This window comes from Mustela nivalis (genome assembly GCF_964662115.1).
Source record: "Mustela nivalis genome assembly, contig: HAP1_SCAFFOLD_556, whole genome shotgun sequence".
In the NCBI taxonomy this organism is placed as follows: domain Eukaryota; kingdom Metazoa; phylum Chordata; class Mammalia; order Carnivora; family Mustelidae; genus Mustela; species Mustela nivalis.
The window spans coordinates 380699-452415 of record NW_028136103.1 but is presented as its reverse complement, the minus strand read 5'-3'; the positions used below and the strand labels follow the sequence as shown (position 1 = coordinate 452415).

The 71717-nt window shown below is 43.6% G+C and overlaps 1 protein-coding gene across 4 annotated transcripts; it reads left to right on the top strand.

The window, feature by feature from the left end:
- The first annotated feature begins 24562 nt into the window (after positions 1 to 24562).
- Positions 24563 to 61249, top strand: LOC309857251 (conserved oligomeric Golgi complex subunit 2-like). 4 transcript variants are annotated; one of them, XM_082750022.1, is made up of 5 exons: positions 24563 to 24873; positions 57741 to 57849; positions 58671 to 58850; positions 60503 to 60630; positions 61178 to 61249. In XM_082750022.1, exons 2-5 carry the CDS (start codon positions 57823 to 57825, stop codon positions 61218 to 61220), a joined length of 378 nt encoding a protein of 125 aa, XP_082606148.1. In that variant the 5' UTR covers positions 24563 to 24873; positions 57741 to 57822; the 3' UTR covers positions 61221 to 61249. The 4 variants fall into 4 exon arrangements, 3 of the variants coding, with proteins under 3 accessions (XP_082606148.1, XP_082606147.1, XP_082606146.1); XM_082750020.1 differs by lacking the exon at positions 24563 to 24873 and adding an exon at positions 55587 to 56787; XM_082750021.1 differs by lacking the exon at positions 57741 to 57849.
- Positions 61250 to 71717: the final 10468 nt, after the last annotated feature.

Sequence of the window (71717 nt, the reverse complement as noted above, 5' to 3'; positions counted from 1 at the left end):
GGTTTGAGTATCTGATTATAGGCAGATGAAGGTAACTTTCATCCTACTCTTTCCTTCTGAGTTTGTTTCTTTCTGGGAAAGTATATTTTCTACTCTTTAAAAAGAAGGACCTAGAAAAGCGAAATGGTTCTTCTTTGTAAGTCTACATTCCATTTCCCCATTTTCTGTGTACTTTCTGAGACCGCAGATTTGGGGGCCGACAGCATGTATCAGCCTTTAAAAAAATTATAATAAAACTTAAATGAAGTTGAATTAAATATATTTAATTCAAATGAAACTTGAAATTACAAATGAAAATTTAGAATTAAAAATATAAATTAAATACATTGGAAGGGGAGGTGAAACATGAGAGACTAAGGACTGTGAAAATCAATATGAGGGCTTTGAAGGGGCGAGGGGTGGGAGGTTGGGGGAACCAGGTGGTGGGTATTAGAGAGGGCCCCGATTGCATGGAGCACTGGGTTTGCTGTAAAAACAAGAAATACTGGTATGCTGAAATGAAAATTAAAAACAAAAGAGAAAAATGAAAAAAAACTTAAATAAAAACATTTAAAGAAAAACACAGGGATTTTTAAAAAGAGATCTATGAGGGCTGTGAGTTGTGTAAACCTGGTGAATCACAGACCTGTACCCCTGGAGATAAAAATATACTCTATGTTTTTTTAAAAAAAATAATGGAAATAAAATAATAAATAAATAAATGGGGATGTACAAAGGGATGAAACAAAGAAAATGCAAGACAATGGGAATCATTTGAGGGGCTCAGTCCTTTCATGAAATGTCAATGGTTTCTCTACTCTAATGAAAAGGTGAACTTGGTTAGATTGCATCAATACCCACAACCACACAGAATGCTGTGCTGCTTCGAGGAGAGACAGAATCAGCTCACGAAGGCAGAAACAAAATTCGGTAGTATTGAAACCCTAAAATTGAACAAGACTTCTACCAACCTAGACGGGGACATCATAGCGAGTACAAGAAGGGGCAGGGGAAACACTGAAGGTACAACAACTGGAAAAAAAAAAACACAGAGTGAAATGTGTATAGAAAGATATTCTCAGAGAATGGACAAAGTATGAGAATCAGGAAGTAAATTCCTCCAAGTCATCAGATAGAAGTTAAAAATTCAGGAAAATTAAATGGACTCCTGGGACATACGAACAAAGCTTGAAACTCCTATTAATGAGAAGAGCAAAAGGAGGACTTCGTCTCTCCAAAGATTTTATACCGTCTCTACCCAGCAAGGCTCCAATCAGAATACCATCCAAGATGACTGAGGATGGCCCATAGGTTCATAGGTTACCTAGGTGAATAGAACACGTACAGAGATTGGATGAACGGTAGTGTACAGTTTCAATGGACCCCAACTGGATGGAGGGATTCAATTCAATCCAGTTTCTGATCTAGCAAGTGCCTGTGTCTGTGGATAAGCCAGTTCTCCTATTGCCCTGGACACGAAAAGGGCTCGTCATTCCCCGGCAAATCTGAAGAAAGAAGCGAGAGCAAGACTGAGGGAGAAAGAGAGTGAGAGGAGAATCTGATGGCATAGGATGTCTTACAAAAGGTCTCTTGAAATGACCCGAGGAAATAGACCAACACGAAAGGGCAGACTTTGACCAAGCGGTGCTAAACGACGTGAATATCCACGTGGAACAGAAGAGGTCCGAACGCTATTCCAGACTGATGGAGCCTACATACGAAAGAAGACATCAGAAGTTGTCTGGAAGATACAATAGCAAACCCTTTTGAGGATCTGGGGGAGGTGGCAGAGATGAGTGGAGCACACCACCAAAAACGGGAAGCCCAAGAAGGGTTAGGAAGTTAGACTCTACGAATCCAAGGTTCCAAACACAAAATCTTGCCCAGCAAAGGACAAGACGAAAAGTATGAAAGGTTGTATGGAGATACCACCTAAGGAACTGTATACAACTCGAGAGAGGATAACTAGGAATCAAGAAGGATAGGTAGGTACCTTCAAAACAATCAAAATCCTTGCACAGAAATATGCCAAGGAGAAAATCATCAGCCAAGAAACCCATGAAAAGATTCCTAAAATGCTCAGTGATCACAAAAGTGCCAAGGAAAACACAACCTCTGGGTTAGTGTTATCCCAGTGGAGGAGGACCTCGAAGCGTGTTGCCTAATGCAACGGACTGAATCGTGAAAAACGGATTGAATCATGGAGTGGGGCACCGGGGTGGCTGCTTTGTGCTGGGGTCCTGATGCCAGGGTCTTGGGAGCAAGCCCTGCCTGGGGCTCTCTGCTCAGCAGGAAGCCTGCTTCTCTCTCTCCCACTTGCACTTCTTGTACTCCCTCTCCAATGGGGCTCCCTCTCTCACTGTGTCTGTCTTTCTGTCAAATGCGTCTATCAAACAAGCAATTCCTTCCATTCAAGAAGTAAAAATCAAATGTTGACGCATGGGGTCCTCATGAACAACAAGAATCAGGAGGGTTGTTTGATGATTTCTTGGAAGTTTTTCTTCCTTCCTTGGACAGACAGAGAGGAGAAGGAGGGAGAGAGACAGGCCGAGAGAGAGGGCCAAACAGGCTCCCTGCTCAGGAAAGAGCCAGATGCAGGGCAGGGTCCTCAGGCTGGTGCGTCGCCAAGTGCAGCGTGAAGCCCTGCAGCAGCTCCAACAATCCCAAGGGGATCTCCCTGCAGGTCTTGCCTGCCCCTGCCCCGCTGGGGACGCCTGGGCGCCGCCCTCGCCTCCTCCCTGACGGATCTATGGCCCCGCTGCCCCAAGAAAGCGCGCTCAGAGGGCGCTGGAGGCGCTCCTGGAGGCTAGCGCCAAGGCTCCCTGGGCTCAGCTGTTCCCTGCGGCGGGGGCTGCAGCGGGGGCGGCAGGAGTTGCTGCCGCGGTGGCTGCGACGGTGTCGCGAGGCGGTGGCGGTGGCGGCTGAGAGAGCCCGGCCCTGGCAGGGCGGGCAGCATCTCGAGCACCTCCCGCTCGCCCCGGGTCAGTCGCTTCTCTCCCCACCCCTCCCCCTCTCAACCATTGTTTATTTCTGTGAAGGCTTTTCCTAGTTGGTTTCAGGGCAAGAGCACTCTTCATGGGGAAGGGGGGAAGGGCAGGAGCCGAAGAGAGACCTAGTGGACTCTGCCCTGAACCCAGAGCTAGCCTCAGGGCTCAATCTCAAGAGCCTGAGATCACCCCCCTGAGCCAGAACCCAGAGTTGAGCACTTCAGTGAAGGTGCCGCCCAGGTGCTCCTCAGCTGTTGCTGACCCATTTCTGGAGACGGGCGCCTGCGTGGCTCGGTTAGTCCAGCGACTGCCTTGGGCTCAGGTCATGACCCCAGACTGGCAGGATCTCCTACCGCCTCCCGCTCCCAGCTCCTTGGGGAGTCGGCTTCTCCCACTGACCATCTCCTCTCTCATGCTCTCTCTCACTCATTGTCTCTCCATGAAAGAAAGACAAGCTTTCCAAAAAGTGTCTGGAGCCTTGTTGGATGGGCTTGAATGTGGTGAATCTCAGTGAGTTTTCTCATCGCATGCAGACACCTTGAGGATAGCCATGTCTTTCTAAAAGGATCCCTTGTTGTTCTGCAATGGTTTCTTTCTCTGTTCACGGATCGGGTGTCTTTCCATTGTCTCTTCTCAAGACCTCGGAAAAGCAGCCTTTGAGGATTCCTTTGGGTACGGTCTAGCCCTTTTCATCCTTTCTCTTTCCACAAAATATATACTAGCCACTGCATCCTCCTATGTAGAGTTTATTTTTCACTGACCTATCCAGGTCTTTTCTTTCAATAGAATTTCAGTCGTTCATTCTGAAGGTCATTGTTGAAAAGTTAAAGGTGAAGTCTACTAACTCGCTAGGCGTATTTTCTTTTTCCCGTCTATTCCTTCCTCCCTTTTTATCTATACACATAGATATATATAGGAATACATATACATACACACATGTGTTTGTGTGTACGTGTGTGTGTGTGTGTGTGTGTGTGTGTTTACGCATATGAAGTATCCCAGTCCTAAACCCCAGCACCTGGGAGCATGACCTTATTTGGAAATAGGGTCCCTGGAGATGTCACTAGCTAGGATGAGGTCATATTTGAGTAGACTGGGCCCCTAATTCAGGAGGACTTATGTGCTTCTAAGAAGGGAGAGTGCGGATACACAGATATGCACTGAGGGAGAAGGCCCGGTGAAGAAGTCCAAAGCCAGAGCAATACTTCAAGCTGGAAAAGGGGCCTGGAACAGATCCATCCACAATACCTACAAAAGGAGCATGTCCTACCAACATTGTAGCCTCTAGAAATGTGACACTGTCCACTTCTGTGGTTTCAGCCTCCAGGCTTCTGGTATCTTGAAATAGCAACCTTAGAAAACTTATATATATATGTGTACATATATATATATATATATGTACATTTATTTATTCATTCTTTTACCTAATAAAACATTTTTTCAGAATCTCAGTCTTCCTTCCTTTCAATAGAATGTTATTCACATTATTTTGGTGCCTCCTGAACAATTCGACCACATCTACCTCTTCAATTTGCATGAAAGTTATTCATACCTAACGTCGTGTGCCATTTCTTTAAATACAGTTGGCATCTTTTTGCAGTTTCCAGTGTTTTTGGTTTGAGTATCTGTTTATAGGCTGATAAAGGTAACTTTCATCCTTCTCTTTCCTTCTGTGTTTATTTCTTTCTAGGAAAGTATATTTTCTACTCTTTAAAAAGAAGGATCTAGAAAAGCAAAATGGTTCTTCTTTTTATGTCTACATTCCCTTTCCCCATTTTTTGTTACCTCTCTTTAATGTCTCCCCCTGCTCTGAGGCACTGCATGTTCTAAGCAGCCTCAGGCAGGCATATCTCTTTCTGAACGTCAGACTGACTCTGAGTACACATACGGAATAAGGCATATTTTGAGTCTTTGTATAGAATTGTTACTCTATTGCTTTGCAATGAATTACCCCCAAACTTAGCAGCCCAAACTATATATTTAAGTACTTATGATCTCACACCGTTTCTGAAGGTCAGGCACCTGGAAGCTGTCGAGCTATGTGTTTCTGCCTTGAGGTATCTCATGAGATTGCCATCAAATAGCCGGCTGCAGCTGTTTGAAGGACATGTGATGATGGACAGACATCAATTCTGTGCAGGTGGCAGGTGTGGAGGGCTTCAGTTCCTTGCCACCCGGGTATCTACAGGGATACCTGCGTTTCCACAAGAGCTAATGATAAATGAGAAAGAGAGAGAAAGGGAGGGAGTGAGAGGGAAGGAGAGCGGGAATAGAAGAAGAAAGGAGAGAGAGAGAGAGAAAAGAAAGAGAAGAAAACAGAGAGAGAACAAAACAGAAGCCTCAGTGTCTTTCATATCCTAATTCTGTAACTGATTTACCCCCAATTCTGCTATATCCTGTTAGTCACACCAGATGTGGGAGGGTACAACACACATGCAGATACTGGGATGTGGAAATCTTCGTGGTCCTCCCCGAGGCTGGCTAGCTCACTGACTTGTGCTTTTCCCCCCACACAATCTAACATCTTTGAAATTGGGATACATCTTACAATCAAAGGTATAGCATGGTTTAAAAGGCAAAATTCCCATTTAACAGCATTTAAATCGTCATAAGCCTTATCATCATGATTTGAGAATATGCTATCCTGGGATAGTCGGGCTTTCAGGAGGCTTCCTGGCTCCTGGCAGCTTGCCTTGACCCCAGTCTCTCACGGCCCCACCTTGACAGTCCACTTGCCACCTGCCAGATGTGCTCGGCTCCTGTCCTGTGCCCTTGCTCACCACACCACCCCTTCCGATGTGCCCTTTTCACGACTAAATGATCACACCAGGTACTGAAGCCTCCAGAAGATTTCCTGGACCATCCGGAAGCATCACAGTCTTGTCTTGCTATAGGATTGTCTACAGTCCTAGCTACTGCTTCCATCCATTCATCAGTACTTATGCTTCTGGTCTTGTAGACTTGCTGCACTTTCTGTGTAATAAATGTTGCTGTATGCATTTAGCCTTAAAAGCAGAATTTCTGGACTCTTCATAAAACATAAAGTCTTCCTTCCTCAGGTGAAACTGTAAAACTAATCCGGCACACATCAGTAATGGACAGCTATCCAAGAATGCACAAGCTCACTGTTATAAACTGAAGCTGCAAAGATCACTGTTTCCAACGTTTATCAAACTGATGAACATTCTGTTCCCTACAACTTCTACATTCTAAGATTTGCTTAGACAAGGCTTTGAAGTGCACCATCGCATAGGATGGGAAAGGGGTGCCTGCTCTTTTTTACTCGCAAAAATAGGGGTTCTGTCCAGTCACTGTGTTAAGAATAGAAGGTCAGTACTTCGTGACACTCTTGTAAGTGGCTTAATTTGTTGCCCTTTTTTTCCAGGTTTAATTCCAACAGGTGAATTGATGTTCTCTATAGAAAGCAGGTTGAAAAGGGGGAGTGGATAAAATGCATGAACTTCCATTGAAACCCAGTAGACAAGATTGTTAAATTTGAGGATTTTCTTTCAGTTATTTGACTGCTCTGAAGGAAAGCTGTGCTGGACCATTGCCAGGAAACAGTGGGAAAGACCCAGGCCCATTCTTCTTGGCGGCAGGCTGGAAAGCATTTCTATCATTGCATGTATGTATGGGAAAACAAATCATCACTCTTGCCTCACACTATATCCAAAAATTAACTGGAAATAGATTGTAGACTTAAATGTAAAGGCTAAAACCATAAAACTTTCAAAAGAAAATGCAGGGGGAAATCTTCATATTCTTGGGGTAAGCATGGCTGGATCGGGCCAGGTACACTATTCCCTGGGCACCATTTTTCAATTCAGGGCACAGGAAGATTCAAGACTATTTTGGTCTTGAATCTAAGCCATGCTGACTCATCTAGCCCTCAATACCTATCACATTTGATTGAACTCGGTTCTTATCTGTTGTCAGTCTAGGTTAGAACCCAGAAGGATGATTCATTGACACCTTCCCTGATCTCTAAGAGCACAGAGTCTAATATTCTTCAGTTTTCCCAGACTTGGGAATAAGTGCCTTGCGGGGACATTGCAAAAAGGTGGATGAGAGGTTGTCTACAAAACACCCAGGTCTCTAGGAGGAAGACACCTCAGATTCACAAGGGTCCACTAGCATAACTCTTTTTCCCAAGAATATGTTCTGACCTGTTGCCAAGAACCTGTCTTTGATCTGTCTCAGGATGTCTGTGTTTAAACACCCAGAGTTAATGATTGGGTTGGTGGTTGACATGAGGGGATGGTCACTGAACAAAGGCACCCCACCTATCCTCTGCTCTCTGACTTCCTCCCTCTTCTCCAGGTCCCCTATAGCATGTGACAAGCAGAATTAGCTCACATAAAGCTATCAAAGAACTCTCTCATTAACTTAGCCCCCAGGTGTCAAAAGAAACAGCTTAAGTCCCTGAAACATGAAATGAAGATGTTTCCCCACCTTAACGATGTAACACCCCTTCCCTCACATGCTGCACACCGTGGGAAGCTCTAATCACATCCATTAGGGACCAAGTTGCTGAGCATATATCAAAGGAATAGGACAGAAGTGAGGAAAGATAATTACGTTTAACAAATGAATTAAAACAATTATACAACCACCCACTGAGTACAGAGCTTTGAGCTCTGCTTCAAATAGGATATGAAAAGAATCGGCTGAGAAATCGTATTGCAATCAAAACTGGTCAGCACTTTCAGAGAACTTTTTTCTGCAGGATCAGAATGCAGATATTATTGGTTAGAGAAATCTAAAAGGTGCTCTCTTATCAGATATCTTGTGAACCTACAGTAAATGATTCCCAGTAACATTAAAACCCAATAATAACTGTTTCAAGACATTAAAACCCCACTTCTGATGGTCAGTGGTATTGTTTGTCATGTTTGTTGTAATTTGAAACAGCCAGCATCCTTTGGACACTCTTCCTACCTCTGAGGAATTTTCCCATGTTGACTTTCTACCCTAAGAGAAGCCAGAAATTACTTTGCAAATGATACAAGGTCTGCCCATCAGATGCACCCACATGAGGCTCTGATGGGAGAATAAGAAGCAAGCACCAAGTAGGTAGGATCTGTTTCTAAGGATGGATGCAAAAGACTGGAGTTCTCTGAGCAGCCATGCCCACGGTTCCATCCAGGGTCAACTGTTTGGGTATCACTGCACTATCTCCCCTGGGAAGTCCTGCGGTGGTACAACCCCAGAACCTGGCATTGGCCCTCCGGGCATTCTTCAAGACCCTTGATAATGTTCAATAAAGTTCTTTTCTGTTCAAACTACTTACATCATTGGCTGATACACATTTTGCTTTTCAGAAGTAAAGAATAGGGGAAGAACTCATAAGTGCTTTGAAAACTGTAAAAGACTGTACCGATCTACGGGAGCAACTACAGTGCTTGGCTTTTAAAGGCAAGAAGCAGCAACCTAAGCTTGCAAATAAGTAGACCACTCACAAGCTTGTTGAATGTTTGGAATTCTACAAAGTAAAACATGGGTCATGGGATTAATGTTGTAGACGTCCCTTCATAGCTACTCTTAGTGTAGGAACAAACTGAGGCTATTTCTGTCCCCATGCTCTGACACTGGACACTTGTCCTTTGGGGGGCAGATAGCAGGAAACCCCAAGTTGGTGGGACGATGCAGGTTTTCAGTCCGGGCCTGGCTTAGGTCCCAGCCAAGAGCCAGCATGGCCCACCAGGGACATCACCCACACTCCTTCCTTTGTTAAGCTGAATAATCTTCCATTGTAATTTATTTATTTATTGCATTGCAATTTTATTTATTTATTTATTTATTTATTGCATTTCATTTATTGATATAATAATATAGCATTATAATAATATTTCATATATTATATGTAATATATCATATCATTGGCTCTCTCCCGTCTCTTCCCATAAGGGCACTAATCCCATTGTTAGGGCCCCACCACCATGACCTAATAATCTCTTAAAGGCCTTATCTGTAAATGTCATTACACTTGGATTAGGGTTCCAACATATGACTTTTTTTTTTAAAGATTTTATTTATTTATTTGACAGATAGAGATCACAAGTAGGGAGAGAGGCAGGCAGAGAGAGGGAGGGAAGCGGGCTCCCTGCTGAGCAAAAAGCCCGATGCAGGGCTCGATCATGACCTGAGACAAAGGCAGAGGCTTAGCCCACTGAGCCACCCAGGCGTCCCTCCAACATATGACTTTTGAGAGGGGACACAAACATTCGGACTACAGAAGAGCTATATTTTTTTAAATTATTTTTTAAGAAACAGGAATAATTAACCAAAAACCATTAATGTAAAAAAAATGATAAAAGTACATTGTATTACTGTAGACTTATTTTGTAACTGCTAATATTCACTTAATATAATCAATCACCTGGGATGATTAAAAAATGTGGACTCAACAGCCCTGGCTGACAATTTGAGTCGGCATCTAAACTGTATCTGTGTTTTATTTTGTGTGTATGTGTATTTTGTGTCTTGAGAAAAATCTGATTACAGAGATAAGTAACTGTAGATAAAGGCTGACTCGTGACAATTTGCCTTAAAATCTCAGAGCACCCCTTTATTTAACCCAAAGTCTTGAAGAAAAGATGAAAAAAGTCTTTGCTTCAAAGTTGAATCACTAAGAAGGTCAAATACGTGTTCAGATTCCTAAACAGAAACATGCACATTTTATTATGGCAGCAGAAATTTACACAGTGATGGGTTAGTCCCTCACTTGCTATTGTATAACACTATCAGGTCCCAGAGGAAATCCCAGGGAGGAACATGAATCAAGCTACACCCATTGGGGCAAAACAGTGCACATTCAGCATCTTCGTCTGATGTTTTAAGGGTTACCAGAAGGAGACACTTTGGGCTAAAAACCAACCTGTGCTTTGCTCCCCAAGCAGTCTCCACATCACACAGCTGCAACCATGCAAAGGATGGTGCTTCTTTTCCTAATCCACACCCAGGCACCATACAAAGATAATAAGGCACCATACATTCATCAGTGGGAGGGGTCCTTGTGTAATCAGGCATATTGTTTTGATTTTCTATGCACGGATATTTACAAGCCTCAATTTCTTAAAAGAGCAGTCAGAGTTTAAATTTTCCTGGTTAATTGTGTATTTGGAAGGTCGAAGAAAGGCACAATAATGCAGAGAAAAAAACGTATTCAATAATCAGTATGAAGACGAATGAACAATGGCTCTATAAGTGAATGTGATGGTGGAAATTCAGGATATATAGCACACCTCGAGTTTTGTTGTCATCATTTTAATAAAAAAATGAATAAAAATATTTTTAAGACACTGAGTAAAGACTAGAAGTGCAGTCTTACAGGCTACCCACATCAAATGAGGTCACACATCCATTACATCGAAATTAAAATGGCTTCAAGTTCTCACCCTCTTCCCTCAAAGGAATCTGAAGGTTGAACATTGCTATGCTGTCACTTGGGATGCCATTGTTGGTGCTGTCACCTTGCAAGGTCAGAAATATGCACTGGTTATTATGGGATCAGAAGGAAGAGTCACAGAAACCTGATTTAGGGGAAGAGGGTGAAAAAAATATCAGGGAAGAATAATTGAACTCTGCATTAGAAACTATTGATACACTTTATGTTAACTAATTGAATTTAAATAAAATAAGTTTTAAAAGAAAAAAAATCAGGGAAGATGAGTAACCGTCCTTTATTTTCCATATTTTGATACTTTGACCATCATGAGTGCTTGCTGAAGCTGGAAGGACTGCCCCTCCAGGTTTGGTCAGCTCCTAGAGAGAGTTACCCCTCAGCTGGGAGTGAGGTTTTTAAATGCAAAGCAATGAATCTAGAGTCTGAATTCCTGACCACCTTCTCTGTGGAACTGTTACTCAGGGTCCAAATCACCCCAGGGCCAAGTACCAGACAACCAGGTACAGCCGTTATACCCCAGCTCCTGCTGAAAGTGTCCAAATCAGCCAGTCACAACCTACCATCCCTACTTCCCCCATTCCTTCCTACAGAAACCACAATAAAGGCTCTTATCCTCAGTCCCATCCTGACGGAACCCCGTGCTCCCCTTTGTCCTCCCCCACCCCTCCCTGGTGGCTGCGCCAGCCCCCTCCTTCTGGGATCTGTGAGTAACCAATTGTCTTTTCAACGGCAGTGATCTCCTGGTCAGTTGGCCTTACTATCCCCAAATGACAATATAACCCCTAAGTCCAAACAAAGACTTCCTGGAGGAGGTGATGTATGAGGTGTACGATGTGTGAAGAATATCTGGAAGTATTATCTTTGTATAACAAGCCAGAAAATAGGGTTTTAGGCACAGAGAGCAGCAGGTGTGGCCAGATGCAGGTAAAAGAAAGCCAAAGCCATCCACGAATTCACAGGGGTTCACGGTGGTTCAAGCACAGAACCTGCGGAAGGAGCAGGGAAAAGTAGAATCGAAGAGATCATGTAAATGGTGGAAACTGTGGGCTATGTGTTGTGCCTGACCGCTGTACTTCCTCATCTTCCTTTTTCTGGGTACACAACGCCGTTTACTCTGGATAATTTCCGCTGTGCTTCACAGTATGAAGGTTCCTCAAAGAGGAAAATAGAGTTACCCTAGGACCAAGCAATCCCACTACTGGGTATTTACCTAAAGATACAAATGTAGTGATCCAAAGGGGCCTGTGAACCTGAATGTTTACAGCAGCAATGTCCACAATAGCCAAACTATGGAAAGAACCTAGATGTTCATCAACAGAGGAATGGATAAAGAAGATGTAATAAACACACACACACACACACACACACACACACACACACACACACAGAGGAATACTATGCAGCCATCAAAAATGAAATCTTGCCATTTGAAATGACTTGGATGGAACTAGAGGGTATTATGCTAAGTGAAGTAAGTCAATCAGAGAAAGGCAATTATCATACGATCTCTCTGATATGAGGAATTTGAAAGGCAGGGTAGGGGGTCATGGGAGGTAGGGAGGGATAAAATGAAACAAGATGGGATGGGGAGAGAAACAAACCATAACAGACTTAATTCCACAAAACAAACTGAGGTTTGCGGGGATGGAGGGGGTATGGAGAGGGTGGCTGGGTTATGAACATTGGGGAGGGTATGTGATATGGTGAGTTCTGTGAAATGTTTAACACAGATGAATCACAGACCTGCACCCTTGGGGCAAATAATACATTATATGTTAATTTGAAAAACGTTTCACCTGTGCTTTATGCAGTCTGGGGGAGGATGGGCACACATATAAATCCGTATAGTGATTGGTCCACCTGACACCAATAGGACCAATCAGAGTCTCCCTGGGATTGATATGTAAATGACAGGAAGACAAGGTTCTCTCTTTAGGCGAGTGACTGGCCTTGCTGGATGGGATTCAGGAGCTGGCAATGGCCATCTTCCTGGACACTTGAAGAGTCTGACCAGAGAAGAAAGCAGCCATATGGAGACAAGTAAACATGAGACATGGACAAAGTGAAAAGTGTTTTGCCGGTTTCCAGTCCCTAGTTTTTGATTCTGAAATTTTAGTTCTGCAGCTCTTTTTTTGATTTTTTAAAAAGATTTTTTCTTTATTTATCTGACAGAGATCACAAGTAGGCAGAGAGGCAGGCAGAGAGAGAGGAGGAAGCAGGCTACCTGCAGAGCAGAAAGCCCGATGTGGGACTCGATCCCAGGACCCTGGGATCATGACCTGAGCCAAAGGCAGAGGCTTAACCCATTGAGCCACCCAGGTGCCCCATCTTCTTTTGGATTTTTATGAACTTCTGTGGTATCCACCCCTACAGGAACCTGGACATTCCTTTGTTTTTTGTTTGTTTGCTTGCTTTTCCCTTTTGGTTCCTCCAGTTTTCTTTGGATTGCTGCCACTTGCAAGCAAAGGGTCCTGTAAAAATACCACACCAAGGAAATTCACACGTCCTTAGGAGCTATTGAGTAAGTTCCTGTAGGGGAAGGACACAATGAGATGCACATTAGAGTGATCATCTTAGAATAAGTTTAGAGGATGAATTGGTGTGAGGAGGGGAGGGAAAGGGGCATATTCCTGAAGATGAGATGACAGGTTTGAAGGCCATTATGGTCATTCTGGCAAAGTATGGTGAGTGCCTGAAACAGAAGAGAAAAGGGGGCTGAGGAAAGATTAAACTTACACAAGGTGAGAAGACTAATGAGACTTTATGAAATCTGAGTTTGTGAAATCGGATATTGCTAGGCTTTTAGCACACTTACTTTGGGATCTAATCTTCAAAAATATTTAAATATCTCTGGTGGTGACAACACCATCGTCTTTCCAGTGATTAAGAACTCTGAAAACTTTTTTTTTTTTTTTTTTAAGAACTCTGAAATCTTAATCTGGCCTGGGCTGTAGAATGTCAGCTGCGGCTTGAGCACTACGAAAAGCTGTTGAAGGGTTTTACACTGGTGGGTGGAGCGTGGTCTTGGGATTCCTTTTGCATTTTTAAAATGCCATTTTTGGCTGCTGTGTAAAGAATGGATAGAGAAAAGGCAAAAATAGAAACAAATCATTCTCCAATATTTACGGAACATCTACTATGTGTCAGGTACTGTTCTAAACCCTAAAGACAGAATAGTTAACAAGAAACAAAATGAATTTGATGTCCTCTTGGAGTTTTCATTTTAGTTGTTGAGTGAGAAATGAAGCAAATAAATATACATACATATCAGGGGTTGATGTGGGGTAGGAAGGAAACTAAGCTGAGTGAGTGGACATGGGGTGTGAGGGTTTAGGGGAGCAGGTTGGTATTTTCTATGGGACTGTGTCAGGGAAGTCTCCCTCATTTGAGGAAAGACCTGGAGGAAATTAAGGAACGAGCAGTTGTGCTGTTTGAAGAAGAGCATCCCACACAGAGCAAACAGTAAGCCCAAGGTGGGAGCACATCTGGTGTGTTTAAAGAATGACACGGCGACCAATAATGCTGGGCAAAAAATGAGCAAGACGGCAAGTGGTAGGAGGTAGGTAAGGAAGGTAGTGGGGTCAGATCACATAAAGTCTTGAAGGCCATTGTAAAGATTTTCCTTTAACTTTGTGCCAGATGAGAAGAGCTTAGATGGTTTTGAAGAGGCTTGACTTGATTTAGATTAGAAAAGGATCGGGGCACCTGGGTGGCTCAGTGGGTTAAGCCTCTGCCATCAGCTCAGGTCATGGTCTCGGGGTCCCAGCATCGAGCCCCGCATTGGGCTCTCTGCTCATCAGGGAGCCTGATTCTCCCTTTCCCACTGCCTGCCTCTCTGCCTACATGGATCTCTCTCTCGATTTGTCAAATAAATAACTAAAATCATAAAGAGAAAAGAAAAGAATCACTCAGGCTGCTGTGTGCAGAACAGACTTGTGGGGTTGTGGGGTGGGGATGCTACTTGCATTAATGTAGACTGAGATTTCTATACAGCTGGCATTTGGGGCCACATTAATTTTTGCTATGGGGAGCTGTCCTGTGCACTGACCACTAGATCGCAGGAGCGCCCTTTCCCAATCCCAAGTTGTGACAACGAAAAGTGTGTCCAGACCCTGTCAAAATCCCCTGGGGGAGAGCAGGTGCACAAAACTCTCCTGATTGAGGACCACTGATCTAGGTGAGAGGGGGTATTGGCCCAGACCAGAGCAGTAGATGCAGGGGTGGGGAGAGGGGGGAGATTCTGGGTGTATATTGAAGACAAAACACGCAGGATTTGTAAATATATTAAGTGTGGAGTGTGCGGAAAAGACAAGAGTTGGGATGATTTTTCAATTTTGGGGGCCCGAGGCCCTGGAACAGTGATGTTACCACTTGCTAAGATGGGAAAGACGACGGGAGAAGCAAGTTTGATGGGCAACAGGTGTTTGTTTCTGGAGATGGTGGCTGAATCCACATGGGGATGCCCAACCAGCAGCTGAACACACGAGTCTGGCATTCATGGGTGAGGTCCAGGCTGGAGGCACAAATATGAGCACCGTTAGGACATAGGGTTCAAGCTCTGAGAAGAAGTGGGCTTACCTACGCAGTGAGTATGGACAGAGGTGTGTTTGGCAACATGATAAGGCAGCTTCATGATATCTGTCCCCCAGTATTTGCCCTGTGAGTATGGATGGGAGTGTATGGGACTTAGGACTTGCTTTTAACCAGTAGAATTTGGCAAGGTAAGAAGATGTCACTATTATGATCTCATTATATTAAATCAGACTGTTTTACGGATTGGAGTGAGAGGCTATCCTGGACTTGAAGAAGCAAAGAGCCAAGTTTGGAATCACCTGTGGAGAGAGTTATATGGCAGAAAACCGCAAGCAGCCTCTGGGGGCTGAGGATGGCTTCCAGTTAACAGCCTGGAGAATCTCCCTGGCCCGCCCCAGCATGGGCTGCCCCCCAAATCACACAGCTACAAGGAAATGAGTTCTGCCAACACCCGAGTGAGTTTGGAAGCAGAGCCTTCCCTAGTGGAACATTCAGGTGAGAACACAGCTTGGTGGGCGCCTTCTCTCCTCCTTTGAGTGAGACCCATAGCCGAGGACCCTGGTTAAGCTGTGTCTGGCCTCCTGACAGCTAGAGATAGTAGGATAGTAAACTGAGCTGTTTAAAGTTACTAAACTTGTTATTATTTGTTATGAAGTAACTATTAAAAACAAAACAAGAGGCCCAAAATGGAGTTGCTTATGCTAAGCCCCATGTCCCCCAAACCAGACTTAATTATGATTTCAGCTGTCCCAGAAATGGAATCTGAGCCCAGGCAAGCAGACACCACCTGATCCCCACTCCCTCAGACCCCTGCCATCCCCAGAAGCCAAGTCACCTGGCCATAACCAACCTGCTTTGTTTGCCTGACGTGACTTCCTTGCTCCTCCTCTCTTCTGCCTATAAAAGTCTTTGATTTTGTACTGCTCCTCCGAGCTCCTTTCAGTCTGCAAGCAGGATGCTGCCCATTTCGTGAATCATTGAATAAAGCCAATAGGTTCTTTAAAATGTACTCAGCTGAATTTTTTTTTAACACAACAGAAAACTCAAACAGAAGGTCCGAGTCCCAGAGCACAGGACTGATGTCTAAAGGTCAGGAAGCTCAAAAAAACCCAGCCAGGAAAGGAGCCATCATCACTCACCAGTGTGGAAGAGGAAGGGAGAGCCAACATCACGATGAAAAAGATAGAATATTTCCAGAGAAGTGGAGGGACTTCTATGTCTATAGCACTGACAGGTTGAGTCATTTGGATCTGAGGGTTAATCATTGGATTTGGCAACTTGGCGGTGATTAGCGATCTTGTAAAATATCTGTGTAGGTGTAGTCATGGGATCAATGACTGTTAACAGTGTCTGAAGTGCAAAAAAAATTTCAGGGTTTGGATTCAAATGGGAGCAGTTGATATAAAGAGCAGTGAGCAAGTCTGACTTCTGTTTTGGAGATCAAATCAGTTGGTTTTGCTGATGGATTAGATACGAGAAAATGGAAAGGGGGGATTTATCCCAGGGGCTTAGGCTTTAGCCAGTAGGAGGTGGGGATGCTGTTTACTAAGATGGGGAGACTGGGACAGGAGAATGTTGAGGAGGGAGCAGGATAGAAATCATGGTGAAAATAAGACTCCTGTTACATATTCATGGAGAAATATGCTCCAGGCAGCTGGCCATGTAATTCTCAGCTCCAAGGGTGGGTTAGGATTAAAGACGTTAACTTCAGAGCCTTCAGCTTCTACAAAGAACTTAAATCAATGATGCTGAATGGAATCGGCTAAAGCAGTGGTTTTTAAACTGGGGCTGTGAGGCAAGGAGTTTTGCTCCCAGGGTCGATTGAACAATATCTGGCAACATTTTTGGTGGTCACCACTTGGGGGGGTTGCTGCTGGCATCTAGTGGCTAGAGACCAGAGATGCTGCTAACTGTCCTGCAGGGCACAGGACAGCCCCACAGCAGAGAATCAACCACCAGGTATCAATAGTGCTAGGTTGCAAAAGCCTGATCGAGGGAGAGAGAGAGAGAGAGAGAGAGAGAGAGCGAACGCATAGCTACAGAAGACCCAGAATCAAGCTCTTCAAAGGGGCGGAGATGAAATAGAGAAGCAAATTGAGAATACAGGTCCAGGAAGAGAAACCAAGTGATTAAGAGGGCACTAAGGAAGCAGGAACCTAGAGACACCGAGTACATCCACGTTTGCTAGTGATAGGCGTGTATGGTGCATGGACCACCTATGAGAATTCACACACCTTGCACATTTTTAAGTGGGAATCTGAAACTTTTTAATCATAAACTTTTCATCACAATATATGTATATTTTATTAACTAGGTGTTGAAAATATTAAACATTTAAAAAATGAGATAGAGGGCACCTGGGTGGCTCAATCACTAAGCAGCTGCCTTTGGCTCAGGTCATGATCCCAGGGGCCTGGGATGAAGGCCCACATTCCTGATCAGCAGGAAGCCTGCTTCTCCCTCCCGGGCTCTCCCTACCTGTGTTCTGTGTGTGTGTGTGTGTGTGTGTGTGTGTGTCTCTCTCTCTCTCTACCAAATAAATAAATAAATCTTTAAAAAGAAAATGAGATAGGAAAGGATCGACTTCATTGGAATAACATTTGCTTGCTACAAGTTGATTTTTTTTTTAAAGCAGAACAGTCTCATTTTTTTGTTATTTTATTTCCCAAACCACACTGGAATGGAATGAAACCATTGAAATCCTTACTTGTGCCTTTCCCTATTATGTCCCTAAAAATATGTAGTTTAATTTAAATATAAAGGAATGAGTGTCACTAACCAAAACTGATTGTTATTCTGATGTCAGAGCACTTCCAACATCTGCCCTAATCCCCTTTCCGATGTTAACCTTTACCCTTAATAAGGAGAGGAAGCTCTAAAGGTGGAGCCCCAGGACTGCCCACAGAAGGGCATTATTTGAAACAAAACTGGTATTTCAACTTTGGTATCAGCCCAAGTCCTACACTCTAATAAGATCTGAGAGGAGTGTCTTGATCTTCCAGGAAGGAGAGGAGTATCCTGATATCAGACCCAAGAATGGGCTTATCATCGATCCTACAGAGCACACATGGAGTTTGGATCTGGAAATGGACTCCCTTAAAATGATCTGCACATAAGGATTCTTTATAGAGATTTTTCAACTACCCTTGGGGACATGGAACCCTACACCCTCAGGTGTAGACAAATATTTTACAAGCTATGCTGGGAATGAGGTGCGGAGAGAAATATGGAGGTTGTTATAGGAAGATAGAAGGTTAAAGGAAGTCTTTGTTTTGGTTTTTTTCCTTTTGTTTTTAAGAAAAAGGTCATTTGTCTTCTGACTGGAAGGATCCATTGGAACGAGAACTTGATATTGACCCTGGGAGTGGAGTCCTGGAGAGGGCTGGAGGGAACAAATCCCAGACACAAGGAAGAACAAACCCCAGCTGGGGATGTCTGCTCTTCTCAATAAACCTGCTCTGTCTTCAACTCTTTCTGTGTTTCCTGTACATTTCTCCAATTACCATGTAAATTCCATGATGCCAGGGACTTTTCTGTGTTGTTCACCACAGATTTACAAACACTCAGGGCAGTGTGTAGCACTGACTAAATATTTGTTGAGTAAATGTCTAAAAACAAATTAAAAATGGATAGAAATGTAGGTATAGATTTGATTGGGTGGTGGTAAGATAAGGGAATTCCTACACAAAGGGCTTTTATTTTCTTGAAGTGTGACACTAGTGATGAAGTTTTGGAACACAGGTGAGGTTTGGTGGGGTGAGGTCCAGAGCCAATGACCAAGAAAGGATTCTTGAGACGTCTTAGGTGCAAATGGTGGTTTTATTAAAACACAGGGACAGGACCCAGGGGCAGAAAGAGCTGCTCAGACAGAGGCATGGTTGACTGGGAGCTGAGGAAGGTGAGGACAAAGGGGGTGTCCAGAAGGACTGTCATATGCTAAAGAAGAATTTCAGGATAAGGGAGACCTGGTTATTGTCAAGTCAAGGCTGTTTTTGCCTCTCATGGGGGAAAGCATGAAGACAGTCGGGAGTTTCCTGGAGATATGTTACATTCCTCCTATCACACATCCTTGTCAGTGGGCTTTGGGCTTAGAAGAAATTTAGTTTTATTACACTTCCCTCCCCCTTAGCCTCCCACAATTTTATGGAGGGGAGGGTGATGTTAGGGCTTCTGGAAACTGAGGTATGGGTCTCTGGAAGTCAGGCTATTGATGAGAAAGCTTCTTCCTTCCTTGTAAGTCGCTAGGACATTTGTAGATGGAGGTAGACTCCTGTCCTGCAGGACTGGGATCTCTATCAGTTAAGCATCGTTTTTCCTTTAGGGCAGCCAGGAGTGCATGAGGAATGTTACACATATGGCATGGGGAGAGGGTGTAGGGTGCCAGTTTCTGCTTTGTCCTAAGCTTGCCTTCTGCTCCCTCATCCCTGGGACAGGAGCTGGGAGTGAGGTGACATAGTTCAGAAGAGGTGGGGGTAGGGATTGTTGAGGCAAGTCTTAAAGGTGTGAAACGGTCATCCATTAGAGGGAAAGCAAACTCACCGGAGAGACAAGGGAGTTTGAAGCCAGGGTTGACTATCCACTGGAGAATTGTGGTCAAGTGTTTTAAAGTACAGCAGGTTGGCTCAGCTGTATGATTCCTTCCTGGTTTCTGGTGCATGCCGCTGGCATTGGTAGAATCATTTGTAAAGAAACAAAGCAAAAGAGGATAAGCCATTCTTTCAGAAACGATGATGAATCAAGTTTTGAACATGCTGGGTTTTGAGGCACAGGTGGGACATCAGTGAAATAGCATGAGTAGGTAGTCAGTTACATGGGCCTGGTGGGTAGGAAAGAAACAGATGGTCGTGTATCAGTGGGAGAGATGTTGGCTAGGGAATGGGAGCTGAAACCAAGGGCACAGTTGATATCACCACAAGAGAGGGTAGCTTGGAAGAGAAAGGTTAACTGAACCCCCAGGGAAACCCTGATGGGAATGTCACATGCATTTCTCAGGCATGCCAATGTTGACACAGATTACTGTAACTCCTGGGGGCCAGAAGCCATGTCTTTGAGATTCATTCATTCTCTGCCTCTGGCATAGCGTGGGCCACATTGAAGGTAATTCTAAAATTCATTCCGATTTGATTTCATTGTACTTTTCATTTACCAGAATCTTGTCATGGTTTGCTAGTGTATCATTTTCTCAAAAAGATTAAATAAGGACCATTTTACAAATATGAGATGAATGCCTGAAGGGATTTTGTTTAATTCATTCATTAGCTCGGGAACCACTAAGATGTTACCACCACTTCAAGCAAGAATCTCAAGGCAGACACATATACAATCAGTAATACTTAAACGAATTTGCTTTGATAGATGCAAATAGATATGCAAATAGAATGCAAATGGATGCAAAACTGCCTTCTACCAAAGGAAAGGGGGTCAACTGTACTTCCAGTGGACAAAATACATTTACATATAGCTAGACAAGATCATCTGCATCCACATCAATTATGTACAATCTATAGAGTTGCAAAATAGCTCAAAGACAAGAAAGGCACAGAATATCCCATAGAATTGGTCAGCCCAGAAGGGTACATGAGACAACACCTGTTTTCCCTTGGAAGACACTATAATCTTTTAGGTTGATTTCAATGTCTTTCGTGATTTTGCCTATGCTTTAAAAGAAAAAAAAGTTACCCTTATCATTCTTATTAGTTTGAAAAAAAAACTAATAAAATACTAGTCTGTTATAAAATACACATGGAAGAATGTTCTGGCACTATCATACCCAATTTGGGGTACTAACTGATTAGGAAGATGAGGCAGAATTTGGGTGCCCGTAAAATGAGTCTGTTTCCGGTTGGAATGGGAAACATTTAAGAATCAAACTAAATGATCTCAAATCCACTCTGGAATGAAACAGGTTATAAGGAAAACACAGAAGATGTTGAAATGGACCTGTTGGCTCATTTTGAGCTTTCCTGGTCGAATGGAGACCTCTACCATGATGCTTGTCCTCCATGTCCCACCCGTCCCATACCTGCTATCCTGGCACCAAAGGGCCACCAGACTTTAGGCTCAGTCTGCAGTTCCAAATGGAAACCCTCTGTTCCCACAGTAGTGGACAGAATGACTCTGGTTGCTGGTGGAAGCGTCAGCTGCTTTAGTCCAACAGTTCAAGAGAGGATCAAAAGAGCATGAGGACGGTATTGGAAAAAAATGCTCGGACAAATTTCCAGAACACAATATTTCTCTTTGCAATTTTTGAGTGTTCTGTAGCCAACCTGCCAAAAAAAAAAAAAATGTGAAAACTATAAATAGAGAGGAGTGGGAAGAAGAAATGAGGACCTGTCACAGTGCCAGGAAAAATAGGAAACTGAGAATTTTCCAGAGATTCAGAGTCAAAGGGGGTTAATATTTACTTAGAAAAGAAGTCGTGGGCACAAGCTCTAGGATGAAATGAAGGCAAGAGAGGCAAGTTAGGGAATCGAGAGAGAGAGAGAGACTTGAAGGTAAAAAAAAGTCAACTTAAAGTCTCATTCCTCATTAAGGAAAGTACAGATCAGAGAAGAGGGGAGAGACTGGGATATAGTTGATCGCCGGTTGTGTCTGGCTCTGATTAGAAGCTTTGTATCCACTTTTTAATTTCATCTTCCAGCCTGTTTCCTGGATTCCAGCTTCTATTTCCTATGAAATAGGTACCATCACCAAAGACGAGAGTCAAACATGTAACAGTAGTCAAATCTTTAACAGCGCGGACAACTAACTAACCAAAAGCTGGCCCGGGGACCCCTGCAGAGTCAAGTGTTACATGCCCAGTGCCTGGATCGCAAGGCCATGGTAGGGATCTTGGGAAGGGTTCAGGGTAGGGAGACACACAGCAGGTTCTGGCCAGAGGCCAGTCACTAAACTTTGTGTGGCTGAAGGGGTGTGTACCAGCTGAATGTCAGCTCCCAGATGAAACTGAGGGAAATGTCCTTTGGGAAGGTGTCCGCTGACTCTCTGCCTTTCCTTCATCCTCCCCAGGGTGTTCCATTAGCATTTGGGGTCTGGGGTCTTGCCTGTTGCTCCTGGCTTTGGTGGGCCACGCCACTGCCACAGCCAGGGCTCCAAGTGGCAGTGCACTGTATGGGGTCTTGACTGTTCCCTCCTGACTCTCGGAAGGAGAACAGGCAGCAGGGATTTTCATTCTTTGTTGGCACCTACTCTCTTCAGCAACCCCAAGATCAGTACCCCAGGCTGCACAAGCTCAGGTTTATGTCTTTACCAAAGGCCGGCAATAATTTCAGAAAGGAATGACAATGAAGGTAAAAAACAGTTCAACTACTCGCTCATCTGGACTTCTAGAGCAGGTGGGGTTCCCAGACAACTTTGTTCCGTCGGTCTGGCACCCTTGCCCCCCGCCTCGGTGCCTTGGTGATGAGTGTGGGCCTTGCTGTTTGGCTGCCTGAATTTGCCCTTGTCGCTTATTAGCACTGTGGCCCTAAAAGTCTGAGAGGCTAAAAGTCATGCCTCTCAGAGCCAATCGGAATAGCTTATTAGACCTATTGATTCTGGCATAGTGGGCCTGTGCGGAAATCTCTCTTCTTCATCCCTCCTCCTTCTCAGTCTTCCCCTCCTCCACCTCTTCCTCCTCCTTCTTTGATGTGTAAACCAAGGTATTTGGGGAGCAGGGAATGATGTGATGTTTGGGATTTACTTTAAAATATATTCCAGACCTCCCCTCTCCCCCAAAAACAAAAATACAGGCACTTTGGGGGCAGTAGAAGAAGGAGGGCCTATGAAACAGTTGGGGAAGCAGAGTGATAAGTACTCGGAAGGGGCGGGATCCTTCTGCTCTACACACTTTGGTGTATGCTTGAGAATTTTCATAATAAGAGTAAACAAACAAAGACCAAATAATGAGGCTTTCATTCCCTATATCCAAATGACCACAACAGGGCATAGAATGCAATTTCATAGTTGCTCCCCTGGCAATTTATTCTGATTCTCCAAATAAGATTCCAGCTCTCATCCTTCCTGTCATAGTCTCTGGATATTGACTGGGCACGTTTTCCTCAACAAGGCCTTGCCAGGCCCACTGCTAGGGAATGTATTGTTTCAGATTCTGTACTCAGGTTTTAAAGATTTTTTTTTTATTTATTTATCAGAGAGAGAGGGGGGGAGAGAGAGAGCACAGGCAGACAGAATGGCAGGCAGAGGCAGAGGGAGAAACAGGCTCCCTGCTGAGCAAGGAGCCTGATGTGGGACTCGATCTGAGGACGCTGTTATCATGACCTGAGCCGAAGGCAGCTGCTTAACCAAGTGAGCCACCCAGGAGTCCCTGTACTCACGTTTTAAAAAAAAATGTGACCAGTTTCCCGTTTGGAGTGACTCGAATGCAAGACTCACAGTAAGCCATTGTCTTGCTGTGTCCCATCCCTTTCTAAGGACTGCTCCTGCTATCTCTGGGAGATCACAGCATTGGGAGGGACAGCCCAGTCCTGGGCTATTACAGCAAAGCTGCAGCCTGAAGGGCATGGGTGAGATCTGTGGTTTGAGCTGTCAGAGTTTCACGGATAAAAAAAAGAGAAATGAATCATCATTTGACCATGACATTCCCACTAAAGGGGAGGACAGTGGGAGAAAGAGCAAGGGAAGAGGAAAGAAAAATCTCAAAATAAATGTGGGGTGGACGGCAGGAGGAGGGGGGCAGGTGTGGCGATTGAACCAACGCTAGCCACAAACACACGATTCCGCCCATTCTGGAGTGGACTGGACATAAACATGCTCCCACATCTACTTGTCGGCTGCGTTTTGTCGGCGGGAGCGAGGTGATTCTTTAAGAGCTCTGAGAACCCAAACTTGTGGCCTCCCAGCAGCTGAGCCGAAGTGGAGCTGGGAGCTGCCCAGACGACCGAAGGCTGCCAGCTGCCCAGTGCCTGGATCGCGAGGCCATGGTAGGGATCTTGGGAAGGGTTCAGGGTAGGGAGACACACAGCAGGTTCTGGCCAGAGGCCAGTCACCAAACTTTGTGTGGCTGAAGGGGTGTGTACCAGCTGAATGTCAGCTCCCAGATGAAACTGAGGGAAATGTCCTTTGGGAAGGTTTCTGCTGACTCTCTGCCTTTCCTTCATCCTCCCCAGGGTGTTCCATTAGCATTTGGGGTCTGGGGTCTTGCCTGTTGCTCCTGGTTTTGGTGGGCCACGCCACTGCCACAGCCAGGGCTCCAAGTGGCAGTGCACTGTATGGGGTCTTGACTGTTCCATCCTGACTCTCTTGGCTCCTACTGATCGCTGGAGCCAAGCTCGGCGGGGGAGAAGCCACGCTCCGGAGTGGGTGCGGGGGCTAAGGGCGGAAGCCGGGTTCCCACAGAGGACTCCGCGCCCAGGCGGATGCAGTGGCGGCGCACGGGGACCTGAGGCCTGACACCAAGACGCGCCCCCCACTCTGGACAACCGGCCACAGAAGTAAAGGGCCAGCATCCCGCCACGGCTATGCTTAACACGGGACAATCTCGGGAGAAGGTCCTGGAAGAGGCTCACAGGCCGATTTTCCGAGGGAAACGGCGGGTTGGGGAGGGAGCGCCCCTGACCCTCCCCGCCCTCCCCTCTCCCGCTCATCCCACATCACCAGCGGCGGGGCTGCTCCGCAGAAACTTACGCGAGGTTGTAGTGTCGCCCTCCCGACGCATGGCGGCAGCATCACCTGCTGGCTCGGCGGCAGCGGTCCGCACCCCTCTCTTGGCGGAGGCAGGCGGAGGCGGGCCTGTGGCGTCCTCTTTCATTGGCCGGGGGACGGACGCTGCCATGTTGGAGGAAGCAGTGCCTTCTGTACAGTGGAAACGCGGTGGCTTCACCGGTAGCGTCGGGGAGCGCAGCCTCCTACCTTTACTCCTCGCTCGAGTGTCGGTGCTGAGAGGCGGCGGCCGGCGGGATGGAGAGAAGTAGGATGAACCTGCCCAAGGGGCCGGACACGCTCTGCTTCGACAAGGACGCGTTCATGAAGGTGCGCGCCTGGGCTCTGCTCCTCGGAGCTGGGCCGTGGGTGGCCTGCCCTCCTTGGCCCTCCGGGGCCTCTCCTCAGGCTTCTCCTGCGGGCTTCCTGGGCCCTCCCCGCCCCGGACGGGTCCTCGGCGGGGACCTCACTGCACTTCGCAGTGAGTCTCTTGGCCTCGGGTGGGCTAGGTGCAGCCTGGAGAAAGCACTCCTGTGAAATCATGCACATTGAATGAAAAGGCCTGAAAGTTCAGGGCAAGTGGTTTTGAGCTAAACGTAAAAGCCCCGGACCCGTAGGACCCGCCTCTGGTACCGTGCGGCACAGTCAGACCGCCACTCCCCCAGCCTGACAGAAGCCTCCCAGTGCCTTGTGCCTAGAAGCTCAGCGACTGTGCGTTGAACACATCTCTGAACGCACGTACTTACCAGGAATCCGGTCAAAAAGGCACTTAACCTAACGTTTATGCCTGACTTTCGTCTTAAGCTCAGAATGAGAAATCTGAAAGATTGTACTGTCTTTACTGGTTCTGGTCCAGTACTACAAAGCATACCAAGCTCCTTTTCTAAAGTTGCCCTACTTCTCTTGGTGAGGTCAGCCTGAAGCTGGCAGCAGATAACTGTAGGACATAAACTTACAGAATAGAAATTTAAACTGAAAAGACTTTACTGACAGGAAAGGTTCATCAGACATAGCCTTGAAAATGTCCCAAGGTTTGAATCAGAGGCAGGAGGAGCTTTATCTGTTTTCTGTATCCCTCTGGGTCTGTACTTAAACTATCAAAACGTATATGTTTAATTTCTAAGGATTGGGATTTAGTAGCTGGTTTCAGTGTTAAAAAGTTTTGGCTCTGTAGGTACCTAAAATTCTGAAAAGAGTTTGAATTTCTTACTTTTTTATGGCTTCAAGTCATAATATGTTTTTTTCTTTTTTGGGTTAACCAGCTAGTTCCTTTTTGATACTTGCATTTGAAAGACCCCCCCCCCCGTTGTTAACTAATTAACTGCTCTTTTGTTGTGTAAGAGTACCCCTCCTCCCCTTGTAATGAAAAGACCCTTCCCCCAGGGTTGAATTCAATGTAACTGCTCTTTTGCCTTTCTGTAACCACTTGGCTTTTAGGGCTTGAGACTTGTCTCCTGTTTGAACAAGATACCTTCTCCTAATAGCAGAGGCAAGGTCACGCAGGCAAGGGGGCTGCATGGTCAGGTAGGTCACGTAGACAGGGGGCTGCATAGTCAGGTATGCAGGATGTCTTTCCGCTGAGTAATAAGGTCAAACTTCCCCTCTTTGTTTCCCCTTCCCGCCTTTCTCTTCGTGTGAGGGGGTCTTCCAAAGCCAATCCGCTAACACCAAGAATGCCTTTTTTCAAATGTTCAAATTGTCAGCCAATCGGCCCCGTCCCATCCGGGACTTGTTTGTACCTGTCTATAAAAAACCTGCACCACCCAGCCAGGTGTGCTCAGCTAGCAGGAGCTGCTGACCACCCGCAGGCGCCTGTGCTACAATAAAGAAACTCTTGCTGTTTGCATCCTGTGGCAGTGTTGAATTCTTGGGTAAGGGGATCCGCGGGTCTTTCAGCATTCAGATCACATCTCCCAAACTCTGGCTTTAAAAGTGCTTATGTCTGGATCCTCTGCGGTGTGGCCATATCATTTTTAATATGTAGGGATGTCTAGACGAAGGTATATTGTACTCTTGTTCTTGTATGGTGATGTTAAGCCACTGTAATAAAAGGTGTAAAGTGAATGGAGTGTCTGAAGGAGAGCACAGAGTGAATTCTCGGATCCAGAAACCTTTTGTTAACGAAGGACACGTGATGAGGAGAGAGGTCATTGGAAGAAGAAAAGGCACAGACACAGACTTAAAGAATGTCAAAGCACGGAAGTCTTTTTAGCTGTCTGTCTTTGGACTTCGTCAGGCTTTCTTTGGGCCTAACACTAGCATTTTCTCACACTTCCTAGCCCTGCCATCTTTCTCACTCTGAGCTGACATAATGCCTTTGGCCAAAGCAGCTTCGGAAAATAGAAATCTCAAAATATCAGTTCTAAAGTAGGACTTAGAGGTAGGGAGAGAGCAAACTGGGAAAGTGGCTAGAATGCCAGCAATTCCATATTCTTTCAAAGCTCTGAAATTTCTGAATATAATGTACAATTTGTAGTGTTAATGAACATGACCCCTTCATACATAGAAGGAAAATACATGGAACAGCTGTTCTGTGTAAAGTGGTATTGATCTTCTATGTGGGAGCTGGAGATAAAGGTTATTTGCAATTTGTGTTTCCGTCAGAGAGATGTTTTGTTAAGTTACAGTTCCGAGGCAGAAATGAGCGGAGAGCTTGCTCTCGGGGTTGTATTTCTATGTAGGTGTCTTGTTTGGCACATTTTGGAATGAGACTGGGATGGTAGAAAGGGAGATGGGGTGGGGCTGCGGGTTGCACCTTGGACACTGCATACATTGAGGGGTCCACGTTGATGCAGTCTTCATGGTAGAGCTGCAGTCAGGTTTACAGCAGGAAGTTGCATGGTCATACCTGTTGAGTGCGAGCTGACTGGTGGCAGGAGACTACTTAAAAAGTCATGTTTATGAGATCTAATAAGAAATAGAAGGGGAAAGGTATGCAAAAGAGGTAGGTGATCAAAGTGCAGGGATGGCAGATGGGGAAGGGTCACCTGGGGCAGAGGCACTGGCAACATCATACTTTGTCGGCTTAGAAATATGAAAATCCTTTGGGTTGACAGCCAACTAATAGATGAGCAGGACATAAGGTATTGGTAGTAGGGGGAGAAAGTGGCCTAACAGATAAATTAGACCATTTACATGGGTGTGCTATTGACATCACAAGTAGCCTTCCTCTTTCATCTCCAGTTGTACAGAAAAATTAGCAGCCATCCCACGGGACCTCCTCCATCCTGCTGATCATGATCCCATTCTTGTATTTGTCCCCTTCTCCTCCTCGCCTGGTACGGGGAGGGGCTCTCCTTTCTCCTCGGGTTCGGTCTCCACTCTGGCTCAGAGTCCATGCCCTCCCGCCCTTCCAGGAGCCTGGAGGATCCTCTCCCCTGCACTCCTTCCCATCACGCTCTCCTGTTTGATCCTCTCCCACTTGACTGCCCCACCTCTAGGTATTGCCCTGTCACTGTCGCGCATCACAGCCAGTGCTCAGGGGTTGACTTGACTTTCCCACCTTCCACCCTTCAGGCCCTGTCATTCCACTAAAGAGTTCTTACCAAAACTGTTTCTAAGTCAGCGCACCTGACCTTTCTCTGTCTCCTTACTCGACATCGCAGTAGACCAAATGCTCTGCATTGCTTCCTGTCTTTCTTCTACCTCTCTGATGTGTCTCCTGTGCAAAGTCATGCTTCTGGTAGCCACTGAATGCTGATTATGGGCTCAGCCCCGTGTTCCTTTCTTTCCCTAGATGACCTTTTGTGCAGCTTCATGACCACCTATCAGCAGGTAAGGCAGATTCCTATCTCTGGCCCACACGCCTCCTGAGCACCAGTTCTGTGTATCGGACTTGCTGACCTTTCTTCTCGAATGTGTCTGTGGTCCCTCAGACTCATCAGGTTCAAGACGGTATTCATGAGCACCTCCTCCACTGAAAACCACCTTTCTTATTCTATTGCCTCTCTCGGTAAACACTTCATACGTTTAGCCTGGGGTCGGGAAACCAGAAGTCAACTCCTACTCTGTCACCTTTCCAAAATCTAGTCTGTCACACCAAGTCCTGTGGATTTCGCTTCCTAAACCTCTTGAGTCCATATACTTCTTTCCATCTCTTCTCGTACCTTTGCAATGCGCCCTTGCCATCACACCATAGAAGCTTCTCACCCAGTCTCCATGCGCCTTCCTTGTCTTTCTGGCCCCTGGTCTACACTGCAGGCAAGCCACTCTTGTCAGAATGCGGATGTGGTCTTGTATGTACCAGGTGACTGGTCAGTCCACCAGCTCTTGAAAAACCATTTTCCCACGCACTCGAACGTATTTCAAAGAGAATCAGTCCCCCATGAGGTAGTTTTCCTTGGTAGACAGTTTGTTTCTGCACTGAGCCATCTGCCTCCTTCAAACTTCTCTGTGTCAGTTCCTCTCTGGAACCTGTGGCTTCATTGGCACCCCGGGTAGGCACAGGATGACCTTTTCCATGAGAAGTGAAGGCAGGAGCCCTCTGGACGGTGAATGTATGTACCCTCATGTTCCATAGGTAAAAGAACAGTGTGTGGGGGTGGGGGGTAAGTCCTTGAGGTTTCTCCCTGTTATAAGTGGGTGAACTGGGAATTTTTTTTTAAAGATTTTATTTATTCGACAGAGAGAGATCACAAGTAGGCAGAGAGGCAGGCAGAGAGAGAGGAGGAAGCAGGCTCCCCACCGAGCAGAGAGCCCGATGCGGGGCTCGATCCCAGGACCCTAGGATCATGACCTGAGCCGAAAGCAGAGGCTTTAACTCACTGAGCCACCCAGGCGCCCCTGAACTGGGAATTTTGAGACAGGAAGCAGGTCCTGTGTGTCCTTGTTTGCAGGGAGCATGCATTCTGATGGACAAAACGGAAAAGGGGAAGAATGAGCAGCTGCTCAGATCTGTTTGTACTGTGCTGGTTGATTAGCTGTGACCTGCAGATGTGGGTCCCATCCTCGGCTCTGCTCTCTGCCTGCTTATGTCTGACTTGGGGCAAATCACTCGCCTCCAGCCTTCTGTTTGCTTGTTAGTATAATGAGGTGGTGCTTATCTATTTGATCTTTGCCAGCTCCTCTGAAAAGACTCTAGTCCATCCTGGCTTGCAGATAAGGAAACTGAGGCCTGAGGTGTGATGACTTCCTTTAAAGCCACACAGCTAGTTGGGGCCAATCACAGGCCAGATCTCCTGACCCCCACACATCAGTCCTTGGAAATCCTACTGTAATGTGTTCCTTTCCAGAGGCCACAGGTGGGAACTGAGGGAAGTGGGACAAGAGCTTTTGATTTTCTAATTCACTCTTTGTAGTACCATAAAACTTATTTAAATAAAATGTTGGCCTACTAAGTTATTGATTATTAGTAAGTTCTTTGTTCAAAATTTGAGAGCAAGAAGTATTATGTAAATATATCTTTTTGTTATTTAACTAGTCTTACAACATTTAGCATCAAATTTCTTGAAACATTTAAACAAATTAATCACAAACTGGGGCTTGGGCTCTTTCTTTCTTTCTTTTTTTTTTTTTTAAGTAATCTCTATACCCAACATGGGACTTGAACTCACAACCCTGAGATCAATACCTGCACGCTCCAGTGACTGAATGAGCCAGGTGCCCTTTGGGCTTTTTGTTTTTAAGTTCCTCAGGTGAGGGGCTGCCTTAGTGGCTCAGAGGGTTAAGCTTCTGCCTTCAGCTCAGGTCATGGTCTCAGGGTCCTGGGATCGAGCCCTGCATGGGACACTCTGCTCAGCATGGAGCATGATTCCCTCCCTCTCTGCCTACTTGTGATCTCTCTCTCTGTGTCAAATAAATAAATAAAATCTTAAAAAAGTTTCTTAAGTGATTCTTAAGTGTGACGAGTGTTGAGAACTCTAGCACTGGATAATTCCTTTAAATAGTTCAAGAAATTAATTTTGAGAAGTGAACTAAAAGCCTACATAGATTATGATTGGTGTTAAATTGAGGGGAAAAAAGAGATAAAGAGAAGAAATCAGCTGGAACAGAGTGTAATTAGGTACTCAAATATTTGTTAGATGGATAAATACATTTACGGAAAGTAGATGTTATTTTTTTTTTTGTCTCTTCATAAATATGTCAAATGGGTATATAAATTCAAGAAAGGAGTTTGATATAATATTGATGAAAATGTTAGAACAGAAGTTTTTTAGAATTTCAGTGTTACTATTTCATGATGCTTTTAAGATGATCTCTCTGTAGATGGTGGGAAGATCTTGTTAGCATATGTTTTTAATTTCTCAAGCTTGGATAATTTAGTCACCAAACAAAGATTTAGAATGAGTTTTGGGAGACACAAGTCCTAGATTATGTCCCCACCTAGCTGGGTCAGAGATTTGAGAGCAGGGGCTGGAGGGAAGAGCTCCAAGGACATTTTTGTATACATGCTGATACCTTGGGCGGGAACACTCTTCCCACACTTCCTGTGGCTAGTTCTTTTGTGTCATTTGGATCTCAACTCATTGTTCTATATTTCCTGGTTCATCCAAGTTAAAATACATGCCATTTGTCACTCAACCTTTACTGTGTCCTGTTTTCTTTTTAGCTGTGATCACTATTCATTAATCACTATTTGATCACTGTTCATTAATATAATGTTTGTTTACATATTTATTTTCTCATTTCTGCATTAGAATATCTGCTCCTTAAAAGCAGAGACCTTGTCTTTTCTTTTTATGACTGTGTCCCCAGGTCTTAGAGCAGAGCTGGAGTTGCATGATAAATAATTGAGGAATATTTATGGGATATACAGGAACATTTATTCATCTCTGTTGTCCATTGTTTTCAAGAATGGTTGGAAACACACACATACGTGAGCTCACACAAACTTTCTATGTCTTTCAACCCCTATGTAGTGTGCAGATTAGTGCTTAACTATTTTGGTTTTTTGTCTCGATGAAATGGGACATGTTTCATAAATTTCATATGCCCTCTTAGTACTTCTCATCATTACAGAGTGATGGTTCTGGGGGATTCTGCTTCTCGTGAAGATAGTATATAGTGATTTTATAAGTCCATGTATCTGGGAAGGAGTGTTTTACTTCTTGGCAGCTTAGAGAACTTCAATCTTTCCAAATTCCATGTAATTTTCAGAGCAATAAAGCTACTAATTTCAGATTATTGGTAAGTTTTAAATGATTAATTCCCAGGTTACTTTGAATTAGTTTTTGTTTGCCATCCCTGATTGCAGCTAGTTAGTAAAGTAGCTAAACTTTTAAACTCTATTTGGTTTTAATTTTGAGTGATGTCACTGCTTCTCTCATGGTTAATGGTTCTTAATTACCTGCAGCTTGTCTGGTTTGCTCATTTATTTTCCTGTGTTCCAACACCTCTTGTGATCTCCCAACTTCTGGCCTTTTGGGGGATTTGTACTTTAACTGGGTTCAGATAGGAAATACCCCTGAGTACAAAGAGAAGATATTTTTCTTCTAACTTCACTATCTCCTATTATTAATGTATTACATTGTTGTGGTACATGTGTTACAACTGATGAACCAGCATTGATACAGTATTAATTAATAACCCATGGTTTACATTAGGGTTCACTCCTCTTTCTATAGTTCTGTGGGTTTTGACAAATGTATAATATTATTTACCTACTGTTGGTATCTTACAGCCTAGTTTCATTGCCTTGAAAAACCCTGTACCTCATCTATTTGTTTCTTCTCCTCTCTCTGCACCCTCCTCGCTCACCCCTCAGCCCGGGATCTTTTGACTGTCTAGAGTTTTACCTTTTCAGAGGCACCTGGCTGGCTTAGTTGCTAGGGCATCTGACTCTTGATCTCGGGGTTGTGAGTTCTAGCCACCACATTGGGTATAGAGATGACCTAAAAAATAAATAAAAATAAAAATGTTGGTTAATTTTTACCATTTCCAGAATGCCATAGAGTTGGAATCATATAGTATTTAGCCTTTGAGACTGGTCTTTCACTTAGCAATATGCATTTAAGGTTCTTCGAAGTCTTGTGGCTTAATAATTCATCTTTTAATTGTCGAATAATCCATTGTGTGGGTGTGGCACAGTGTACCTGTTCACCTACTGAAGGAGATTGGATTGCTTCCAAGTTTTGGCACTTCAGAGAATAAAGCTGCTGTAAATATCCTTGTGCAGGTTTTTGTGTGGACACTAGTTTTAAGCTCTTTTAGGTAAATACAAAGGAGCACAATTACTGATCTTATAGTGAGAATGTGTTTAGTTCTGTGAGAAACTGCCAAGCTGTCTCACACAGTGCATCCCATTTTGCATTCTGACCAAACAGTGAATGAGAGTTCGGTTGTCCCACATCCTTGCTAGCATTTTGGTATTACTAGTGCTTTGGATTTTTTATATTCTACGCGATATGTAATAGTACCTTGTTTAAATTTGCAATTTCTTAATGACATACAAAGTTGAGCATCTTTTCAGATCCTTTTTTTTTTCGTTTTTAAAGATTCTATTTATTTATTAACAGCACAAGCATACGGAGAGGTAGCAGCAGGCAGCGGGAGAGGGAAAAAAGCAGGCTCCTCGCTGAGCCGGGGGTGGATTTCAGTCCCAGGACCTGAGCTAAAGGCAGATGCTTAACTGACTGGGTTTCCCAGCCACCGCTCTTTTCACATTTTTTTTTTTTAAGATTTTATTTATTTATTTGACAGACAGATCACGAGTAGGCAGAGAGAGAGAGAGGAGGAAGCAGGCTCCCTGCTGAGCAGAGAGCCCGATGCGGGACTCGATCCCAGGACTCTGAGATTATGACCTGAGCCGAAGGCAGCGGCTTAACCCACTGAGCCACCCAGGCGCCCTCTTTTCACATTTTTAAATTAGGTTTGATTTCTTGTTGCTACTAAGACATCTTTATATTATATTTCTTATTTTAAGTCCTTTACCATGGATGTGTTTTGCAGATATTTTCTCTACTCTGTGACTGGTCTTTTCATTCTCTCTCTCTTTTTTTTTTTTTTAAGATTTTATTTATTTATTTGTCAGAGAAAGAGCGAGCAAGAGTGAGCACAGGCAGACAGAGTGGAAGGCAGAGTCAGAGGGTGAAGCAGGCTCCCTGCAGAGCAAGGATCCCAATGTGGGACTTGATTCCAGGACGCTGGGATCATGACCTAAGCCAAAGGCAGCTGCTTAACCAACTGAGCCACCCAGGCGTCCCGTCTTTTCATTCTCTTAACAGTGTCTTTTACAGAGAAGTTTAATTTTAACAAAGTCCCTCTCATCCATTTTTTTCTTTTGTAGATCATGCTTTTGGTTTTATATCTGAAAAGTCATTGCCAAATCCAAGGATCCCTACATTTTTTCTTATGTCATCTTTAAGAAGTTTTGCATTTTACGTTTAGGTTTTGTGAAAGGTGTGAAAAGTTTGTTTTTATTCTTTTCATTTGTTTGTTTTTTCTTATCAATGCCCCATTGTTCGGTTCCATTTGTTGAAGACTGTCCTTGCCATTGAGTTGCCTTTGCCTGTGTGTGTGGATGTTGTTCTGGGCTCTCCACTCTGTTCCAAGGACCTGTCTCTTTTGCCAGGCACCTTCTGTCTTAATCACTATAGCTTTAATAGTAAGTCTTGAGATTGGGTGGTGGCAGTCCTCAATTTCCTTTTTTTCCCCGCTCTTTAATATTTTGTTGACTACTCTGGGACTCTTGGTTTTCCAGTTTTCCATCCAAATTTTAGAGTCAACATGTTGGTATCCACAGAATAACTTCCTGGCATTTTGATTGGGATTGCATTGAGTCTGTCGATCAGTTTGGGAAGAACTGACCTCTTAACAGTATTGAGTGTTCTTACCCAAGATTATGGACTTTCTTTCCACTTCACATCTTACCTTGCTTGTTATCTTTCATCAGAATTTTATACTTTTTCTCATATAGATCTTGTGCATATTTCGTTAGATTTGCACCTAAGTATTAATTTTTTTTGGTATGCTAATGTAAATGGTCTTGTGTTTTTAACTTCAAATTCCACTTGTACATTGCTGGTATATAGGAAAGCAATTGACTTTTTAAATTTTTTAATTAAAATTCAATCTCGTTAACATATAGTGTACTTTTAGTTTCATGGTTAGAATTTCGTGATTCACTGGTTGCATACAACACCCAGAGCTCATCCCAACAAGTGCCCTCCTTAATACCCCTCACCCAGTTACCCCAACTTTCCCCTCTCCAGTAACCCTCAGTTTGTTTCCTGTAGTTAAGTCTCTTGTGATTTGCCTCCCTGTCGGTTTCTATTTTTCCTTCCCTTCTCCTATATTCATCTGTTGTGTCTTAAGTTCCACATGTGACTGAAACTATATGGTATTTGTCTTCCTCTCGTTCCATCCATGTCCTTGCAAATGGCAAGATTTTGTTCTTTTTGATGGCTGAGTAATGTGTGTGTGTGTGTGTGTGTGTGTGTGTACCACATCTTCTTTATCCATTCATCTGTTGATGGACATCTGGGCTCTTTCAGTAGTTTGACTATAAACATCGGGGTGCTTTTGCCCCTTCAAATCACTTTGTATACTTTGGATAAACATCTAATAGGGCAATTGCTAAGTCGTTGGGTTGTTACATTTTTAACTTTTTGAGGAGCCTCCATACTGTTTTCCAGAGTTGCATTCCCACCAACAGTGTAGGAGGATTCCCCTTTCTCCACATCCTCGCCAACATCTGTTGTTTCCTGACTTGTTAATTTTAGCCATTTTGACTGATGTAAGGTGGTGTTTTGATTTGTATTTCCCTGATGCTGAGTGATGTGGAGCCCTTTTTCATGTGTCTGTTGGCCATTTGGATGTCTTCTTTGGTCTGTTCATGTCTTCTGTCTATTTCTTGACTGGATTTTTTTGTTTTTTGGATGTTGAGTTTGATAAATTCTTTATAAATTTTGAATACTGGCCCTTTGTCTGATACATCATTGGAAAGCAATTGACTTCTGTATTTTAACTGTGTATTGTGCAGACTTGCTATAATCACTTGACTAGTTTCAGGAGGGTGTGGGGTGTGAAGTCTTTGTATTTTCTGTAGACAGTCATGTCATCTGTGAACAAAGTTTTATTTTTTCCCAGGTTGTATACCTTTTGTTTCCTTTTCTTACCTTATTTCATTAGTTTGGCCTTCCAGTATAGTATTGAATAGTAGTAGTAGGAGGGACATCCTTGCCTTGATTCCCTGTCTTCTATTTTCTCAGTATTAATATCATGTTAGCTGTGGATTTTTGGAGACATTCTTTATCAAGTTGAGGAAGTCCTCCTATTCCTAGTTTCCTGAGGGTTAATAATGAAGAGGTGTGGATTTTGTTAAATGTTTTTTTTCCTCCCTTCATTGATATGATCATGTGATTTTTTTTTCTGTTGATATGATGGATCACATTGATTTTCTAATGTTGAACATTTTCTAATGTTGCATACCTGGAATAAATCCTACATGATCCTGGTGTATAATTTTTTAATATAGTGTTTGCTTTTATTTGCTAATTTTTGTTGAAGATTTTTGTGTCTGTGTTCATGAGAGATACTAGTTTGTAGTTTCTTTTCTTGTAGTATTGGTTTTGATGTCAGGGTAATAATGATCTCCTAGAATGATTTAGGAAGTATTCCTTCTACTTTTACTTTCTGGAAGAGATTTTAGAGAATTGTGTAGTATTCCATAAATGTTTGGTTGAATTTACAGTGATTGGGATTGTTAGCAGTAGCCATCCCTTCTTTCATCTGATATTAGTAATTTATGTCTTCTACCGTTTTTTCTTTGTTTGCCTGGCTAAGGGTGTATCTGTTTTATTGATGTTTTCAAAGAAACAGACTTGGGGTTTATTGATTTAAAAAAAAATTCCTGGTTTTAATTATATTGATTTCTGCTCTAATTTTTATTTTTTTCTACTTCCTTTAGGGTTTTTTTTTTAATGATTTTATTTGACACAGAGAGAGTCAGTGAGAGAGGGAATACAGGCAGGAGGAATGGGAGTCAGAGAAGCAGCCTCCCTGAGCAGGAAGCTCTGATGCAGGGCGCTGTCCCAGGACCCTAGGACCATGTCCTGAGCCAAAGGCAGATGATTAACCAACTGAACCACCCAGGAGCCCCTCCTTACTGTAGATTTGATTTTGTTGTTGTTGCTTAAAATGGAAGCATAGATTATTGACTTTAATCTTTTTTTTTTCTAATATTTGCATTCAGTACTGTATTTTCCCTTTAAGCAGCATTCCACACATTTTGCTACATTGTATTTGGTTGAGACTGCTCTCCTGTCATTTAGAAGTGTGTCATTTAATCTCCATGTATTTTGGACTTCTTCAGCTGTCTTCTGTTACTGATTTTTAATTCCATTGCGGTCTGAGAACATACTTGGTATAATTTTTATTTTTAAAAATTTGTTGTGTTTTGTGGCCCAGAATTATTCTGTCTTGATGAGTGTTCCATATGAGCTTAAGAAGAATGTGTGTTGCACTATTACTGGGCGAAATTGTCTGTGTACATCTGTTGTACGGTAATTGATGGTGGTGTTAAGTGTGCCATGTCTGGACTGAATGTCCACATCTGTCAAATCCTTGTTGCCCTGCTGCTGGATCGGCCCATTAATGATGGAGAAGTGTTGAAGTCACCAGCTGTGATAATGGAATTGTTTATTTCTCCCTGCAGTTCTGTTAGGTTGTGTCTCACTTGTGTTGATCAAGCACACATACATTAAGGATAATTGTGTCTTCTTGGTCAGTCGATTTCTTTATCATGATGTAATGCTGGTCTTTATGCCTGATAATTTTCCTTCTCTGAAATCTGCTTTGTCTGAAATTCATGTAGCTATACCATTGTTCCTGTGATTAGTGTTACTTTGGATTTTTTTTAATGTATCCTAGCATTTAACTTGTTGATATTTAAGTTGTTTCATTTTTCATCAAAATGTAATTCACAAAGCATAATAGTTGCCATTTTAAAGTGTACTCTTCTCTGGTTTTTAGTATATTTACTGTGTATATGGTACATATGTCACTTCTGTCTAATTCCAGAATGCTTCCATCACCCGAAAAATAAACCTCTTAGTTCCAATTCTCCCCTCCCCTTATTCCCTGGCAATCATGAATCTACTTTCTGTTTTTATGGATTTGCCTTTTCTGGAACATCTCATATCAGTGGAATTGTATAACACGTGACCTTTTGTGTCTGGCTTCCTTTAACCTGAGAGTAGAATGTTTTCAGACTTCACTCGTGTTGTAGCATGTAACAGTTTATTCCTTTTTATGGTTGTGTATCCATTCATCAGTTGATGGACGTTGGGTATATACTCTTTTGGCTGTTATGAGCAGCGCTGCTGTGCACATTCATGTACAGGTTGTGGCAGGAACATCTGTTGTCAGTTCTGTCAGTGTCATACCCCTAGACGTAGAACTGCTGGGTAATTGTACGTGTGTAACTTCTTGAGGAGCTATCGAGCTGTTTGCTGCCTTAGCCACACTGTTTTACATTCTCACCGACAATACAGGAGGGTTCCAGCTTCTCCGCCTTCTTGCCAGCACTTTTCTTCCTTTTTTTCTCTTTTTCTTTTTCTTATGTTACCATAGTTGTCCTAGTGGGTGTGACGTGGCATCTGCATGTGCTTTTGATTCGCATTTCCCCAATGACTAAGAATGTCGAACATCCCAACATGTGCTCTTGACCGTCTGTGTATCATCTTTGGAGAAATGTCTATTCAAAAGTCTTCGGCTTGTTTTTAAATTAGGTTATTTGTCTTTTTGTTGTTGAGTTCTAAGAGTATATTTGCATATTCTGGTTATTAGATCCTTGTCAGACAAATGATTTGCAGATACTCTCTCCCATTCTGTGGGTTGTCTTTTCACGTTCTCCGTAGTGTCCTTTGACACACGAAAGTTTTTATTTTGATCAAGTTCAGCTTATCTAATATTTCTTATTGCTTTGTGTATCATGTCTAAGAAAGCTTTTCCTGATCCAAAGTCATACAGATTTTCACCTGTTTTCTCTGAGTGTTACAGTTTTTACTCTTACATTTAAATCTTTGATCCATTTTGAGTTATATTTTTGTGTATGTGTGACGTTGCTGTTCCAAGTTCATTCTTTTGCATGTAGATATTCACTTGTCCCAGTAGTAGGCACTCGAAAAGACTGTTTTTCCCCCCATTAAATGGTCTTGGCATCCTTGTGAAAAATCAGTTGACCATAAATGTATGGATTGTAAATACTTTCTTTTTGAATACTTGGGAAATCTACACTATAAAGTAAAACCATTCCTAAAGTAGTAAAACCATTCTTGGTTAAGTGAAATGGGTCTCTATTATGGCACTGTGAGTTTGGGTTTGCTTTTCACAGCAAATGCTGCCTAACCCAGTATTCACAGATGTTCCGAGTTATTTAGTCATGTGTTATGCAACTTTTGTTTATCTGAGAACAAATGCATAAATGGTAAGTTGAGTACTAATATTACCTAATAGCATTTGTTCACTGAGGCTAAGTTATATTATTTATTTATTTATTTATTTATTTAAGATTTTATTTGAGAGTGAGAAGGTGCAGGAGCAGGAGGAAGGGACAGAGGGAGAAGCAGGCTCCTTGCTCAGCAGAGCGCCTGATGTGGAACTCAAACCCAAGAGACTGGGATCATGACCTGAGCCAAAGGCAGATGCTTAACCACATAGGCACCCCAGTTATACAATTTAGAATGCCACCATGAAGTTCAAGAACTTCAACAATGTGTAACTGAGGCAGGGAAAGTGATCGACCTAAAGGTATACAGTTGGTGAGTAGGATGGCCAGGATTATGAACCGAGACCCCCTCCCGTGATGTACTACATAACTATGATATAAGGTCTGAGATGGTCTCAGGAGAGAAAGGTCCAGGCTCATTTGGTCACCAGTGTAAGAAGCAGGTGGCTTTCTGTAGATGACTGTGAAATTACGGTTTGGTATGAAGTCCTTCTCTCCGACACTAGCAGGGTCAGTCTTTGGTTGATTAACTAAAAAAGTCAGTTTAAACAAGTACTCTTAGGGAATGGTACATACAGTTTTTAGGATTTTATTTGGAAAAAATATATGTACATTTATTCTCCATTGAAACAGTGCCAGGTCCTTTCTCTGGAAACTGGCCTGCAGATTAGATTTCTGAGTTATCACAGCACTTGGTTCACTCAATAGGTTAGGCATCTACCTTCGGTTCAGGTCATGACCTTGGAGTCCTGGGATGGAGTCCCGCATTGGACTCCCTGTTCAGCAGGGAATCTCCTTCTCCCATTGCCCCTGTCCCTGCTCATACTGTCTGTCTGTGTCTCAAATAAATAAAAAGAATCTTTTTAAAAAAAGCTTTCTATGTTGTCTTTTTTTGCCTTCAGTTTCAGTTTCTTTAACTGAATTGAGTGAGAATCCTGTGATCACTCCCTCCCTGCCTGGTACTTGGTCATCTCACCCATACCTAACTTAGCAAAAATTTTTATTGATTTCTTTGTATCAAATCTTTCCAAAGTAGCTGTGTTAGTTTTCAAAAGAACAGTGATTTTTTTTTTGCAGTCATATTTTGTTGATTTACATAGAGTTTAATGAAGCTGTATACTTACGAAGTAAGTGTAGGTGTCCTTAACTAGTTTGGGAATCATCACATTTGATTCTTGCTGACTAAACAGGTCATGGAGTAGCAGAGTCACAGGGGAAGTAGATAGTAATTTATTGCCTCTAAGCATATAAGCCTACCCGGGTATCACAGAATTGTAAAGGGGAAACACAGGATAGCTAATCCTGTGAGACCAATACTTGGAAATAGGTTATGAAAGATTTGGAACATCTGTTCAATGGGACACTCAGCATGCACATAAAATATTAATAGAAATGTATGTGCGTTACGTAAAGACATTCAAGTTATATTTTTAGATGGGAAATTTTTTTTAATAGAATGGGTTTTTATTTTTTAATTCTTTTTTTAAGATTTTATTTATTTATTTAACAGAGAGAGAGGTCACAAGGAGGCAGAGACAGGCAGAGAGAGGGGGGAAAGTAGGCTCCCAGCTGAGCAGAGAGCCTGATGTGAGGCTTGATCTCAGGACCCTGAGATATGACCTGAGCGGAAGGCAGAGGCTTAACCCACTGAGCCACCCAGGTGCCCCTAGCTGGGAAATAGTTTAGAAGAGCATGAATATTTGTGTGTGTGTGTGTGTGTGTACACATATGTGTGTGTACACACATACATAGAGAAGGTCTGGGGTTTCCATTCAAGATGGTGGCATAGGAGGATCTTGAACTCATCTCTTCTATGAAATACACACTGAATCTATAGCTCCATATGGAAAAATTTCCTGTGGAAAAAACCCTACAACTAGCTGAGTGACTCCTACACATTAGGTGAGTAAGGAAAAAAACCTATGTTGAAGTAAGAATCAGTCTTGCCATAAACCCCACCCCTGGTACAGTGACCTGGGATTGGGAGGGTACTCAAAATCCCAGGCTTCTCCCTGAAGAGCAAAGGGTTTGAGCCCCACTTCTGGCACCCCAACTTCCAAGACATACATCTAAGAGACAAGACCCCAAAACATCCAGCTTTGAAAGCCATCAGAGCTTGCACCCATGAGACCCACAAGGCAAACTGAGAAACAGTTCTTAAAGCAGTCACACGAGTAGACTGACCCACCCTGGAACTCAGGACAGAAGCAGCAGACTGAAATGGGTTCAGATTTCTGTGAAAGAGGCTCATTTGCTTATCTTAAAGCCCTGAGGGGCAGGCATCTAATTTAGCATGGATCTGGGAGCCTAGTAAGGTATTCTCCAAAGATGGAGCTGATGGGTACCATCTTTGCGCTGTCCCTTTACCTTGCTTCTGCTTTCTGGTATCTCCTGGAAAGGAGCTTGAATGCTCGTATGATGCCCCGAGGTTGGCAGTTGCTACCCAGGGTATACCTCTAGATCACCTGGCTCTAGCGGCCAGCAAGACTCACACTCACTGTAGTGAGTATCACAGTATTTACAACAACCAAGACTTGGAAATAACTAAAGTGTCCACCAACGGGGTGAATGGATAAAGAAAATGTGTGTGTATATGATGGAATATTACTCAACCATAAAAAGAAGGAAGTCTTGCCATTTGCAACAACATGGATGGACCTTGAGGATATTGTACTGAGTGAAATAAGTCAGACAGAGAAAGAGAAATACTGTATGATCTCCCTCACATGTGGAATCTAAAAAACAAAACAAAATGAAGTCATAGAGAACAGATTGGTGGTTGCCAGAGGCGAGGTTGTGGAGGAAATAGATGAAGGGGTCCAGTGGTATAAACTTCCAGTTAATAAGATAAGCCTTGGGGATGTAATGTACATCATAGTGACTGTAGTAAATAATACTGTGTATTATTGTATATTAATGTTATTATTTTTTATTAGAAATATGTATTATTAGCCCCAGGGTTACAGGTCTGTGAATTGTCAGGCTTACACACTTCCCAGCACTCGCCGTAGTACATACCTTCCCCAATGTCCACAACCCCACCACCCTCTCCCTACACCCCTCCCCCCAGCAACCCTCAGTTTGTTTTGTGAGATTAAGAGTCTCTTATGGTTTGTCTCCCTCCCCATCCAATCTTTTTTTTTTAAAGATTTTATTTATTTATTGGACAGACAGAAATCACAAGTAGGCAGAGAGGCAGGCAGAGAGAGAGGAGGAAACAGGATCCCTGTTGAGCAGAGAGCCCGATGTGGGGCTCAATTCCAGGACCCTGTGATCATGACCTGAGCCGAAGGCAGAGGCTTTAACCCACTGAGCCACCCAGGTGCCCCCCTCCAAATCCAATCTTGTTTCATTTTTTCTTCCCTACCCCCACACCCCCCACTTTGCCTCTCAAATTCCTCATATCAGGGAGATTGTATGATAATTGTCTTTCTCTGATTATTTCACTCAGCATACCCTCTAGTTCCATCCACGTCATTGCACATGGCAAGATTTCATTTCTTTTGATGGCTGCATAGTATATTATATATATATATATTTTTTTAAAGATTTTATTTATTTATTTGACAGAGATCACAATTAGGAAGAGAGGCAGGCAGAGAGGAGGAAACAGGCTCCCTGCTGAGAAGAGAGCCTGATGTGGGGCTCAATCCCAGGACCCTGGAATCATGACCTGAGCCAAAGGCAGAGGCCTTAACTCACTGAGCTACCCAGGTGCCATATATTATTATGTATTTAAAGTTGCTAAAGCTTAAGAGTTCTTAGCACAAGAAAAAAATGTGTATGTTTGGTATGGATGTTAACTAGTCTTAGGGTGATCATTTCACAACAGATAAAAATATGGAATTTTTATGTTGTACGCCTGAAACTAACATGTGTCCATTATATGTCAGTTTCTTTAAAAAGTAATTAATATTTTATTTTTTTTTAATTATTTATTTATTAGACAGAGATCACAAGTAGGCAGAGAGGCAGGCAGAGAGAGAGACAGGGAAGCAGGCTCCCTGCTGAGCAGAAAGCCCAATGCGGGGCTTGAACCTATAACCCTGGGATCATGACCTGAGATAACGACAGAGGCCTTAACCCACTGAACCAGCCAGGCACCCCAAAAGTAATTTATATTTTAAAGAGAAAGACTATGGCACCTGGGTGGCTCAGTCAGTTAAGCGTCTGCCTTCGGTTGAGATCTTGATTTCAGGGTCTTGGAATGAACCCTGGCATCAGGCTCCCAGCTCAGCAGAGAGCCAGCTTCTCCCTCTGCCCCTCCTCCCACTTGTTCTCTCCATCTCTCTCTCTCAAATAAATAAAATCTTAAAAAAAAAAAAGGTAAAGAGAAAGACCAAAACAAAGTCTGGAAGGATGTGAATCGCTGTGTTAAATAGTGAAGAAAAATAAACATTAACAGTGCTTAACTGCAGAGCATTAGAGAGTGGGTGATTTTTTTTTTCTCTCTTACATAAGTATTTCTTGGTTGGTTGAAAGTTTGACAGTGAACATTTGTTACTTTTAAAATTAAGAAAAAAAGCTGTTTCTATTTTGAGAAGACCCTCTTTGAAATGTATAATTAAAAGAAATAAAATGCCTGTAGAGTTAGGCAACTGGAGAGAATGGTCTTGGTGAGGGGCCCCCTTTCCCATAATCTTAGGAAGTGAGCAGACCCCATGATGTCCCTGTGTGTGTTCCCCTGCAGTAATACGGCCTCTTATTCTTTCTCTGATCTTATTTTTCTACGTAAAATCTGGTATCAGTGCAATCATTTTTTCTTTCTCGTTTGATTTTCAGGAAGATTTCGACGTTGATCACTTTGTGTCTGACTGTAGAAAGCGTGTCCAGCTGGAGGAACTAAGAGGAGATCTGGAACTCTACTATAAACTTTTAAAACAGCCATGGTCGAGCTCATCAACAAGGATTATGCAGATTTTGTCAACCTTTCCACAAACTTGGTAAACCTGAAATTCACAAGTCCTACACACACACACACACACACACACACACACACACACACACATTTTCTCTCTCCTTCATATTTATTAAAAGGGCAGAGTTTTTAGAAACCTTTCAGTTGATTACCCCACCAACCCCACCAGAAACTTGAAGAAATTACCAATTTCATAAATAAAAAAACTAAACTTTTTGGAATACATTTTTTTTGTTTGTTTTAGTTTTTATTCATTTAAGGTTGCTCTAGTTTGATTATGTTTCAAATTCATTAGTCAACAGTGAAAAGTAAAGGATAATAATACCCAAGGGGTTGTTTTATTAGTTGCTAAGTGATTACCCTGAAGTCTTCCTTGATTTAGACTAATTTGTAGGAGCAAATGTCCACCACTCTTACAATGTTTAATTTACTCCCAGGTATATCTGTTAGCCAGAGCTAGGTTGAGGGAACATTGGCCAATATTGATATTTAAAAAGTTTGGTTTTATAAAAATATAAGAATGATTTGCAGTGAGCTTATCAATTGTTTGTAAAAGCCGTTTAGAAATGTTGAATTTTGTTACTTGGCAGAAAAGTCTCCTTGTTGATACTTCATTTTGTTTTAAATCTGTTTGTCCAGAGAAGCACAGAAAGTTGCAGCTCCGTGGGAATTTCAAGAAGCATTAAAATTAATGATGCACATTTGCTTTTGGGAAATATACCACTAAGATAAATATCCCAATAGGATTAAAAACCTAGAAAATTTTACTTCTGTTTAATTTCTATTTTTCGCAAGGCTTATAATAATGTTTAAGAGAGACGTAGCCCGTCAGACTTTCACATCAGCTGGCTGAGTATCATCAATTACAGACAGAGAACTGTTCACCTTCTGTGAAAATTTTTCACATTCATTTAAAATGTCATCTAAAGGCAAATTGTTCTTAAGGAAACTTCTGTTTCTCATGACTTCCCTTATTTTTATAGGTTCATGTATTTCAACAGATTTTTTTCATATTCTATGAACATTAATGGCCAAATACCACTTCTGTTGTTTAGCTAGTTATGTAGCAAAATACGGTTGTGCCAAAAAAATAACTTAAATCTGGTACTGCTTTGATCGTTAAATAGATACGTCACTATTACTCCTTATCGTGATGTGTTTGTGCCAACCTGGTTTTGCCTTTAGGTTGGCATGGACAAAGACCTCAATCAACTTTCTGTGCCTTTGGGACAGTTACGAGAAGTTCTGGTAAGTCCTCAATTAATGAAAACAGTCTGCTGTGACGCCAGTTGTCCTCGTTGGCTTTTCTCTAAGAATTCTTTTCATCTGTTAGTTTGGTGGTACTGGTGGTTGTATTTTAACAGTTCATGATTATAATATTCACCTTCAGAAGAGTTGTAAATGATTTTGGTTTTGCATATGCTAAAAACCTAAAAAAACATGTTCGATTTGAAGAAGACATATTCTCAGAGTAGACAACCTTAAAATGTCAGGGGAGAGCAAGCATATTTCCAAATTCAACTTATTAATGCCACTTTGGTCATATGTAAGTGGTTTCTAACTTACGAATGACTTGTATTTTAACAGTTTGTAATCTTGTAAATATCCCCCCCACCCCACGTAATCTACGTGTGGTTAGGTTCCTGGGCTGATCTACAAAAACTGTGTAATCCCTAATGGAACTGAAGGATAATATAAATAAAATGTAATACTTAATAAATGTTACATTTGAATGTTCTCTCAGAAAAATCTCTGTTGTGGGAATGGGACTCCCCACCTCTAAGCCATTGGGAATAGGAACTCCACCTGGGTGAACAGTGGAGGGGCAGTTGTGGCATCACTTCTAACAGAAAACTGTGCTGCCCTGTCTCCCCCCAACCCCCGTCTGTGTCTGGTGCCCTGACTTACGGCCTCTGTCCGTTCTGATGCCCTGTCGAAACTTGTCATAAACGACACCATCCTTCCTTGTCTATCTCCTCTAGATTGAGTGGCCTCGTGCATCCCTCCCCTAAGACAGTGCCTGCATCCTAGAGAGAATATAAGGAGAACATAATTTAAGGGAAGACACAGTACATGGTTAGAACCAAGAAAAATGCGGAGTAATGGAAATATCAGTGCTGAGAAGCCTAGAGGAGGGGCAGGCAGGAAAGAGTTCATGAAACAGGTAAAAATCTTGAGTTGTGCCTTGAGGTAGCCAATACTTTCCATGGTTTATGTCTCATTTGAATTTTACAAAATCTTGTTAAAGGTACTTTTCCTTGGAATGGAAGGGATTTTTTGGTCCGCTGCTGGATTCCACACCAGCCACTGTGGGGCTCTCTCCCACTGCCTCCTTGGTGTGCCTCTTCCTCCCGGGGCCTCATAGTGGTGTTGTTTCCCAAGCCTAGCCTTCCTTTGGCCTCCCACTCTTCTCTCCCTGGAGGCAGATTTGCTCTACTCACACAGGCTCCCATCCCACCTCACCCCCTGCCATCACCGTATCCCCTCCCTTTTCCATGGCCTGTTTTTATGGCCACTTTGGTCCTGCTCAGCCACAGGCCTGACCTGCCTTTCTGGTCCCAACTCTGAAGCTGTTCTGTGAGATTCAGACCTCTGATGGAAATGACTATATCTGTCTTCATTGTATCCCTGTGGGCTGCCACAATACTGACATCCAGGAGGTGTTTCATAATGTTGATGGAGTGAATTAATTCACCTTCCTGTGGAATTTTTGTGATATGCTTACTTAATTCTAGTTGTTTCTGTTAACCTTTGTTTTGGCCCTAATTCCTAATTATCTCTTTATTCATTAGCTTCTGGACATGTTTCTCTACCTCTGTGCTCTGCCTTTTTCTGGTCTTCTGTTCTTCATTCTTGATTCCTGGTATTTCCATACCCACATTTCATCATCATGCATCAGTGCTTTGACATTCTCTCGTTCTCCAAAATATGCAGAATCTAAAGACCTCAACTCAGTGAAGTTGGCCCTCCATTCCTATTTTTGCTTCTCTCCAGAAGGAAGCCTGCAGTGCACATGGCTGTGTGCCTGTCTGCCCCTGCCCCTGAGTATGTCTGCACTTACATCTGCCCCCCATCCCCTCCCCACCTCGTCAGCTGTGTACACATGGCTTTCAGAGTCCGATTCGAGCCCCGTCGCATTTCCAGACTCTCCTGTACTTTGCTTCATATTATCTGTTCTCCATTCTAAGCCCCCTCATCCCCATAACTTTCACTGTATATGTGTCATTCTTCTTCTGGCCGTGCGATCCTGCCTTCGTGTCATTATGCCCCTAGATCATGAGTCCCCTCAACAGTAACTATGTCTGGTATATCATGTTTTTTTTTTTTTTTTTTTTTTTTTGGTCAATATCTGCATAGTACTGGTGCACAGGTATTAAGTTCTGTGGAATTGAATGAGATGTAGGAACTTGATAATGTGACAAAACAATGTCTGTAATACGTTTTATTTTTTATTCTTTTAAAGAGTCTGAGGTTATCAATCAGTGAAGGAATTCGGGCAGTAGATGAACTAATGTGTAAACAACAGGACATAAGGAAGAAAAAGGTACCCTCCAGTAGATTTCTTATGCTGCATGCCCGTTGAAGCCCTCTCCTCTTTTCTCCACGAACTTGTCAGCACTATTCAGCTTTTTTTCAAAGCTCTCACGCATGTGCATTTTATGCATTATGTCACGTTATCTACCTGAAATAATAAGACAGAATTTCAGAGGTACCCACACAATCTCAAGATCACTCACTTTTTGCAGAACAAGGAACCGTGATAACTGTTGTCGGTGCAGCGCTTGACAGTTAACGACTGTATAAATTGTCAGCGGCCCTGTAAAGAAAATAGGCCTATATTAGAGATTAGGGGAGAAGTGGGCTTTCCAAAGCAAACTCAGGATTCTGCCGTAGGTTTGTTGTTATTTTCTGATCCTGTGTTCTTTATGTTCTGGTGTTCACTTTAATTTTTTCGATTCCCAGTAGTTAGCATGTGATGTTGGCTTAGTTTCAGGTGTGTGAGACAGGCAACGGCTCTGTACATCTGAGGGCTCACCCCGGGAGTGTGCCCCTTAGTGCTATCTCCAGTTTCAAGTGTCCCCGATGTCATTCATGATCATAACGATGTAGGGTCACAGCGGGCATTGGGAGTCTGGGCTTCTGACTCTCGCCTGCTGCTCTGTACTATGTTTTCTATGTGTATTATTAGGATATTTGTTAAAATCTCAGTGGGGAGAAAGCCTGTTTGAGGGACCTTCTGTTTAATTCGCCTCTGGATCTCCTCACAGCTTTTGTCCAAAGAATGCTTGTCATGCGCTTCCAGACAAAACAGTAAGCTTTATGAGAGCAGGGTGTATTTCTTGCTTTATTTTCTTGTGTCCCCCTCCTCCCCCACCCCCCGTCGGAATGAATGTCGAGCTCCCAGGGGTGTTCAGTAACTATTTATTGAATGGATGACTTTGTATTTTTTTGTTCTTTAAGGATGAGAGTTTTCATAATGTCCCTCAACCTCTTTGATAATATTTGTAGTGTAAAAGGTCTTTAATGATTTGGTGCTTGGCCATATAGGTATATGCACATGTAAACTGAGAGGGTCAGTACGATGGGAAGCCAAAGTTAAAACATGAATAGAGGGCCATAAGAAAACAAATGGAGGGGCGCCTGGTGGCTCAGTTGGTTAAACGTCCGACTCTTGATTTTGGCTCAGGTCATGATCTCAGGGTCATGAGATTGAGCCCCGCATTGAGCTCTATGCTCAGCAGGATGTCTGCTCGAGATTCTCTCTCTCCCTCTGCCCCTCCCCTGCACGCGCACATGCAGTCTCTCTCTCTCTCAAATAAACAAATCTTTTTAAAAAAATAGGAAAGAAATGCCCATAGAAAGATTCAGGATGGGGAAAAGAAGAAATAAGAGTATAGAATATGAGAAAGCAAAGTCTAGGGTTTGTTTTTTTTTTTTTCTCTATAAACTTGCAATAGAATATGGAAGTATGCTTATTCTAGAACTAAGATTTGCATTCTTGAGAATTCTGTGTTTCATAGAAATATTCAAAATATAGCATGCCCTATATATTTGAAGTTAACTTTTGGTCTTATATTTTCCTGCATTTAGCATGGGAAATAAAGATGATTAAGAGTAAAGATGGTGACGTTTTTTGTTTGCTTAATTTTTATTTTTATAGATGTGTGTGTTGAGGCTTATACAAGTTATTTGATCAGTTGAAAAGATTGAAAAAATCTTAAATTCACAAAGTTCTAAAGAAACCTCTGCACTAAAAGCAAGCAGGTAAGCATTTTTTTTTTTTTAATTTAAAATTTTTTATTTTTTATAAACATATATTTTTATCCCCAGGGGTACAGGTCTGTGAATCACCAGGTTTACACACTTCACAGCACTCACCAAAGCACATACCCTCCCCAATGTCCATAATCCCACCCCCCTCTCCCAAACCCCCTCCCCCCAGCAACCCTCAGTTTGTTTTGTGAGATTAAGAGTCACTTATGGTTTGTCTCCCTCCATTCCCAGATTCTTTCATTTATTCTTCTCGTACCCACTTAAGCCCCCATGTTGCATCACCACTTCCTCATATCAGGGAGATCATATGATAGTTGTCTTTCTCTGCTTGACTTATTTCACTAAGCATGATACTCTAGTTCCATCCATGTTGTCGCAAATGGCAAGATTTCATTTCTTTTGATGGCTGCATAGTATTCCATTGTGTATATATACCACATCTTCTTGATCCATTCATCTGTGGATGGACATCTAGGTTCTTTCCATAGTTTGGCTATTGTGGACATTGCTGCTATAAACATTCGGGTACACGTGCCCCTTTGGATCACTACGTTTGTATCTTTAGGATAAATACCCAATAGTGCAATTGCTGGGTCATAGGGCAGTTCTATTTTCAACATTTTGAGGAACCTCCATGCTGTTTTCCAGAGAGGTTGCACCAGCTTGCATTCCTAGCAGCAGTGTAGGAGGGTTCCCCTTTCTCCGCATCCTCGCCAGCATCTGTCATTTCCTGACTTGTTGATTTTAGCCATTCTGACTGGTGTGAGGTGATATCGCATTGTGGTTTTGATTTGTATTTCCCTGATGCCGAGTGATATGGAGCACTTTTTCATGTGTCTGTTGGCCATCTGGATGTCTTCTTTGCAGAAATGTCTGTTCATGTCCTCTGCCCATTTCTTGATTGGATTATTTGTTCTTTGGGTGTTGAGTTTGCTAAGTTCTTTATAGATTCTGGACACTAGTCCTTTATCTGATATGTCGTTTGCAAATATCTTCTCCCATTCTGTCAGTTGTCTTTTGGTTTTGTTAACTGTTTCCTTTGCTGTGCAAAAGCTTTTGATCTTGATGAAATCCCAATAGTTCATTTTTGCCCTTGCTTCCTTTGCCTTTGGCGATGTTCCTAGGAAGATGTTGCTGCGGCTGAGGTCGAAGAGGTTGCTGCCTGTGGTCTCCTCAAGGATTTTGATGGATTCCTTTCGCACATTGAGGTCCTTCATCCATTTTGAGTCTATTTTTGTGTGTGGTGTAAGGAAATGGTCCAATTTCATTTTTCTGCATGTGGCTGTCCAATTTTCCCAGCACCATTTATTGAAGAGGCTGTCTTTTTTCCATTGGACATTCTTTCCTGCTTTGTCGAAGATTAGTTGACCATAGAGTTGAGGGTCTATTTCTGGGCTCTCTATTCTGTTCCATTGATCTATGGGTCTGTTTTTGTGCCAGTACCATGCTGTCTTGATGATGACAGCTTTGTAATAGAGCTTGAAGTCCGGAATTGTGATGCCAACAACGTTGGCTTTCTTTTTCAATATCCCTTTGGCTATTCGAGGTCTATTCTGGTTCCATATAAATTTTAGCATTATTTGTTCCATTTCTTTAAAAAAGATGGATGGTACTTTGATAGGAATTGCATTAAATGTGTAGATTTCTTTAGGTAGCATAGACATTTTCACAATATTTATTCTTCCAATCCAGGAGCATGGAACATTTTTCCATTTCTTTGTGTCTTCCTTAATTTCTTTCATGAGTACTTTATAGTTTTCTGAGTATAGATTCTGTGTCTCTTTGGTTAGGTTTATTCCTAGGTATCTTATGGTTTTGGATGCAATTGTAAATGGGATTGACTCCTTAATATCTCTTTCTTCTGTCTTGCTGTTGGTGTAGAGAAATGCAACTGATTTCTGTGCATTGATTTTATATCCTGACACTTTACTGAATTCCTGTATAAGTTCTAGCAGTTTTGGAGTGGAGTCTTTTGGGTTTTCCACATATAGTATCATATCATCTGCGAAGAGTGATAATTTGACTTCTTCTTTGCCGATTTGGATGCCTTTAATTTCCTTTTGTTGTCTGATTGCTGAGGCTACGACCTCTAGTACTACGTTGAATAGCAGTGGTGATAATGGACATCCCTGCCGTGTTCCTGACCTTAGCGGAAAAGCTTTCAGTTTTTCTCCATTGAGAATGATATTTGCGGTGGGTTTTTCATATACGGCTTTGATGATATTGAGGTATGTGCCTTCTATCCCTACACTTTGAAGCGTTTTGATCAGGAAGGGATGCTGTACTTTGTCAAATGCTTTTTCAGCATCTATTGAGAGTATCATATGGTTCTTGTTCTTTCTTTTATTGATGTGTTGTATCACATTGACTGATTTGCGGATGTTGAACCAACCTTGTAGCCCTGGAATAAATCCCACTTGGTCTTGGTGAATAATCTTTTTAATGTACTGTTGAATCCTATTGGCTAGTATTTTGTTGAGTATTTTCGCATCTGTGTTCATCAAGGATATTGGTCTGTAGCTCTCTTTTTTGATGGGATCCTTGTCTGGTTTTGGGATCAAGGTGATGCTGGCCTCATAAAATGAGTTTGGAAGTTTTCCTTCCATTTCTATTTTTGGAACAGTTTTAGGAGAATAGGAATTAGTTCTTCTTTAAATGTTTGGTAGAATTCCCCCGGGAAGCCGTCTGGCCCTGGGCTTTTGTTTGTTTGGAGATTTTTGATGACTGTTTCAATCTCCTTACTGGTTATGGGTCTGTTCAGGCTTTCTGTTTCTTCCTGGTTCAGTTGTGGTAGTTTATATGTTTCTAGGAATGCATCCATTTCTTCCAGATTGTCAAATTTATTGCCGTAGAGTTGCTCATAGTATGTTCTTATAATAGTTTGTATTTCTTTGGTGTTAGTTGTGATCTCTCCTCTTTCATTCATGATTTTATTTATTTGGGTCCTTTCTCTTTTCTTTTTGAGAAGTCGGGCCAGGGGTTTATCAATTTTATTAATTCTTTCAAAGAACCAGCTCCTACTTTCGTTGATTTGCTCTATTGTTTTTTTGGTTTCTATTTCATTGATTTCTGCTCTGATCTTTATGATTTCTCTTCTCCTGCTGGGCTTAGGGTTTCTTTCTTGTTCTTTCTCCAGCTCCTTTAGGTGTAGGGTTAGGTTGTGTACCTGAGACCTTTCTTGTTTCTTGAGAAAGGCTTGTACCGCTATATATTTTCCTCTCAGGACTGCCTTTGTTGTTTCCCACAGATTTTGAACCGTTGTATTTTCATTATCATTTGTTTCCATGATTTTTTTCAATTCTTCTTTAATTTCCCGGTTGACCCATTCATTCTTTAGAAGGATGCTGTTTAGTCTCCATGTATTTTGGTTCTTTTCAAACTTCCTTTTGTGGTTGAGTTCTAGCTTTAGAGCATTGTGGTCTGAAAATATGCAGGGAATGATCCCAATCTTTTGATACCGGTTGAGTCCTGATTTAGGACCGAGTATGTGATCTATTCTGGAGAATGTTCCATGTGCACTAGAGAAGAATGTGTATTCTGTTACTTTGGGATGAAATGTTCTGAATATATCTGTGATGTCCATCTGGTCCAGTGTGTCGTTTAAGGCCTTTATTTCCTTGCTGATCTTTTGCTTGGATGATCTGTCCATTTCAGTGAGGGGAGTGTTAAAGTCCCCTACTATTATTGTATTATTGTTGATGTGTTTCTTTGATTTTGTTATTAATTGGTTTATATAGTTGGCTGCTCCCACGTTGGGGGCATAGATATTTAAAATTGTTAAATCTTCTTGTTGGACACACCCTTTGAGTATGATATAGTGTCCTTCCTCATCTCTTATTATAGTCTTTGGCTTAAAATCTAATTGATCTGATATAAGGATTGCCACTCCTGCTTTCTTCTGATGTCCATTAGCATGGTAAATTCTTTTCCACCCCCTCACTTTAAATCTGGAGGTGTCGTCGGGCTTAAAATGAGTTTTTTGGAGGCAACATATAGATGGGTTTTGTTTTTTTATCCATTCTTATACCCTGTGTCTTTTGACAGGGGCATTAAGCCCATTAACATTCAGGGTAACTATTGAGAGATATGAATTTAGTGCCATTGTATTGCCTGTAAGGTGACTGTTACTGTATATGGTCTCTGTTCCTTTCTGATCTACCACTTGTAGGCTCTCTCTTTGCTTAGAGGACCACTTTCAAGATTTCCTGTAGAGCTGGTTTGGTGTTTGCAAATTCTTTCAGTTGTTGTTTGTCCTGGAAGCTTTTAATCTCTCCTTCTATTTTCAATGATAGCCTAGCTGGATATAGTATTCTGGGCTGCATGTTTTTCTCATTTAGTGCTCTGAAAATATCATGCCAGCTCTTTCTGGCCTGCCAGGTCTCTGTGGATAAGTCAGCTGCCAATCTAATATTTTTACCATTGTATGTTACAGACTTCTTTTCCCGGGCTGCTTTCAGAATTTTCTCTTTGTCACTGAGACTTGTAAATTTTACTATTAGGTGACGGGGTGTGGGCCTATTCTTATTGATTTTGAGGGGCGTTCTCTGAACCTCCTGAATTTTGATGCTCGTTCCCTTTGCTATATTGGGGAAATTCTCCCCAATAATTCTCTCTAGTATACCTTCTGCTCCTCTCTCTCTTTCTTCTTCTTCTGGAATCCCAATTATTCTAATGTTGTTTCGTCTTATGGTGTCACTTATCTCTCGAATTCTCCCCTCGTGGTCCAGTAGCTGTTTGTCCCTCTTTTGCTCAGCTTCTTTATTCTCTGTCATTTGGTCTTCTATATCACTAATTCTTTCTTCTGCCTCATTTATCCTAGCAGTGAGAGCCTCCATTTTTGATTGCACCTCATTAATAGCTTTTTTGATTTCAACTTGGTTAGATTTTAGTTCTTTTATTTCTCCAGAAAGGGCTTTTATATCTCTCGAGAGGGTTTCTCTAATATCTTCCATGCCTTTTTCGAGCCCGGCTAGAACCTTGAGAATTGTCATTCTGAACTCTAGATCTGACATATTACCGATGTCTGTATTGATTAGGTCCCTAGCCTTTGGTACTGCCTCTTGTTCTTTTTTTTGTGTTGAATTTTTCCGTCTTGTCATTTTGTCCAGATTAGAGTATATGAAGGGGCACGTAAAATACTAAAAGGGTGGCAACAACCCCAGGGAAATATGCTTTAACCAAATTAGAAGAGGTCCCAAATCGTGAGGGGGGAGAAAGGGGATAAAAAGAGGTTCAAAAAGGAAGAAAGAAAAAAAAAAAGAAAAAAATAAAAGAGAAGAATTTAAAAAAAGAAAACAAATAAGAGAAATATAAAAAAGAAAAAATATATATATTGGATAAACTAGTTAAAAAACGTTAAAAAAGGAAAAGGTTAAAGTTAAAAAAAAATTTACCAGAAGGTGAGGAAAAAAAACAAAAAATGAAAAAGAAAAAAATTAAATTAACTGCAAGACTAAAAAAAATCACAGGGAAAAAGCCATGAGTTCCGTGCTTTTTTCCTCCTCTGGAATTCTGCTGCTCTCCTTGGTATTGAAACCGCACTCCTTGGTAGGTAAACTTGGTCTCGGCTGGATTTCTTGTTGATCTTCTGGGGGAGGGGCCTGTTGTAGTGATTCTCCTGTGTCTTTGCCCCGGGCGGAATTGCAACGCCCTTATCAGGGGCCGGGGTGAGTAATCCGCTCGGGTTTGCTTTCAGGAGCTTTTGTTCCCTGAGCGCTTTCCGTAGAGTTCCGGAGGGCGGGAATACAAATGGCGGCCTCTGGTCTCCAGCCCCGAGGAGCCGAGAGCCCAGGGCCCCACTCCTCAGTGCGCCCTCAGAGAACAGCGCCCAGTTACTCCCGTCTGCCTGACCTCCGGCCGCGCTCCGAGCTCACCGAGCCTGCGACCGGTTCAAGGTAACACCGAGCTGCGAGCTTACTGTCGGCTCTGTCTCTGTAGCCGGCTTTCCCGTTCCAATGCCCGCAAACTCTGCGACACTCAGACACCCCCGATCCTTCTGTGACCCTGCGGGACCTGAGGTCACGCTGACCCCGCGTGGGCTTCGCCCTGGTTTAGCCTCTGGAGCGATGTCCCTCAGCGGAACAGACTTTTAAAAGTCCTGATTTTGTGCGCGGTTGCTCCGCCGCTTGCCGGGAGCCGGCCCCTCCCCCCAGGGTCTATCTTCCCGTCACTTTGGATTCACTTCTCCGCCGGTCCTACCTTTGAGAAGGTGGTTGTTTTTCTGTTTCCAGAATTGCTGTTCTTCTTCTCTTCGATCTGCCGATGGATTTTCAGGTGTTTGCAATCTTTAGATAAGCTATCTAGCTGATCTCCGGGTAGCTGAAGTAGTCTCAGCCTGCTACTTCTCCGCCATCTTGACTCCTCCCCAGCATTTTTTTTTAACTAAGTAGAACATAAATTAATATTTCACATCCAGTCTAATTAGGTGGGGACAGCTTAGTTAGAATTCATTTCTAAACAAGAAGAAAATCCAGGTTTGTGGCTAGAATGTAGCTCCAGGAGAGTGGAGAGCATGAAATGGTGAAATCTATAACATGTTCCTATAAACCCTTTGGTTATAGACCACAGTTCCAACACTTCATTATGCTTGCAGTGGAAAAGTATATTTGGAACCACCTTCCCTGAGGACTAGCAAAGTCCTGTTGATCTTTAAGGCATACCTACCATTCATCTTGGTTTTTCTCCATCTCATTTTTTTTCCTAGACATGCCCAGAGTATTACCATTGATGTATTTTGCACCAGCATTATATTATTATGAAACAGTATAGGACACATCCATTTGAAATTTACAAACAGGAAAGAAAAAGCTTATGAAATAGGAAAAAGATGATGGCTCTCTTTGTTATACTGTGATTGTCTTGTTCCCTTCCTGGTGTGAATTTTCAATCAGCCAGGGTAGATGAGTGACTCAGAAAATGAGTTGTTAGGTCCTGTCAGCACCGTGAGACACACAGTGGTGCAGTGGGAGTAGCCCGGGCTGGTTCTGCACATACCAGCTGGGCTGCCTGCGTCAAGGTCGCCTGTTGCCCTGCGTGCCCTGCGTGCTCTGTTGTGTGAGGCTAACAGTCCCTCCCCCTGCAGGCGGAGTTAGGTTTCTAAATTATAGGAATTAAGGTTTTAGATTTGGAAGGAACTTGAGAGACCATATGCTCCACATGTCTCATGATGGAGATTAAGAACGGACACATCCCAAAGGAAGCGATTCTCTGGTCCTAGGTCTCTGACCCTTTCACATCAAGGCATTCAACTAAGTGGTCAGCCTCCACTGTGCTTGTGTCTCTAGCCCGTTGCACTCGTGCTTCTGCCCCGGTTTGTCCACACTTAGCAGACAGTCTGTACGCGGCCCTTCTGCAGCCCGTGTGTCTCCAGCGGCTCTGCTTTGCTGCGGCCCTTGGCAGCACCTGCAGCCCCTCCAGCCATGTCCACATTCAGCCCCTGGGGAGCTGGCCCTCCAGTGTTCTTCTCGTCTTTGCTGCTGCTGCTGTGCTCCTCGGATAGAAACACCTCAGTGAGCTCTGTGTCTACAATCCTGTCCCTTTGCCGCACTGTCCTTGATAAACAGCCATTGTGCGCTTTCTTGCTCAGAATTACCTTGGAGGATTTTTTTCTCCAGAAGAGCAGCTCTGAGCTCTGGAGTCAGGAAAGCCAGAGCAGTGTCAGCGCATGGTAAATCCATCTTGCTCTGCTAGGCCCAGAAATGCCGAGATAAGGATAAATAGGAAATGCGCATGGGATCAGTCAGTAGAGGTTGGGATTAGGCTTCTGCATTGGTCATGCCCAGCGCCTGCCTTCCCTCCACACCAGTTCTGATGCTCTGGGATGGGGCACACCGTGGCAGGTCTCCAGACATTTTTGGGTTTCCTTACAGTGTGTTTCCTCACTACCTGACTGCCCATCCTCAGATGTGGGATGCCTCATAGAGCCCAGCAGGGGCTTTGGGGCCATTGTTGTGTTTTTTTTTTTTCTTTCACTGTTCGGCCTCCTTTTGAGTGGGGTTGACGCTTTCTAATGTGGGGGGCAAGAGGGAAGTGTATCCAGTCCACTTGATGGCAGATGCACTGTGAGTGATTTCTCACCAGCTCCCAGAGCACCGAGCTTGCTCTTTCTGCCGTTGGGTAAATGTAAACTTGGAGTCCTCTGCTCTGAGCAATTTCCCAGGTTGCTGCTAGGCGGTCAGTTTTAGCTGATTGAGGAGACAGCAGTAGTTGGTACTGGGGAGGTACTTGGGAGGGAGAATGAGGTAGGTGGAGAAGAAGAGGGGGATTCGCGTATGAACGGTAGGACAGGGCAAGAGAGAGGAGGGGGTTAGGGAATGGGAGAATAAGGGCACAAATGGGAGAGCTTGAGAAACGTGGTGGAAACATGCAGCTGTACCCACACTGACCTAAAATAGCTCCATCCCCTTGCCTGGGCCCTGTGGCCCGGACCAGGCTGCGTCGGTGGCTTCTATGACCTCCCCGCTCCTCACCCCTCGCACCAGGGGCCTGCTGCACAGAGAGTTTGTCCTGAAAATTGATGGCGTGCATTTGCAGGTGCCTGAGCGCTGTAAGGCATGGGGGGGCGGTGGGGGTGGCAGGTTTTAACTTTGGGAATTACACTTCTCTAATTGTCTCTACTAGCCCTCTCTGGACTAGACAGATTTTGGAGAGAATTGCCACAGAATTTAACCAGTTACACTTTCATGCTTTTCAGAGTAAAGGCATGCCTCTTCTGGACAAAGTAAGACCAGTAAGTGTTGGTTTCGATTTTCAATTTGCTGTTTGCGAATTTCCTGGATGATTTTGGTTTGACCTAGCATTGCCCCCTGATAATTGCTACTCTACAGGATTTTGAAGCTAGCTTTGAATTTTTTTTTTTTTAGTATCTCCTGCTTGGGACCCTGCTTCCATTATGTCACACTAGATAGATTTTGTGTAAAGACACAAGCGTAGTCTCCAAACTATGCAAGTAAAATTAATTCTGAATTTCATGTAACTTGACACATCATATGATGTAGTCAGAGTTCATTTATCCAAAGCCCTTGACTGGGTTTAAATGCACGTTTGTCAGATTTACTCTGTAGCTTAAGAGGCAAATAACTTTTTGTCGTTCCGTAATTGTCTAAACTTCACTTTGATGAAGCCGACTTACTTTCAAAGAAATCATAGGGAGGGGACGCCTCAGTGGCTCAGTCAGTTAAGCCACTGCCTCTGGCTTAGGTCATGATCCCAGGGTCCTGGGATCGAGTCCCACCTTGGGCTCCTTGCTTGGCAGGAAGCCTGCTTCTCTTTCTGCCTGTGCCTACTTATGTGCTTGTGCTCTCTCTCGACAAATAAATAAATAAAAAACCTTTAAAAAAGAAAGAAAGAAAGCAAGCAAGCAAGCAATCATGGGGAGAAAGAGATTCATTGTTATTCTCTAGGAAATGTTGGGATTTTAATCTTACATATATTCTGGTAGAATTAGAGGCTCGCTTTATATATATAACACATATGTATATAAATTATACACATATATTTGAGCTTTTAGAAACTGTTGGACCTTCTTTCCTGGTCTCTCTGTTCTTGCAGCGTATAGCCCACATTACGGCCATGCTGCAGCAGTCCCTGGGAGGCCTGCTGCTAGAAGGGCTTCAGACTTCCAATGTGGACATCATACGGCACTGCCTCCAGACTTATGCTACAATTGACAAGACACGGGATGCAGAGGCATCAGTTGGTCAAATACTGGTGAAACCGTACATGGATGAGGTTTGTGCCCCCATGCACCTCATTCCACAAACACAGAGCATCTAATCTGGCTTCGTTTCTTGACTGGGTGCGAGAGAGCTCAGGGCTCTTCCTTGAAGATTCTCTTAGTTCCTGCTCTTCTGGTTGTAAGAAAAGGTTGGTCCCGCTTGGAGCCCATCAGCATGGCAGGAATCAGGCATGCGCTCTTGTCTCTTCCAGTGATGCCATAACTCAGGGATCATCTTAATTTAGTAGGGGTGAGGGACTTGCCTAGGAAGAAGGTACGGATCAGAACATTTTCAGGTCAATTTCCATTTCCATAAGTTATACGTTAATGAAGTTGCCAAAAAGCGTGACCCCACCAAGGCGCCCGTGCCCACTGGAGGAGCTGGAAGACAGCTCTGTGCACAGGGAAAGTCTGTGAGGGGAGGCGTCTTCGCAGAATTGATGTGGCTTAAGTCTTGAAGACCATGGGGGAGTTTGCCAGGCTAGGAAGGTGAGAGGGAGGGAATATTCAAAGATAAAGGGCTTTGAAGGGTGATTTAGCGGAGTCGTACCGTAAGTCTGGAACTTGGTTACCCAGTGTTCTTGACCTATAAGGATACAGTTAAATACAGGGAGTCAGTGTATCCTGCCTCTGAGCGGCCGGAGTATGGGCTGCACCATGTGAGGCCACCAGCAATCAGCAGCTTCCAACTTAGAGAGCGTCGGATTCATCTAGTTCAGGCTGACAGAAGTCATGAAGCCAGTCTCAGCGTTTGAGGGCTTTCTTCCAGTCACCTGCCAGTGCGAGTGCTCTTTCTGTCCAGTAAGTATAAAGCTACCCACCATGACTTCAGGATGAAAGGCTTCCAGTTTTAAAACGAGACAGTATCCCAGTGATAGAAGTAAATTGAAGGATTAATTTCAGTAATCGTCTCAGCTTCATTAAGACTACTAAAAGTAAATGATCTGTCAGTTCTTTGTATGTATCCTATTATAGTTTATAGCTCTCTCTGTGGGGGTGAAAAAGATCACATTATTCTTTGTCACTAAATGAAAATATTTTAGTTATTTAATTTATGCCCTTTTCATTGAATTGAATCTAATATGCTAAATTAGGGAAGTACTTTACGTTTCCATGTCATTAAATGAACTGTGGCCACGTTTGTATTTTAAGTTTCTATGCTTGTCATTCACCTCCTGCAACTCAGCCTCACCAAAAAAAAATAAAATACTAAAGCAAAATAAGATGTGTTTTCTTCCATCACTTTCCATCACAGCCCTTTCCCTGTTCTGGAGACAGTAGAGGATAAGGCCAGGGTGAAGATGGTACAGAGCTGTTGTCTGCAGATACAGTATTTCGCCTTTAAGCTCAGAAGGGAAGCAGATGAGTGTGTGTGATGTTTTAGCTTCAGGCCAGTCTCTGTCCCTCAGCCTCTGTGTCCCCCAGGGTTGGAGCAGTATTCCCAAATCCCGGGACCTAGATTTTCATGCCAGTGTTACTTACCTCCTGTTTAGAAAGCATACTGAGTGGGGAGGAGGAAGAACGAAGTGCATTTTTAAGGTTTACTCGATTCTTTTCTCTGTAGTGTATAGTTCATACTTCTCTTTTAGGTGCTTTAAAAACAAACAAAAACACAAACAAACAAACAAATAAATGAATAAAAATAAAACGCTCTTCCTTCTGCTAGGTGATTGTAGAGCAGATCGTTGAGTCTCATCCAGACGGCCTGAAGATCATGTATGCTAATAAGCTCCTGGAGTTCGTTACTCACCACTGCCGCCTTCTTCGAGAGGTCACAGGAGGAGCCATCTCAAGGTGACGTAAAATGCTGTGTATGCACCTGAGCTCAGTTTAGTGACCACCTGTCACCTCCTCATGTGCCGCTGATCCCTGGCTGTCCTGTCTGACCTGGGAACGTGTGCACTTCCCTATTTGTTACCAGTGCTGTGAGGCAGGTGTCGCTTGCCTGGGTTTACAGGGAAGGGAATGAAGAGTGGGGACGAATCTCAACGGTGACATTTGTGTGACTCCAGAGCCTCTGCTTTTCTCTTGTCTATACTTTCTCCTTAACCAGGTTCAAAATCAAAATTGGTTTCCTTCCATTATTGTGATGTCATCATCAGTCTAGAAATACCAATTCATTTTAATTCAACACGTTTTATACTGATGGCAATTAAAGTCATGTTCGGATTTCCCTCCGTCTCTTATTTCATTTCCATGGCTTTCCAGTTCTGTTTCATGAATATCCCATTACCTTCCACCATCTCCATCATCCCAGTCCAGACCTTTGTCGCCTTTTGTTCGAGGGTAGCGGGCTCTCCCCACCTGGTCTCCCAGCTCCACCTGTCCCTCTTCATTGCAGCCCTCAGCTGTCCCACCTGCCCAGAGCTCTGCAGCCTTCCTGAGTCGCTCGTGGCTTCTCATCGCCCACAGAGAAGCATCCAGTCTTCCTGCGCAACCTGTGACCCTTGGTGCTTGAGTCCTAGTGGTTCTCCGCTGTAGAACTTTCTACTGTGGAACTTTACCCCATACCACTATGGTTCCTGGACAGACAGGAGCGCTTGACCTTCCCTAACACACCTGGTACAGAAGATCCCTGACTTCACCTTGGTTCAGTTTATGGTTTTTTGACTTTTTATAATAGTGCAGAAGTGATATGCATTTAGTTTGGATCTTTTCCCAGGCTGGCGATCTACAGTAGGGTCCTTTTTTGTAATGCTGGGCAGGGGCAGCGAGCACAGCCCCCAGGCAAACCATGTGATCATGAGGGTCAGCAACCAACACACTTGAACCGTCCTGTTCTGGCTTTCAGTGCACTGTTCAGTAAGTTACATGAGATACCAGACATTTTATTGTGAAATAGGCTTTGTGTTAGGGGATTTTGCCCAATTGTGCAATACGGTAAGTGTTCTCAACACATTTAAGTTAGGCGGGGCTAAGCTCTGATGTTCAGTCGCTTAGGTGTTTTCCATGCATTTTCAACTAAAGAGATTTCCAGCTGAACAGTGGGTTTATTAGAAGCCGAGGCCGTCATAAGCCGAGGAACATCTGTCTATACTGTGCGCCTCTGTGTTTTCCTTCATTGCTTCCTGTCTCATATCCCTTTGTCTTTCTGTTGATCTGTCACTCCACATGAAGCTCCAGTCAAATACAACTTCTTTTTTTTAGGTTATTTATTTATTTACTTATTAGAGAAAGCATAAGCAGAGGGGGAGGCAAAGAGTGAAGCAGGCTCCCCACTGAGCAGGGAGCCCAATGTGGGACTCGATCCCAGGACCCTGAGATCATGAACTGAGCCACCCAAGCGCCCCCAGGCTATGGTTATTTCAAGAAAAAGTCCTATTTGTGAATTCTTCATCTAGTGAAGATGAATTAAAATCATAAAGTCAACTCTGCCACCTTTAAAAACCCAGGAACAGAAACAAAATTCCACGACCAGGTATAACCCTATCCACAATAAATCACTTTCAATCCAGTCCTAATACAGAGTAGGAAGAAAGCATTCCAGAAAAATTTTGTTTTCTTTAATCAAGCTGGAAAATAATGGGCCTTACACGAATGCCCTTTAGGAAGACAGTTCTTATAGTTTTATGTTGATGGAAACTAACATTACATTCGAAATGCATGTTAAAACCATGACTGTAGACTAACTACCACTTTCAGTCATCAGAAGATGAAAAATGGTCAAGAGTCACCCAAACTGAATCCTGGTTCCTCCTGGAAAATGTTTTCCTAACTGAACTACTGTGCTCTTTCTGTATCTTACACAGCAGACACTGCGATGCACAAACACATCCAGAAGGCCTTTGAGGGCTGACAGCCTGCTGGAACAATGAGGAATTCACCCGGGTTTCTGCCTTTCTGCCGGGCCCAGAAAGTTCTGGGTAACCCAGGTGACGTGTCATGAGAATACAAGTGTGCCTCACACCGTACGTATCATCTCCTCAGGGTAGACACCAAAATCCATGTTTGTATATGAAAATCCGAGATGCGTCCAGAAATCAAGAGTAATTCTGTCATCTTGAAAGAAAAACACACTGTTGCGCTGCCACATGCCTCGTTTCTCCTCGAGTGACTGCAGGAAGTAGGGATTGCAGTCTGAAGTCTCAGAAAGAAAAATTAGAGTAAGGGCAACACCTGAAGTTTACTCCTGAAAATACTTGGAGAATGACTGTGACCAATAAACCAGGGCTTAGTTCATGAGAGTATGTCAATGAGCTTATACATCCCATGTCCTGGTCAAACCTTCATGTCTGGGAGATGGAGGGACATCTTCATCTTCCAGAGCTACTATTAGGGAAAAAGGTGGAGACAATACTGACTGAGTCCCTCCTTCAGCAGGAGAGCCAAAAACACCTTGCCCCTCCATAATCCCAAATGAAAATAAACATCTCGGGGCGCCTGGGTGGGTTAAGCTTCTGCCTTTGGCTGGGATGGAGCCCCACGTCAGGCTCTTTGCTCAGCGGGGAGCCCAATTGCCTCCTTCTCTCTCTGCCTGCCTCTCTGCCTACTTGTGATCTGTGTCTGTCAAATAAATAAAATAAATAAAATCTTTAAAAAAGAAGAGAAAAGAAACATCTCATTTTACTAGTGTGCAGCAGTGACTATGCAGGAGAAATTATTATTATATTATTATTAGATGATATTATTATTATTATTGTACTATATTGTTAACCATTTGAATTTGGACACCTAAAATTTTTAATAAAATATGAAGGCCTTTTTTTTTTAAGATTTTATTTATTTGAAAGACAGAGACCACAAGTAGGCAGAGAGGCAGGCAGAGAGAGGAGAAAGCATGCTCCCCACTGAACAGAAAATCCGATGCGGGGCTTGATCCCAGGACCCTGGGATCATGACCTGGGCTGAAGGCAAGAGGCTTTAGCCCACTGAGCCACACAGGCGCCCCATGAAGGCTTTTTTTTTTTTTTAAAGATTTTACCTATTAATTTGACAGAGATATCACAAGTAGGCAGAGAGGCAGGCAGAGAGAGAGAGGAGGAAGCAGGCTCCCCGCTGAGCAGAGAGCCCGACGTGGGACTCGATCCCAGGACCCTGGGATCATGACCTGGGCTGAAGGCAAGAGGCTTTAGCCCACTGAGCCACCCAGGCATCCCATGAAGGCTTTTTTTAAAGAACAAAAACTTCAGACTATATCTTTATCCTAGAAGTTCCCACTACAACTGGCTTCTGTCTTGGCCAACATTTAGCCATTCAGATAAAGTCCGTATTTAGTGCTTCGTGTGTATGCATGTGTAAAATAAGAGGACAGTCATAAATCTTTAAGATTGTGTATAATAACCGTGAAATAAGGATTCTTGATACACAAGGTGTCGTCTGGGGAAAACAGCTGGAGAACAGTATGCAGTTTTCAAATGACGGAGGGGAAATACGCATTCGGTTATGAGAAAGGGAAGGAGAACAAGACCAAATATTAATAAAAGGGAAAAAAGCTTTTTCTGCCATCTTTCTGTGCCGCAGTAACAGTGTGAACAAATGTCTCACAGATGCCCTCAAGAACATTAACACTGCTGAAAGGGGAGGCGAAGGCCAGGTTCTTAGGAGGCCATGCACCAAAGTCCTCATCCCGTTTCCTCACTGTGATGACGAAGCATGAGTACATTGGCAAATTTAAAATTATTGATGACCACAGAGCTGGGAAAACTGCTGTGAACCTCACGGGCAAGTTAAACAAGTGTGGCATGACCAGCCCTAGACTTGTATAACTGAAAGATCTAGAAAAGTGGCAGAATATTTCCATCCCCTAAGTTTGGTTTCACTGCATGGAAAAATTATTCTTCATAAAATCCTGGGATTCCTTTTTCCTAGAAATATAATATACATGGCACGTGAAATGCCTCAATGGGAAAAAAAAAAAAGGAAAATAAATTACAGTCAACTAATGTTTGACAAGGGTGCCAAACAATTCAATGGGGGTAAGAACAGTATTTTACTCCCAAGCAGCCACATGCAAATAATGAAACAGGAGTCCTGCCTCACACCATACAGAGAAAATAACCCAAAATGCATCAAAGACATATATGTAAGCATTAAAATGATAAAGTTCGGGATGCCTGGGTAGTTCAGTTGGTTGGACGGCTGCCTTCTGCTCAGGTCATAATCCCAGAGTTCCCGGATCGAGTCCTGCATCAGGCTCCAAGCTCCACAGGGAGTCTGCTTCTCCCTCTGACCTTCTCCTCGCTCATGCTCTCTCTCATTGTCTCTTTCTCAAATAAATAAAATCTTTTAAAAAATAAAAATAAAGTAAAATGATAAAGTTTTCAGAAGAAAACACAAAGGTAAATGTTAGTGGTCTTGAATCTAACAACGGCTCCTCAGCCAAACACCAAAGTCAAGCAACTTAAAAAAAATAATAAACAAATAAATGGGACTCAACCAAAATATCCCAGTTTTGTGCTTCCAAGGACCCCATTGACAAAGTCAAAAGACAAGCCACTAAATGGGAGAAAATATTTGCAGGTCATATATAAGGAACATGCATTCAGACTGTGTGAAGAATTCTTACAACTCAAATAAAAAGACAACCAAGTTAAGAAATGAGCAAAGAGGGGCGCCTGGGTGGCTCAGAGGGTTAAGCTGCTGCCTTCGGCTCAGGTCATGAACTCGGAGTCCTGGGATGGATCCCCGTATCAGGCTCTCTGCTCAGCAGGGAGCCTGCTTCTTCCTCTCTCTCTGCCTGCCTCTCTGCCTGCTTGTGATCTCTCTCAATAAATCTCTCTCAAATAAATAAATAAAATCTTTTTTAAAAAATGAGCAAAGGGTCGCCTGGGTGGCTCAGTGGGTTAAGCCGCTGCCTTCGGCTCAGGTCATGGTCTCAGGGTTCTGGGATCGAGTCCCACATCGGGCTCTCTGCTCAGCAGGGAGCCTGCTTCCCTCTCTCTCTCTGCCTGCCTCTCCATCTACTTGTGATTTCTCTCTCTCAAATAAATAAATAAAATCTTTTAAAAAAAATTAGCAAGAACTTGAATATACATTTCTCCAATATTCAAATGTATACATTAATATATAAATGTATATACAAATATATTTTACATGATCATATATTTATATAAACATTTATGTAAATATATTTACATTCTTAAATATGTATTTAAATATAAATATAATATGAAATATATATATTTAAAGATACATATAAGGTATATATAAAATATATGGGACAATAAGCACGTGAAAATATGCTCAACATCACTAATCATTCGGGAAATGCAAATCAAAACCATGGTGAGATACCACCTCCCACCCACGTGGATGGCTACTATCAAAAAACCCAAAAGCAGGTGTTGGAAGGATGTGAAGAGCTGGAACCTGTAAATTGCTGGTGGGCTTGGAAAATGGCGCAGCCACATTAGAAATGGTTTAGTAGCTCCTCAAAATGCAGAACACAGAGTTGCCATATGACACACCAATATCACTCCTGTGTATAGAGCCAAGAAAAAAACTATGCCCACACAAAAACTTGTGCATGAAGGTTTAGGGTTTATTCGTAATAGCCAAAAGGTGAGAACAACCCAGATGTTCATCAACTGATGAAGAGATAACTAAAATGTGATCCATCCAGCCAGTGGAATATTATTCAGCCTTGAAAAGGAATAGAATTTTGATATGTGCCACGACACAGAGGAGCCTTGAAAACATTCTGCTGATTGAGAGAAGTCAGTCACAGAAGACCACATATTGCATAATTTGATTTATATGGAATTTCCAGAATAGCTAAATCTACAGATACCGAAAGTAGATTAGCGGTTGCCTAAGACTGGTGGTGATGGCTAAAGTTTTCTTTTGAGGATGATGAAAATGTGTAGGTAGTTCAGTATAGTATAGTTAAATATAGTGAAAGCCATTAAATTGTCCACATTAGATGGTGAGTGGTATGGCCTCTGAATTATATCTCAAATGCAAAGAACTTCTAAAATTTATCAAGTAGAAAAAGAATGAACTTGATTAAAATGGGGAAAATTAAAACAAACAAAATAAGTTGGGAGGAATAAAATCATGACTGTTTATCATTAATTTAAATGTGTACAGACTGACTTTTTCTATTCAAGCGCCTATCAGGGGGTTACAGATCCACGCTGTTCAAGAAACATACTTAAAATGCAAAAGGGATTGAGAATGTATCAGGTGAGGAGATACCATGCAAAAGAGAAAGCCGGAATGGCAAAATTCATCGCAGACAAGTTTGGTCTAAAGTTATAGGTACTAAGATGAAGAGGGACATTTTTAAAGGCAGAGTTTGGAAAGAAGATGTAAAAGGTATAAGCAGGTATACATCTAACAACATAATACCTAAAGACTCTAAAAATGCAATAACAAGGTAAAATTTTAGCTTTTCAAATGGGAGTATCTACTAGAAGGAGGGAAAAACAAGGACACTCAGAAAATAGACATCCTGGGGTGCCTGGGTGGCTCAGTGGGTTAAAGCCTCTGCCTTCAGCTCAGGTCATGATCCCAGGGTCCTAGGATCGAGCCCCACATCAGGCTCTCTGCTCCGCGGGGAGCCTGCTTCCTCCTCTCTCTCACTCTCTGCCTGCCTCTCTGCCTACTTGTGATCTCTGTCTGTCAAATAAATAAAATCTTTTTAAAAAAAAAGAAAATAGACATCCTTATTTCCCTCAGAAAACATTTCTTTCTTACACCTAAGGAAAGCCATATTTATAAAGATTAATTGCATACTAGGCAACAAAGGAAACCTTTACAAGCCTTCCAAATTAAAGATTTAAAGAACAGTTCTTTGATCACAATCCAGTAGAATCAGAATTAGATAACCTGGTAACAAAAAATTGAAACTACATACAAGTTAAGAAATACAGTCTTCAGTCAAAGAAGAAATCATAAGACGACTGAAGAAAATCTTGAAAGCAATGGAAAGGAGACTATTTCATACCAAAACTTACAGAAGACACCAGATGTTTTACTCTAAGGAAACTTTAGTGTCAAATGTCTTCAATTTCAAACATTTTTTTGAATAAAAGAAACGACTCATTTAAACCCATCAGAAAAGGGCAGCTCAATCAAACGAAAGGAAGTAGTTATAATAAAGATAAATTTTTTAAAAGATTTTATTTATTTATTTGACAGAGATCACAAGTAGGCAGAGAGGCAGACAGAGAGAGAGGAGGAAGCAGGCTCCCTTCCGAGCAGAGAGCCCGATGCGGGACTCGATCCCAGGACCCCGAGATCATGACCTGAGCCGAAGGCAGCGGCTTAACCCACTGAGCCACCCAGGCGCCCCCTGGCTCCAACTTCCAAAGATGGTGTATGAGATACCTTTGGTGGGAAGGAATGAAGATCAGCAACTGTCCTTGATTCTGCTTCTCAGGAAGGCATTGTGATGTGGTGCCCAGGACTTTGGAGACAGACACACGCTTGGTGCCCTCCGGCTCTGCCGCTAAAGCAACACCTTCCAGAGGGCAGCTGCAGGCACCGGGTGGCGTCACACAGGGTCAGACCCGGGAGGCACTCAGCTATGTACCCCTTCCACCATCCTGCTGGGGTTAAAAAATTTCCTATATATATTTAAAAAAAGAACCAGAATAGTGGGAATGAATGAAAGATAAAAGTTTTCCTATGAAGTAGTGGTAGTTCTCTTGTAGTACTTTTTTTCTCTCTCTCTCTCTCTTTTTTTTTTTCTTTCTTGGTTTGTGTTCTGGGGAAGGGGCCTGCCATGTGGGTTTTCAGTCAATGATGTTCCCTGACTTAAGTCCTCCCGCCCCCCCTCAAGGGGGTGGGCTCTGAGGAAACTTTTTTTTTTCAGGTTCTTGTTCTCTGGCGGTTTTTTGTTTGTTCACTTTTTTTCTCACTTTGACCGCTTTTGATGGTTTTTGTAGTTTTAGAGGAAAACAAACCGCACCCTGATCTCCCTCTCAGAGAGAAGCCTCAGTCTGGCTGCAGAGCCCAAATAAGTTCCCCCTTGGCCACTGGCAGAGCAGGTTCCAAGTTGCTGTCCCTGGGGATGGAGGATCTTTTGCTTGTACCCAAAAGCACAGCAGCAGCAGCTTTGGGCACCTCTAGACTGCTAGAGAGGTTCCAAGCAGCAATCGCACACTGAGATTTTCCCGCTGGCCCGGGCTGGGAGTGCCTGGTCTTTCTGGGTCTAAGAGCGCCCACCTTGCCCGCACCAATTTCAGGGAAGGCAGAGGTTCACGCACGGGTCTCAGGCTCTGAGAATGGGGCACAGGTCTGAGAGCACCAGGCTGGGCCTTTGAGCACCTCACTGGGGCGAGAGTTTGGTGCAGGCTCTGAAACAAGGGCCTGTATCAAAGGGCACTGGCTGGGCCTTTATACCTCTCTCAGGGGAGTATCTCAGGCTCTATAGCAGGACTCTTGCATTCTGCCGCCTGGTGTGGCTCCCATCCCCTCACAGGAAATGGACCCCATGCATTCTCAGTGCCCTGGCAGCTTAGGGACCAAGAGCTGGTTTCTCTGCTGCACTCTCTGCCTCAGCGCCACGGGAGGCTTCCTGGGACCGGGGACTTAAGCCCCTGTCCCTAGCCAGCCAAAGTCCTACAATTTCCCCTGAGATCCTTTGCTCTTTTGGAGTGCTTTCAACCAGTCTCCGAGTTAATGCTGGTCCCCAGACGCAGGGCACTCTCGCTCGTATTGGGGTATTACTTTCCAACTGGTTGCCTCTGGTAGCTCCCTCCCCCTTTTGTTTATCTTCTGATATCAGTTCACAGTTCCCACCCCGCTTTACCTGCCCACTGGCTTCTTCTCCCCCTGTAGAGATCCAGACGTGTATAATTCTGATCTAAGGCTGATTTCATGGGTGATTGGAGTTCATGGGTGATTGGTAGGTAATCAGCTCATTTTGGGGCACAAGTTGAAAAGACGCCTCCTCCTACTTCTGCGCCATTTTGTTCCCCCTCTTAACTTTTTTTTTTTTCATTGTATTTGACAGCACAAGTAGAGGGAGAGGATGAAAGAGAAGCAGGATCTGCACTGAGCAGGGAGCCAGATGCAGGGCTGGATCCCAGGACCCTGGACAGATGCTGCACTGAGGGAGCCACCCAGACACCCTTTTAGACCTAGGATGCAGGTAGGAGAAGCAAGCCAGGGGTTCCTTGGCCCAACACTAATGACCATGGCTCAGACAAATCCATCTTCCACTGCAGGCTTCCAGATACTCTGCGAAGGAGACATTCCCCTTCCTGTCCCTGAATGCTCTGCCAGTTCAAGGCAGATCCATGTTTCTGAGGGTTCCTCTTTGGTCATTCTGTCAGGGACAGCCAAGAGGGCTCCAAGCCTGTGTGGACCCCAGGCCTGGGGATCCCAGCCCTGAACTCTTTCCTCTGCCCTTGATGACCCCAGAATAGATCAATTCAGCAACTGTCAATCCATGCCAGGCCAGGGAACAAACACAGCAGTACACAAGATCAACTCGCCTTGGTCCCAGGAGACTGGATTCCCCAAGGACGGCTTCACCTGGTCTCTGAAGGGGATTCTGGGGGTTCCAAGATGGCCATGGGTGGAGCCCACCAGGTAGAGAGGCCCCTGGAGAGTGTCCACTGGCACTGAGCAGATGGAAGATCCCCTCAGGCCTTCCCTCGCGGCTCCACTGTGCCCTGGGGAGAGAAAAGGGCCAGCCACACCGCACCGGGGCCACAGCTCGGCCGCCCAGGAGCAGCAGCGGGCCTAGCCTGGAGCTCAAGCAGTGGCAGGGAGGCCGGGACTGGGCGGGGGTGCTGGGGTCCTGGAGTCAGCAGAAGAGCAGCTGTAACTGGCAGGGGGCGCAGCCAGGCCCCGCACCGGACAGGACAGACAGGAGGCTGGGCGAGGGCGCGCGGGCCTGCAGAGGCCTCCACCGCTGTTTGCCGCCCCCCACCCGCCGCAGCGCGCCCGATCCTGCCTGCCCTGCCCACCGCCTTCTGCGGGCCCAGCGAACTCACTGCGCAAGTAGGGCCTCCCGGGGAGGCAGGGGTTCTGGGCTGGCGGGGCAGGGCATGGGGGAGTGCATCGGTGCCCCGCTGACTCAGGTACTGAGGGGCTGGGGAGGGGTAGGGGCGCTAGGGAGAGAGGGAGGCTGTGTCCCTCCTGCCCGCTGCCACCTGCTGCTTCGTCCAAGGGAGCGGGAGGGGGGCCTGGCAGACAGGTTGCTGCTGGCCTGGTGCTCCTATGCCCCATAGCCCTTGCCCCACAGCCCTTGCCTCACAGCCCTCGCTCCACTTCTCTGTATCCAGGGAACCCGTGGGGCCCTACTGACATCAAGAAGCCCAGCACCACTGGGCTTGTCTGACCCCCGGAGAGACGCCTGTGCTGACAGGCTTCTTTTCCAGAACTTGATGGAAAATTTTGTCCCTCAGAATTGCCGGGCTCCCCAGCCCGAGAGGAGCTGGTTCTGCCCGCGCAGCCTGGGCCCCACTGGGCCCCCTCCACCTCAACTGCCTTTTACCCAGGAGCCCCAGGATACCATTCCTTTCTGGCCCATGGACCCCTTCCCCCCACCCCCACCCCCACACCTCTATTTTGGGGCTGCGACCACCCTGGGATCACTTCCATCTCCGGCCCCCTAGCCCACAGGTCCTTGTCCACCTCCAGGCCTGACCCCTGGCCCCTCTCACCTCTGGGGTCACTGAAACCCTTCCACTTGGGGGCCACTGGCATCTGCGATCCCAGACTCCCGGGACTCCCCTCCACCTTGGAGCTCCCTACCCTGTTTCCTCGAGGAACTGCTGTGCCTAGAGCACCAAAACCCCACATTCTCAAGCCAGCTGTCTTCGGGCCAGGGACTCAGGTATCCTCAGGGACCCTCCTTTCTGGGGCACATACTCCTCTCTGTGCAGGAGAGACCAGAGAGAGCAGGCTTGGGGATCCTTCACTCCAGCTGGATGGAGGGGCAGAAGCTGGGGTGTGTGTGAGGGGGTGCTCACAGGTGGCCTCCC

Coding starts and splice junctions, on each gene's coding strand:
- LOC309857251 (XM_082750020.1), top strand. CDS start 56,540: ATGTCCACATTCAGCCCCTGGGGAGCTGGCCCTCCAGTGTTCTTCTCG. Junction 58,851..60,502: donor TGAAACCGTACATGGATGAG/GTTTGTGCCCCC, acceptor TCCTTCTGCTAG/GTGATTGTAGAGCAGATCGT. Junction 60,631..61,177: donor ACAGGAGGAGCCATCTCAAG/GTGACGTAAAAT, acceptor TCTTCATTGCAG/CCCTCAGCTGTCCCACCTGC.